We start from the raw sequence: 69,908 nt of genomic DNA, 5'->3' as shown, positions 1-69,908 counted from the left end.
CACTTGGCAATAACGCTAAAAACAGCATAACTAGTACACTGTAAACAGCATAGTTTTCACATACCTGTCTGGGCATATTACTGTGAACTGAATTCTGATCAGTTTGAGCCACGATATATTATTTTCGTTCCCAGACTAAACAGGCTAGTTGTAGTTAGCATACTCATTTGTAACGGGTATGCTTACAACGGTCGTTTACGTCTGGGCTCAGAGGTGAATAAAACCCAAAAGCTGTCACCTACGCGATGTCTAGCTGTCACGAATTTTTTACAAGTCATCTTGAAACAGGAGGTACCTTTTTTTACGTTTTCTCATCACCTTTGAAGGCCAAATTTCGACCTCTGGGCATTACAACGCATCACCACATTTCAGTGACACAACAACAAAAAATCAATCACTTTCTTCCAACTTACCTAAACGTCTGATCGACTTCCTAGCTCCTCCTGGCTCCTGGCTTCCAGATCCAGTTCAATCAGAACTCACGAAAGGATTGTCAGCTTTGTCACTGATTCACTTGCCTTTGCTTCAGTAGTCAGAACCAATTATCAACGCTCCTACCAAGTTTCTGGGACCGATGGCCATGGACCTCACCCCAGTTGTGGCCCAGATGTGACGTCCCCCATCCCAGTCGTCCGGTCCTCCCCTACTCCAGCGGCGGCCAAGGCCGCGCCGGTCCCCGCCACCGCTCAACCGGCGACGAGCGGGGACGAGCTGTCGCGCTCTGTTAAAACGTATATGCATGGACAATTTAATAAATGTTTGTGGAAATGCATGGACATGGTCGAAACCATGGACATTTCATGTCCACGATTTTGTTCCTAATTTTTATTGGCATATCATGGACGGCGAATGACGTCCACCTCAAACGTATTTTCATGGACAGGTTAAAAATGTCCATGCGTTGTGGTATTTCAAAGTGTTTCAGACCGCAGTTCAAGGATCAACTCCCAGAGGGCGCTTGTCCTGAAACTGGAATTTGATTGGTCGAGAATGAGCCGAGGATGTTTCTGATTGGCTGTTGATGGATGTCCACGAAATCTCAGAAAACCATTCATATTGTCCATGTTTTTATGACAACCTTAATTCCTAGCCAGCTGACTGCGATTTAGCGGCTTGCCGCGGCAGCTGAATTGGGCGGCAGTCCTTTGTTATCGCGGCGTCCTTGGCCGTGTTTGTCACTCGGCGTGCACTCGGCCACGTGGTGCGCCGGCTCCGCTTCTGAGAGAAGAGAGAAGACAAAAGAGAAGATGAAGAGGAAGGTACGTGTGGGATATAAACGCATTACAATAAATTTCGTTGGGGATCTACTGTCACAATGGGTTCGTTTGTCTACTAGTTACTGATGTTTTGGTATGATTGCCCTCAAGTGAAGGAAGGATGTGATGTTTTCTATAGGTATAATTTGTCAATTACCTTCATGGTTTAATGCAGGAGATACATTTTTTTTTGCCAATCACATTAGTGTTTTGTAGTTTTGCTTGTACAATGGATGATTTTAAGTTTATAATTTTATTTTGATTACGAGCAGATAATGTTAATAGCTGATAAAAGATAACCTAGCAGTTTTCAATCCAAATAGCTAATTTGATCAACTAAATATCACCTACTTGTCATGGAAGAGCTGTTCGATTAAACTGTTCCTAGCTTTGGTTATGATTGGAGCTGATGAGGCTTGCTTTTTTGCCAAAAGGTTAGCTTGAAAACTATTGACATGGTGGATTGGGAATGTTTTTGAGTTACATTACTTTAAGTTGGCTACATATGTGTTTCAATATTAATCTTTTTCAAGCCATAAATCCTGTTTGAATTTTAATGTCTGTCACAAACTATTTTAACAACTGTTATTTAGGCGAACAAGCTCAATATTTTTGTATGGCTTTGTATTTATGGCTTGAAAAAGATTACTATCGAAACACATGTTTAGCCAACTTAAAGTAATATAACTCAAAAATGTTGACATTGTTTTCCAAGTATAATTCAATTTGTCGATCAATATCAATTTCCAGTGGTATCTCAAGAAACTAGCTACTTTTTAGTTAACTATCAGTTATTTTCTTGATGCCGAACAGAATTTGTGTATTACCATGTGAAATTGCAAGCACAAACTCAAAGCAGAGAGACCAGGAAAGTCAAATGAAAGTCATGAGCTTTCTTATGACATCATCAGGTATTATCTCAAGCACAAATACAACATGCTTTCTTCCTAGCAGGTGTCATATTTTGCAAATCACACGTTTGGTCCAATGACGTAATTTAAGTCATACGTTTTGCAACTTATATGAAACTGAGCACCTTGAGCCTGCTGTGCCTGGCGAGAAAGATGAGACTGGTTTTGCACGTTTTTATTCAGTTTCCAGTCCAATATAGGGATATTACTGTGGTGCATACCAGAGTATGAAACAGATTCATTTTCTGGAGTACAATCCAGTCCGAGTCCGGCCACTTCCAGCCCAGCCCAGTCCAATCCGGCAAGAGGGACCGACAGGCAATCTGATCAGCTCCAATCTGTGCAAAGCGGAATAACAGTATTTTATAAATATACTTTTTAATTTATGATAATATGCAGTAGGAGCAAATGTATTTACCCTCAGGATGGTGCTATATTTCAGCATTCACTGTTTGAGAAATGGATATTTGTTCTCATGCCAGGAGAGCTTAATGAATCTTGTACTATGTTCCTAACCATGATAAGCAATATGGTTCTTACTGGTAAATTGTGGGCATTAAGATCAATCCAATTATCCGCTTAAAACCCATAAGTACACATGCAATGGCGAATGTATACAATTATGGCGCAAAAAATCTACTTTATCATGTATCTACATGTATCTCCAAAAAATCTACTTTATCATGTAGGTACATACCTACCTGTGCAATGCAATATGAAGTCCTAATTTATCCCAATATAATGCCTACTGAGACTTAATACCTACCTCTGCTTTTTGGTATCTGCTGCAGTTTAAATGGAGATGAACTTAGTCAAAGCTAACTGGCCAATGTCAATTAGAATCGGGGGCAGCTCGGACATATGCAGCATAGATGTAGAGCTGCTCTGTCTGCGTCATTCCCAGGTGATGTCAGCCGCCCACTCTGCTGGTATGCAGAGCCTAAGGCTGCTGAAGCATTTGAGCAATCTTGTTCCATATGCCCGCTGCTTAAAATGAGCCGCAACAGCTGATCCGATCCGTCTGAGTGTGCTCAACATTCTTTTTGACCTCTTCTGTCGACCTTTGTTGACCCTGCCCTGCCCTGCCCTGCCCTGGCTCGTGTCAGCTCCTGTCAGCTCCTTGTTGACCTCTGTCGACCTCTGTCGACCCTGCAATGCCCTGCCCTGCCCTGCCCTGGCTCCTGCCCTGCCCTGACTCCTTCCAGCTCCTGTCAGCTCCTGTCAGCTCCTTGTCGACGTCTGTCGACCTCTGTCGACCCTGCCCTGCCTTGCCCTGTCCTGGCTCCTATCAGCTCCTGTCAGCCCTCCTGTCAGCTCCTGTCAGCTCCTTGTCGACCTCTGTCAACCTCTGTCAACCCTGTCCTGCCCTGCCCTGTCCTGGCTCCTGTCAGCTCTCCTGTCAGATCTCCTGTCAGCTCCTGTATAACTCCCGTTCCCTATTCAGGAGCTGGTGCTGCTGATATCTGCCTCTGTCCGCCTCTGTCGACCTCTGTCGACACCTGTGGACACATGCCGACCTCTGTCGCCCCTGCCCTGCCCTGCCCTGGCTCCTCACCTGCCCTGCCCCGCCCTGGCTCCTGTCAGCTCCTGTCAGCTCCTTGTCAATCTCCGTCGACCTCTGTCAACCTCTGTCGACCTCTTCTTACGACCTCTGTCGACCTCTGTCGACCCTGCCCTGCCCTGCCCTGCCCTGCCTTGGCTCCTGCACTGCCCTGGCTCTTGCCCTGTCCTGCCCTGCCCTGGCTCCTGTCAGCTCCTGTCAGCTCCTTGTCAACCTCTGTCGACCTCTGTCGACCTCTGTCGACAGGGGCGATGCCAGGTACCATCAACAGTGGGGAATGGAATGACTGACCGAGGTGACTCGAGGTACCGTAAACAGTGGGGCAGGGGCGACTCTGTCCGACCTGACCGAAGTCTGTCCGACCTGGCAGAGGTATGTGGGACCTAACAAAGGTATGTGTGACCTGACAGAGGTATGTGGGACCTGACAGAGGTATGTAAGACCTGTCAGAGGTCTGTAGGAGCTGACAGAGATATGTGGAACCTGACAGACGTCTGACAACCCTGGCCGATGTCTGTCAGGCACCTGACTGAGGTCTTTCGGATCTGACTGAGGTCAGTCAGACCTGACCAAGGTCTGCCCCACCTGCCAGACGTTTGCGGGACCTGACAGAGGTATGTGGGACCTGACAGAGGCATGTAAGACCTGTCAGAGGTCTGTAGGAGCTGACAGAGATATGTGGAACCTGACAGAAGTCTGACAACCCTGGCCGAGGTCTGTCAGAGACCTGATTGAGGTATTTCAGACCTGTCTGAGGTCTCAGACCTGATTGAGGTCTCTCCGACCTGACCGAGGTCTGTCAGACCTGACAGAGGTATGTGACACCTGAGAGAGGTCTGTAGGAGCTGACAGAGATATGTGGAACCTGACAGACGTCTGCCAACCCTGGCCGAGGTCTGTCAAAGACCTGACTGAAGTCTCTCCGACCTGGCCGAGGTCTCTCCGACCTGACCGAGGACTGTAAGACCTGACCGAGGTCTGTCAGACCTGACAGAGGTATGTGAGACCTGAGAGAGGTCTGTCAGACCTGACAGAGGTATGTGGGACCTGACAAAAGTATGTGGGACCTGACAGAGGTATGTAAGACCTGTCAGAGCCGGTCTGTAGGAGCTGACCGAGATAAATGGAACCTGACATACGTCTGACAACCCTGGCCGATGTCTGTCAAAGACCTGACTGAAGTCTCTCAGACCTGACCGAGGTCTCTACGACCTGACCGAGGACTGTCAGACCGGACCGAGGTCTGTCAGACGTGATAGAGGTATGTGAGACCTGACAGAGGTCTGTAGGAGCTGACAGAGATAGGTGGAACCTGACAGACGTCTGACAGCCCTCCTATGTGGACCCTCCCTGTCTGTAGGAGCTGACAGAGATATATGGAACCTGACAGACGCCTGACAAACCTGGCCGAGGTCTGTCAGAGACCTGACTGAAGTCATATGACATCTGATAGGTCTAACAGACCTCTGTCATGTCCCACATACCTCTGTCAGGTCTCGCAAACGTCTGGCAGGTCGGGCAGACCTTGGTCAGGTCTGACAGGCCTCATTCAGGTCTGAGAGACCTTCAGTCAGTTGTCTGACAGACCTCAGTCAGGGTTGTCAGACGTCTGTGAGACTGGGAGAGACCTCGGTCAGATCTGAAAGACCTCAGTCAGGTCTCTGACAGACCTCGACCGGTGTTGTCAGACGTCTGTCAGGCTCCACATATTTCTGTCAGCTCCTACAGACCTCTGTCAGGTCTCACATACCTGTCAGGTCTCACATACCTGTCAGGTCTCACATACCTGTCAGGTCTGGCAGACCTCGGTCAGGTCAGCGAGACCTCGGTCAGGTCTGAGAGACCTCGGTCAGATCTGAAAGACCTCAGTCAGGTCTCTGACGGACCTCGGCCAGGGTTGTCAGACGTCTGTCAGGGTCCATATATCTCTGTCAGCTCCTACAGACCTCTGTCAGGTCTCACATACCTCGGTCAGGTCTGACAGACCTCTCAAGTCTCACATACCTCTGTCACGTCTGACAGACCTCGGTCTGGTCTGACAGTCCTCGGTCAGGTCGGAGAGACCTCGGTTAGGTCTGAGAGACTTCAGTCAGGTCTTTGATAGACCTCTGCCAGGGTTGTCAGACGTCTGTCAAGTTCCAGATATGTCTGTCAGCTCCTACAGACCTCTGTCAGGTCTCTCATACATCTGTCAGGTCTGGCAGACCTCTGTCAGGTCTGGCACTTGGCAGACCTTTGTCAGGTCGGAGAGACCTCGGTCAGGTCTGAGAGACCTCGGTCAGGTCTGAGAGACCTCGGTCAGGTCTGAGAGACCTCGGTCAGATCTGAAAGACCTCAATCAGGTCTTTGACAGACCTTGGCCAGGGTTGTCAGACGTCTGTCAGGTTCCACATATCTCTGTCAGCTCCTACAGACCTTGGTCAGGTCTCACATACCTCTGTCAGGTCTGACATACCTCGGTCAGGTCGGAGAGACGTCAGTCAGGTCTCTGACAGACTTCGGTCAGGCTCGACAGATCTTTGTCAGGTCCGACAAACTTAAGAAGGCATCCTCGGACCGATCAGCAGGGAGAGCAGGGCTGTACCGGCCGAACTGCTGCCGCATGACGGGCCCGTGAGTCATGACCGCCGGGATGACGGTGCGCCCCGCGTCACCAGTCACTCCACCCCTACCGTCCCCTGTCTGTCTGTATCTGACACCCACGCACCCCCTACATTCCTCTGTCTGCCTGTACCTGACACCCCCTCCCCGTCTGCCCCACAGCGGCGCACCGCCAGTTCGAGGCCAAGCGCAAGTCGCACTACAACGAGTTCTACGCGGTGAAGCTGGCCCGACAGCTGATGGAGAAGGACGAGGCGGAGGAGGGCGCCGGCCCGTCCTCGGCTGCCGGGCCGTCCTCATCGTCTGCCGAGCCGGCCCCGGCCCCTGACTCGGCTCCGTCGACCAGCTCGTAGACGGACGGCCCGCCGAGACCGGCCCGGCGCCGGAGCCCGTCTGTGTATTGGTTTGGCAGGCGCACTGTGTGTCCGGCCCGGTGCAGCCATTTGTGATACGGTTTAGCCAGAACGCTGCTGCTCCTGCTAACGGTGTGACGCGGTGGACGTCACGTCAACACCACCGTCACGTCACTACAACCGTCAGTCACGTCACGTCTTGTCGCCGGATCGACAGCCGCCGTGACGGGACCGGGAGGGCAGCCCAGCTGTGTGCCGCAGAGGCTGACGGAGGACTCCTCTAGGACAAAGGAACAAAGGTGGTGGCTCATCCCACCATGGTGGTGCCCCGGCGGCTGGCGCGCGCGGAAGCCACTCGTGGTCGCCAAGAAGCGTCATGCCGGTTCGACCAGCTCTCGGTGGACACATGCGTTAGCGCCGCGTCAGGCGGGCAGTGCGGCCGGCGGTCGCGCTGGGGGAGGCGGCGTGCCCATCGACCCGGCGACGCAGTGATGGAGGCCGCCGGCGGACTCAGACGGCCACGGGACACGTATGTGATACCTCGCTGACCGAGAGCCGGCCGGCCACCCGCTCCGGCGCGGAGCCGAGGCTTTATTTACCGCTGGGGACGGACAGCGCGTGCCGCTGAGGGCCCGTGCTGATTTCGCCGACGGCGTTGTCCTATGATGCTGCAGTGCAGCGCGTACTCTGTAGAGTGTAGGGACGTAAGAGGCATCAAATTACGGCGCGGAAGTGCGCCAGCTCGGAAAGTCGCCGGCCGTAACCGGCCTTCTGATACAAACTCGGTACCTAACTACTTTCAGGCCGCCGGCTCGAGGGACCGGCCCAGTGCCGTCGCCAGGCTCATCAGTGGAATAGCGCGCTAGGATGGATGTTATGAATGTACAGTCAACGTCTCCGCGCGGGCCTGCGTTAGACCATCGATAATGTCCTGTTCGCTCCTCGTGCATGTCTGTGTTTGTTTGGGTGCGTGTGCAGTGCAGATTGTGTGGGTGGGTGTATCACAGATAGCGTCTGATTGTCGCCGGTGTAGCAAGGATTGTTGCAATAAACGTCGAATGCTGGTGTCACACGCCGCGCGCTCTTTTGTCCCCTTCCATCGACCCTGCGGCGCCACCACCCACTCCGCCGTTGGAGGACATCAGCTCCTGAATAGGGAGGGGGGAGTTACAGACATCAGCAGCACCAGCTTCTCACTCTTTCGTTCTAATACTCGTTCTAATACTCCCAACACCCGTTGTTGTCCAGGAGTTGAGTTGGAATGGGGGAGGGGGTGTTCACTGTTCAGCAGCCCTCCCCCTAGCAGGCGTGGGAATCGTGTGGAGCCCCAGTCACCAGTGTAGAGTGGTGACTGGGAGAGAGACTGAGAGAGCAGTGGGGCAGGGGTAGTCAACAGTTCACATGGGGCAGTCAACTGTTAACTGGGGCAGTTAACATGGGGCAGTCAGACTGAGGTCGGAGAGACCTCGGTCAGGTCGGAGAGACCTCGGTCAGGTCTGAAAGACCTCAGTCAGGTCTTCGGCAGACCTCGGCCAGGGTTGTCAGACGTCTGTCAGGTTCCACATATCTCTGTCAGCTCCTACAGACCTCTGTCAGGTCTCACATACCTCTGTCAGGTCTCACATACCTCTGTCAGGTCTGACATACCTCTGTCAGGTCCGGCAGACCTCGGTCAGGTCGGAGAGACCTCGGTCAGGTCTGAGAGACTTCAGTCAGGTCTTTGACAGACCTCGGCCAGGGTTGTCAGACGTCTGTCAGGTTCCACATATCTCTGTCAGCTCCTACAGACCTCTGTCAGGTCTCACATACCTCTGTCAGGTCCGGCAGACCTCGGTCAGGTCGGAGAGACCTCGGTCAGGTCGGAGAGACCTCGGTCAGATCTGAGAGACTTCAGTCAGGTCTTTGACAGACCTCGGCCAGGGTTGTCAGACGTCTGTTTCTGTCTGAACCAGTTTCCGAGATTGATTTATAATGAGGGGGGACGATCCGACACATATAAAGTGTGAGGACTATGTTGGTAGGCTTATTCTGAGTACGTTCCTACGTTATGATAAATGTTTCTCGTCATTGGCAGTGTGGCAAAAATTGCGTCATTGGCCATGCAAAGGCATATTAATAAGGTTGCCAGAAGCTGTGGCTTGAATGTAAGGTCAGGTAACCATAATTTAGCTTTATTCCCAACGTCCCCGGAGCAACAGCGAGAAACCCTATGACCCTATGGGGAGGGTGGCAACTGGAAGCACCGCCACTCGGCCGTGTAGGGTTAGCATCCCCAATTAATGCAATTATGAAAGCAAACGATAATGACAATTACTGGAAGAAAAGCATGGACCCAGCTTGCGCAGTTGGCATTAAATGTAAATGTATGGACATATGTTAGCTCCGCCTCTAAACTGTTAACTCCGCCCACATGTCCACGTTCTTATGAATTATTGTCGGCATATGTCCATGCAATGATCAAAAACTGTCTCTTTTATGCTGGGAGCTATCTACATGGGTCAGAGATGTGTGAAACGGACTTCGTGGATACGACATTCACCCCAATAATCGGTTCGCCAAGCTTCGTAGTTTGGACGGGAACATAAATTATATGCGTGTCCATTATTTTCGGTTTTCTGTCCATGTCCATGCTAACACGCTGGACCGGTATAGGTGCTGTCGCCGTTTTTCCTCCGTTGTCTATGGCGATTCACAACGCACCGGCTGTCGCACCGGCGGGATTTTTCAGCCCCAGCTGTCTACAAAGAGATGACGCTGTTAAATTTTTGTGCCGTGGTCCATAGTGGCTCTCTATGGGAAGACAGCTCTGATTTTAGCGGAAACGGCCTAGTTATCAATTTTAGATGCATTAACTAAGATGCTCGAATCTGTCTCCTTATTCCTATGGCTGTCACCTACGCACGCAGGCGAGTAGCCGGTTTTTTTTCACCTCTGTCTGGGCTTGTACTTGAGCTCAGCCGCAATGGAAATCAGCCTTGGTACAACACTAAATTCACTAATTGCAGATATCAGAGAAGGGTCAATGGTAACGTATGACCCTTGATTGATCTCTTGTCTAATCCTTGACCTATTCTAAAAGTCTTCCCATTGACCTATTTTAGAATCCTAAAATACGTCTTGGTATTTTCTATAGACCTAGTAGGTATTTAGCATGCATCTATTCTACAGCAGGGTCTACCATTTTTCAGTGATCCCCGTTTGATAGACTCCACTTGATAATCAATAACAGCTCGTATGTGATAATCAATAGCCGATGGCGAGCGGAAATCAATACACTCGCGAGTTTAGGCTGTCGGGAGTGGTAGATGACAGGCAATAGTGAGTGTGGCTGTTTTCAGCAGCTTGTGCGGGTGGTTGATGAAATTTGTCTTATATCAGCTTAACGTTTCTCGCATTCCGGCACAAGGCAGACATTTTATAAAGATCAAATATCTTAGGTATTACAAATTCAGCCATTTATGTCGGGGCTATTATGTCTTCAAGCTGCACCATTTTTTAATATTGTCCACTTCCATTCTACTTATCATTCTCAAGTTTTGAATGCCGATCATATGCTTATGAATTGTGATCGCAATGATCTATTGCTTTTATCATATAGTGCTCGCCCATATTTGCACTGCGACCTTATCACACGGTATGGTCTTATACAATACTGAACGAGGCCGGTGTAAATAAATTTTCAAGACCGAGGTGCTTACTGAATTTTTGAACGAGGCCGAAGGCCGAGTTCAAAAATCAGTAAGGACTGAGGTCTTGAAAATTTATCACCGGCCGAGTTTGGTATGTATTTTACTGTATGTCAACGATAAAATAATTGTCTAGACCGAAGCTCTTAACCCTCGCCGGACCTATTGGTTTTCTACATACGCGCCGGCCGAGGGGGGGGGGGGCGGGTACGACCCCCCTCGCCGTTTCGCCCCTGGTGGAGCTAGCGCGTCGCGGAAAAAACGAGCGTGTGCGCCGTTACGAGACGCAGAGATTGGTACCCGATTTTAAGGTCCTAGGTCAACCGGTGACCTCTGAGGTCAGGTCAAGTGCCCCAGGGTACCGTTCAGTTTTTGGTGAATAACTTCGCAAAAAACGGCCGCAGAGCCGCGATTTTGGCAGCATCGTGCTCGCCACGCTCAGGCGCGTCGAATGATATACTTTTTGTTCGGGTCAGGTCAACTTAGGGTGTTGACCTCAGGTCAAGGTCAGGTCAGCACCCCCAGGTCACGAAGTTGGTCGAAAGAGGTCATGTCGCATATCATTCGATTCGGCAGGTCTTCCTGAGTCCATTGGTGGCTTTCTCGACTCGCTAGCTCAATTTGATCGGGAGTTATTGACGAAAAACTAATATGACCTTGATGACGTCATAAATGACGTCACGCAAGGTCAACATTGCAAAAGTGACGCATCTAACCTTGCAAGGAGTGCATCAAATCACGATTCTGTGTGCTTGAGATAGTTGGAGATCGTTCCCGGCGCCAGAATAGCAGTTTTCATTTTTCCCCATTGACTTAATAATGGTGAGGTCACGAAAATGACCTGACCTCATATGACCTTTAGGAAAAATCCGAGATATACAAGTTGTGAGACTCATAATGGATACTAGATCCTGCAAGTTTCATTTCCCTGTGACATCTCCTCTGGCAGTGAGGGCGTTGCGAAGTTGCGACATCTGAAGACCGTGCAGAGGTTCACTTATGACGTCATAGGTCAGTGACCTGACCTGACCCAAAAATGCGGTTGGTGTCAAAAGATGCGGCTTGGATCAAAGATCAGGTATGCCAAGTTTCAGCTCTCTATCGCCAGCGTGTTCGGAGCTATCGCGAAAAAACCCTATGGGGGGGGCGGCACCCGCCCCCCCCCCTCGGCCGGCGAGGGTTAGGGCCGCCGTCCACTGTGCGGAACGCTTGCGGTCCGTACGGAATTTAACACAGAGCCCTATGGGCGCATCCGGTCCGTACGGAAATCGTGTGCGTTCCGTGCGGACCGCATCCGAACGGCAATCAGCTGTTGATTTTCCGTCAGCTCTCCGCATGCGTTTCGGAAGCGTTTTTTTTTTTTTAGCTTTATCGGTGTATATTTTCCGGATACACGGTGTGCCGAGCGACACGAACACATCCCACGTGACACGATGACACGACACGGCGTGGCGCGTACATCACAACAGCCTGGCCGCCGCTCAGCACTAGCTACCGACCTGGGAATGTATATGGGGTCGCCCGCCGGCCGAATACCACAGACTCCCGGAGTCGTCGGGACGCGGCGACAGCACGCAAATCATGGCAACTGGCAGGTATGGACCCTGAACCAAGACGAGAGCACTGCTATGAGCTCTAAAAACAATGTATAAATGCATTAAATAATCCATAGCAGAGCAAACAAAACAATAACAAAATAACTGCGCCATGATTCCAGTCATATCTTTTTTTAAATTTTTTACACGTGACCGCAACAAAACGAAATACGCGGAACGCAAAAACAAGAGCAGCTCACAATGAAAACGAAATAGCAGTGAATGGAACATAATGACAAAAAAGAGCGTTTGAAAGTAGAGTTAAAGCGGAAGGACCGAAAAGGCGGGTCCCCGGCGGCAGCGGCGGCAGCTGCAGCAGCCGATCACCCGCCAGCGCCAGCGGCAGCGGCAGCGACAGCCGGGCGGGCGCCGCGCTCACCCCTTAACCCGCGCCCTGCTGGGGGGGGGGTGTTTGAACACCCCCCCTTGTGGTTTTTCGCGAATATCTCAAAAACGGCGGCGCGGAGCGCCGCCGTTTTTGGTACACCTTATCATACATCAATTCTACACATGTTGTGAAAATTTCAGACCAAGGTCATTCAAGGTCAGGTCACCAGGTCACTTGAAGTGACCTCACCTCATAAAAAGTTTCAATGTCTGTCATAGCTACACCGAGTGACCGATCGCTTTGAAACTTTCAGCGATTGCTAAGAGCAACAGCATGTACAAAATGTATATCTCAGAATTTTGATATCGATGACCTAAGGTCAGGTCAATTTTGCGACCTCCCCATTATAAGTCAATGGGAGAAAATTGAAATGCGCCTCTTTTGGATGAAAGACAATATAAACACTCCCAAACACCGAATTACAAGTGGATTAGACACACTGAACATGAAAATGGTGTCCGTGACCTTTGTTTATGCCCTGAGGTCATCTTAGGTCACGAATGGTATCTAACAGTTTTTCGCAAATAACTTTTGATAGAGGCATGCTAGAGCGATGAAAACGCCTTAGATGTGTTCAGCTCGACGATACGGATCGACTGATATGCAACATGACCCTTTCCGGTCAGGTCATGACCTTGACCTGAGGTCAAATTTTCAAGTTGACCTTTCAAGGTCAAGTCATAGTTCATTCGATGCGTCTTGATGAGAGGAACACGATGTCGGTAAAGGTAAGCTCGTACAAGGCTTGGGTCAAAAGTTATTCCCGAAAAACTGTTTCCGAAAAAATCGGCTATTTTTGCAGTTTTTGCCCCCTGCAGGCAAAACCGTTGACGTTAGGTCAAATCTGAGAGAATTACTCAGAAAGGGCGTTAATAGGGCTATCGAATGCGCTTTTCCGCGGCGCTGTAGCTCTATTGGTTCCCGAGTTATGCGTTGGCTTCTTGGAAATTTTTGATATTCGACCTGGAAATCGGCGAAATTTGGCCTTCAATGACCTCTGGTGACCTGACCTTTGACCTGACCAAAAAATTGACCGAAGTAATTTCGTCATTATTTTTGACGCTCTTTCGAACGCCGCCTTCCGCGTATCGCTACGTGGCCCAGGAGCCGAGTTACAAGGGGGGGTGTTCAAACACCCCCCCCCCCCAGCAGGGCGTGGAAATCCAGGACCCCCAGCCGGGCGCGGGTTAATATCGGACTAGTTAATGGCCGTCTCCAGACCGGCGCGTGGGCCAGCCGGCGCACGCCTCCGCAGCCAGCCCGCCGCCAGCATCATCTTGGGGAACGCTGAAAGATAGAGGACTGGATTCTGGGGATGATAGGATAGGAAGCTAAGGATCACACGCAGTAACCTCAGAAGCATACCATGTACAGCAATGCGCTGCTTTTGTGAATGTTGTGACGATGTGTGGATTGATACATGAATGAGTTTTGGATTGATGATTTTAAGTTTTTGGATGACTGTAAGTAAGTTCTCTAAGTCGTTCTCTGGTTTAATGTAGTTTCCGGCTGAATGTCGCACACTTGTTTGACTTTGTCCCATTTCTTTTCGAATGTGTGTAAGAGATTTGACTGCTTAGCCTGCTTAGCCATGTATAACTCGGCTTCGGCTTCCCTTTTAAGTTTATTTTTGAGAGATACTATGTTAGGAACTATTTTATTGTATCTAGCTTCATAAATAACTATGTTCGCTAATGCTACTATAACTATTTCTATGTCGTCTAAATGTTCAAAGAAAAACCACGATTTCGGGCTTTCTAGATTGATCGCTAATGATCTCCCAAATGTTTCGGAAGCGGTTGCTACGGAAACGAAATAACAAAGTCCAACATGTTGAACTTTTCTGCGGAGAACGCAGGCGGAACGGACGCGGACAGGTACATTCTTCCGTCTTCGAGTTTTCAATTGCAAATTTAAGAAATAATTTCAACTCTTTCAAGATGAAGTAAGTAAACATAATTTCTTTGACATGGCAGCACTATGTTATGCTAGTAAATTGCTATATTTTCTTTTGTAATAACTGATAATTGCTCTTCACAAAGTGTTAGCAAGTGTCCGTGAGCTTTCCGTCTGCGGTCCGGATGCGGTCAGCGTGCGGCGACATTCCTGACGGACTCCGGACGGAATTCCGTCGCAGTGGACGGCGGCCTTTAGCCATTTTTTTAACCCGCGCCCTGCTGGGGGGGGGGGGTGTTTGAACACCCCCTTGTGGTTTTTCGCGAATATCTAAAAAACGGCGGCGCGGAGCGCCGCCGTTTTTGGTACACCTTATCATACCCCGCGCCCCACTGGGGTCTGCGTATAACACGCCCTACTGGGGGGGGGGCTATTCATAGCCCCCCTCCTAACTCCGAAACTACTGTGCCGATCGTCAAAGTTCAAACGGCGTCTGATAGCCCCGGAAAAACTGTCGAGCGAAACCTAATTTCATTCACCTCGAGGTCACCGATGACGTCACAGGTCAGGTCAAAGTAAAAATTATTAGCATTTTGGTTTGTGCACGTTTTGGGCTCTGGCCGCCGTCCTACAAGTCAGATCAGGCTAATTTTTGGTTCACACACTCGTGAATAGATGCTCTAGATACCCTAAGGGTACCAAACTTTTACTTTGATTTTTAGGTCAAGGTCAGGTCATCACAGGTCACGAAAATATTATATCATGCGTCGGTCACGTGACACATGTTTTATGGTCCATTTAGGCCAAAGATTTCGAATTTGATGTCGTCTGTGTCATTCGAGGTCATTTTGAGTCGAATTTAGCTTAGGTCAGGTCACTTTCAGGTCAAAAAAGGTCAAATTTTGAAGTTATAATTTTTCAACAGAAAGGGTGCCTATTGGATGCAATTTGAGCTCAAGAACACTATGGTGCTATTTATATTGGCGTACGATGTCAAATACGTGGTGAAAAGTTGATTTGAAAAATTAATAATTGTGAATTTTTTTGCAATAATGCGTATAACTTGGCCATTTTTAAAGATATTTAGCTGAAACTTGCTAGAGTTAGTCATAATAACGCGTTCTATCACATATATTCCGTTTTTTTTTTCGAAAAGTCAAAAACTTTTTGAAAAAAATGTAAAAATGTAAATTTTGAATTTTATTATATACAATTTTCACAATTTTCAAAATTTCGAAAATCCGAGATAGCAGTTTGATAGCGCAGTCTATTCTGAGTCCTCTCATGCAAAGAAATCGGATCTAGCTTAAAAACTGAGCCCTTGGGAGCGATTGCCGTGGTTCGATGTTTTGCGTCGAAATCGGCCGAACATGACGTCACTCTGACGTCATTTCCGGCCGACCTATGGTAGCTACGAAGTTCAAATTTTGACACAAGGTGTCAAATTGATGCAGCCGAAGGTACTGAAAGTTTGGCGTCGATACATCAAGCGGTTTGGAAGTTATTGCAGAAAAACGGGAGGGGGGGCTATAAATAGCCCCCCCAGTGGGGCGCGGGATACATCAATTCTACACATGTTGTGAAAATTTCAGACCAAGGTCATTCAAGGTCAGGTCACCAGGTCACTTGAAGTGACCTCACCTCATAAAAAGTTTCAATGTCTGTCATAGCTACACCGAGTGACCGATCGCTTTGAAACTTTCGGCGATTGCTAAGAGCAATAGCATGTACAAAATGTATATCTCAGAATTTTGATATCGATGACCTAAGGTCAGGTCAATTTTGCGACCTCCCCATTATAAGTCAATGGGAGAAAATTGAAATGCGCCTCTTTTGGACGAACGACATTATAAACACTCCCAAACACCGAATTACAAGTGGTTTAGACACACTGAACATGAAAATAGTGTCCGTGACCCTTGTTTATGCCCTGAGGTCATCGTAGGTCACGAATGGTATCTAACAGTTTTTCGCAAATAACTTTTGATAGAGGCATGTTAGAGCGATGAAAACGCCTTAGATGTGTTCAGCTCAACGGTACGGATCCACTGATATGCAACATGACCCTTTCCGGTCAGGTCATGACCTTGACCTGAGGTCAAATTTTCAAGTTGACCTTTCAAGGTCAAGTTATAGTTCATTCGATGCGTCTTGACGAGAGGAACACGATGCCGGTAAAAGTAAGCTCGTACAAGGCTTGGGTCAAAAGTTATTGCAGAAAAAACTGTTTCCGAAAAAATAGGCTATTTTTGCAGTTTTTGCCCCCTGCAGGCAAAACCGTTGACGTTAGGTCAAATCTGAGAGAATTACTCAGAAAGGGCGTTAATAGGGCTATCGAATGCGCTTTTCCGCGGCGCTGTAGCTCTATTGGTTCCCGAGTTATGCGTTGGCTTCTTGGAAATTTTCGACATTCGACCTGGAAATCGGCGAAATTTTGCCTTTAATGACCTCTGGTGACCTGACCTTTGACCTGACCAAAAAATTGACGGAAGTGATTTCGTCATTATTTTTGACGCTCTTTCGAACGCCGCCTTCCGCGTATCGCTACGTGGCCCAGGAGCCGAGTTACAAGGGGGGGTGTTCAAACACCCCCCAGCAGGGCGTGGAAATCCAGGACCCCCAGCCGGGCGCGGGTTAACGAGGCCATCCCAAAATGTTGACTTGGTAATTCGTTTTTGACCGTGGTCACTTTACTTACACCAGCTATTACCACACCCCTCAGGCTAATGTATTTGAATAGGCCAGGCATACAGTAAAATCAATTCGCCACTCAAATCGGCTTTCCTAACAGCTTAGCTAGGTCAATGCCCTTTATTCGCCCAGGTATAATGCCACGCTCTAATGCCCAAAATAATCCTCCTGATCATCCCAATCCATACATGAAGCTTCATGAGCTTCCTCATTGCAGCTAGAAAATTCGACCTGTCTACCACACAAATAGCACTTAGTGATATGAAGGACCTCAAGGCATGATGTGCTGCAGTGAGGAGCGAAGAAGGGATTATGTGTCGTACTAGGAAGGGTTGGGGGAGGTGTGTGGGGGAGAAGTCGTAATTTGCGAGTGGGAGGGTGTTGCAGTAAAACACTTTGGATGTTATGGGAGCTTATGAGAGGATTTCAGTGATTTGAAAAGTTGCGTTACAGGCTACCTTTCAAAAATTAATGCTTTCAAAGCAGGAGCTTTTTGATATGCACTTAGATTGAAAGTTGTAGGACTATTATAATTTTCGAACATATATGTAATGACAACGGTTTTGAAGTGAATATGAGCAACAATTACCATAGGTTTTAGATAATTTTGAAGCGAACTATGAAATGGGTATGTATCCACTATGAGATAACTGTATCTTCTCAGTACGACATTTTCATTTTACAGCTGTTGATACTTGATAGAACCATGGACAATCGATTGTTTTAGCTTCAAAAAATAAATTGAACATGCATCATCCGAAAACAAACCAGAAATAGCCAAGGAAATACCTCGAACTCGAAATCCCCACGATCAATACTGTTCGTACAGCGAAAGCCTCAGCGCGGCTGGCGCTAAGCCTTTTGCACACACATAACTCTTGCTGGAGCCAGCTCACTCACTATTAGTCTCGTACTAACTCCATGTACCCTTTCAAGGCTGTGCTTCGTCATGCGTCACGCTGACCCAAAGCAGCTTTTCAAGGCTGCTCTACTTCAAGTGCCGATAATTAAGCGCTAACTACTCAGCACCGAGCTTTATACGCTAGCCATGAGGCCGGGGCGTTTGCCTTTATGTGGCTGTTATGGTTTCACCTTGAAACTCGAAGAATCCGGCGCTGCAGGCGGTTGATTCATTCGCTACCTAAGTTTGTTTTATACAAAAGTAGTTATTAGATAAATTACTATATAAAATAGCCATAACACGAATACGCCACTGCCGTCTGTCTAGCCTTGACTTTGACTTTGTTTTGATTTAGGGCATTTCGGTTGAATAGACCATTTCATGCCCATACTGTCTAGCCACTCTTGTCACGCTACTGCCTTCTGTAAAGCCATCCTGCTCACATCCCTGCCTCCTGGATAGCCGTCCTGTGCGCGCCCCTGTCCGGTCGAACTCCCAGCTGCGTAGCCCCGAACCCGTCAATATGCCGCCTGTGGCTCCAGCCCCCCGCTGTCCAGCGCCGACTCTGTCGAGGTATTTGGGTCAACTACCCCATTGGGTCGTGTGTGGATACCACTCATCGGGCACATGGTGACCGCTTGAGGCACGGCAAGGTCATCTGGGTGACCTGACCTTGGGGAAGGAATGGTTGGTAGTTTCGTTCATGGTAACGTTGGGTTTCGCATGGTGACGACTGACGGCTAGGGCGATTGCCATGTCTAGATTTCGAGATTACATTTTTTTTGTGGTAGTGTGGCTTGAATATCTAACCAACTGTAACTAGAATGTGTTGTAACTTTGTGAGCGAAAAGTGAAAACCACAACTGAGGTGAAGTCTCAAACTTGTGTTTCACTAAAACTTTAAAGGTGGCCGTCCACTGGTTCGGCGCGTATTCAGCGCGCAATCGTTCAGCGCCTAGCACGCGCTGAGAAGTTCAATTATTTTAACTCGTCAGCGCGTAATTCGGCGACGACCAGCCAACGAATAATCAGCTGACTGTGGTTCATCGCGCATTCGGCGCTGAACCGCAGTCAGCGCGCAGCCCATAGACTCCAATGTTAAATTCAGCGCGTAAATGTGAGCGCCTAAACAGTGGACGGCGACCTTTACAATTCTTGTCGACTTTAGACCGCTCAATGTGATTTGTAAGATATATTCCCTTTTAGAATTCAAGCCAAATAAAGTGATTGCGCTATATAATATCATCTGAGCCAAGTTCCGATAAATATTTAGGTGTATTTAGGTGCCACATAGAAACGGACTTTATGGCTTTCCAGTGTTCTCGCTACTGCAAATGCAAACTAAACGACCACAAATAAGTCCATATAGAGCGCGGGCCACCAAACACTTTTTTTCACCAAACACCCAACACAACATAAAGCCTAAGCTACACTAGCATGAATTCCGACGTTTTTTCGGTTTCTGCGGGATTTCGGCTCGCGTCGTCAAGTTCGCCTCATAGCGAATGCATTGCGCAAGCTACACTGCCAGTCTGGCGTCCCGTGGAACGAAAACCCGCAAAAACCGACGAGTCGGAACCGAAAAAAGTTCAGAGCTGTGAACTTTTTTTCGGTTTCTGCGGGATTTCGTTTTAGTGATGGATGATTAGAAGTGATTGTTGCTAATAATAGTGTGACGATGGAACAGTTTCAAATGTAAATAATGAAAATGGTGTAATTCATGATTAAATAAGACAAAATGTGTTTCAAAACTCATCATTCTACATCAAATATGATAATTGTAATTAAACTGACAAATGATTATGATCGTATTATCGAAAATCTTTTCTTGTTAGTTGCAAAATCTTTAAAAAAGTTATTTAATTATAATTTTGTTAAAACACGATAATATTTAACATGAATAATTAAATAAATCGATCACTTATCCATCACTGTGCTATAAACAACACCGTCCACGCGGCGGCCGCCCGGAACGAAAAAACGCAGAAACCGTAAAAACGCGGAAACCGAAATCACGCAGAAACCGAAAAAACGCTGATAGTGTAGCCTGAGCTTAACACTTTGCGCCCTCCCCATTATAGAATTCAGTGGCCTTCCCACATAAACATTATCACATTCAACAGATCATTGCGTGACATTGCTCTGATCCCACCACTAAGCAAAGAGACACTATTGTCAGCACAAAGGCTTTGTCAGACGGTCCCCGGTCCAGCCAATGAATGTATGCATGGTGGCTGGCGTGACTGTACTGGGGGTGGGGGGTGGGGGGTGAATAGGTCATAAGCAGTGGCACGCTATACTGGACGTGTGGGCAGTGGTAAGTTTGCAATCGGGTACTTACAGTCAGTAATACACCTACACACAGTGGCTTGCAAAGCTAGCTTCTGTGTTTGGCTTACGTTTATGTCCTCAATATGCTACGATTTAGGCCGGTAATGGTAGTCCCATGAAACCTTAATCTTTCAAATTCGCCCCAGTATTCATTTGTATGTGTATTTTATCTCTACCACAACTATTCGGAATTTGATACAGCTTTATTGTTACATCCGTCATGCGTGCAGTTTTTGTTTTATCTTCAAACTCACTGCAGTTTTTGTTTTATCTCATGGTCTGGAGTCTGGACCAGTTGCACGATGACCCAAATTCAATGTAGGGACATTCTATACTAACGCAACTCCACATTGCCCTTCGAATTGCAATGCTTTTTAAACTTGCAGCAGATGACGACACTGAGTGCCCCTCAAACCTAACTCCGGTCTTCCTTCGGTTCCTCCAGAACGGCTACCGCGACACGACCATCGACACGAGGAACATCATGGAGCTGCGGATGAACCTGCTGGTCCGGGACGTCCAGGACACTCCGCCTTTTTTCGCTTCAGCTCCGGCCCTGCTGCGGGTCAGCAACAGCGCCAAACCGGTCAGTAGGGGGTCCTAAAACTAAATATACGGGAGTTATCAAACTAGTCAGCCAGCTCCGGCCCTGCTGCGGGTCGGCAATAGCGCTAAACCGGTCAGTGAGGGGTCCTCAAACTAACTATACAGGGTAGAGTTCTGCACGGCTGCACTTTTCCACAGCCTAGCCGCCCCGCAGCCGTGGCTCCACAGCCACGGCCGCCCACAGCCGTGGCAAACTGTGGGCAGCCAGCCGTCAGCCGGCCGTGGATACTTTCAATGAAATGCAACCAAATAGTATATAATAAGTTGTTTTTAGTTGAAACATATAGCCAAAAGCACATTGCAATGGGCTATAGATTCTCAAGCTCATGAAGCATCATAGATTAAGTGGTTGTGTATCTGGCTTTAGGCCGAAGGCCTGAATCCTGATGCGCATCGCATGCCTACACAAGCCCTTGCAAGGGGTTAAGAAAGATGGGTACCTAGGTAGGTACCTACATCAACAGAAAACATAAACAACGAACCAGAATAGAAGCACTAGCAGTGTAGACATCTAATGCCAAATCCTGAAGCATGGTTGTGGGACAGAACAACAGACCCTGATGCTTTTCATTATCAATGTTAGGTATGGAAAATGAAACTGAAGTTGATGGACTGTCAAACAGTGGTTGTCTAGTCAAAACTCTTGCTTCTTTCTTACCTTGCATATTTTCTGGGGTGTGATATGCCAGGCTTGAAGCAGCCTTCTGAGCAAGTCTCAAACTAATTTGATGTGCAAGGCATCAAAAGTCAAAACACTAGTGAGCATCCAAGAAAGAAAAACATTCATCTATTTTGATTTTTCCAAATAATGATCTTCGCTCAAATCCCCAAGGACGTGTGAGCCACAATTGCCTCTTTCAATCAAAAATTTTACTTGAGTTTGTAATGACGTAAATACCAAAGAAGTGGCAAAAAATTGTTTTGTGTCACTATAAACAGCCATAAAAATTAAAATTAATAAATAAAAATGCTATACAGTTAAAAGCTTCCTCTCAAACAAAGATTGATTATCAAATTCTTATATTTTCAGAAGAAGACGTCATTTTATTAGTAAAGTCAACAGCTCGCGTAAGAAATATTGTGTTCAGGGTTTTCACCGTCATGTGAATTACGTGTTCAGGGTTTTCACCATCATGTGAATTAACCGTAAGTAAGGTTCATGCTCACTTACAATCTAATTCCATTGGCTTCGTTGATCAGCATTTTCTGTTAGCGGTCACTCACACACCAGTTAGAACATAAAGCGCCAGTTTTATATTATGTAATTGGACTTGCCGAAAATCCAGAAATACGTCTAAGAGGTATTTTAGATAATATTTTATGAAGCCTTTACCTGCCTTTACCTAGATGTGACTTCTTTTTTTATTACCTGAAAGAATTATTGAACGCTCGTCCTCAATAGCTGTAAGGTGCTCTCCTAATGACCAGGTGAGATTGATTTGAGAGGGATGTGACAATGCAACATGTTGCATTTTCTGAAACTGTCAAGCTCTTGATGATGAAGGAACAATTGGTACCTTAACCTATAATTAGTATTCTGTACCAGAGGTCAAACTCCCCTGCAGCAAATGGTAAAACCATTACAGGTTTTCAAAGGCTTCACCACTTTCAATGTTGCTGGGCATCCTTTGCATGATTTTTACAGGCTAGACTGCTTATCAGAATGTAAGATTAAGGATTTAAAATTTTATATTTGAGTACTTAAGATTGAGCTTGAAATCTCACAGCCGTGGCCACAGCCGTAGCCGTGTTCTTGGAGATATTTGCAGCCGCCCCGGCCCACAGCCGTGGGGCTGCAGCCAGCCGCGGCTGCAGCCGGCCGGTGCAGACCTCTTATACAGGGTTTATCAAACTAGTCAGTCAGGGGTCCTCAAACTAACTATACGGGGTTATCAAACTAGTCAGTGAGGGGTCCTCAAACTAACTATACGGGGGTTATCAAACTAGTCAGCCAGCCCCGACCCTGCTGAGGGTCGGCAACAGCGCTAAACCGGTTAGTGAGGGGTTCTCAAACTGGATCAGTCAGGGGTCCTCAAACTAAGTATACAGGGGGGCTCAAACTGGTCAGTGACGGGTATTCAAACCAGTCAGTCAGAGGCCTTCAAAGCGGGTCAGTCAGGGTCCTCGAACCGGATCAGTCAGGGGTCCTCAAACTAAATACATAGTTTGGGTTTCCTTATCAAGTCACTCATCAACCAAAATTTCTCAACATGTACGGAACATGTACAATCTCTCAACATATCAAGATTTTTGTTGAACAGTATTGTATTAAGCGCACATATACTTGCATCTTACATTAACATGTAGGTGAATATAACCTGATGTATCTATAGTGCACCTACATTGCCCACATCTAACAAACGCCTCTCGTTTTTCACAGGGGGACGTGATCGGCACTTTCCGCGCCCTGGACGGTGATCGACAAAATCCGCGGGAGATCAGGTACCGACTGGTACCCAACGGTCTCGGATACGACTCCTACTTCAGTATGGATCCCGTGTCAGGTATGTTTGGTTAAACCGAATGGACCCGTATGAGGTATGGTTGGTTATACGGTATACCGCGCGGTATGGGGTATTGTTGATCATGTTGCATGGATCCTGTCCCAGGTATGGCCAATTATATCGCTTGGACTCGGTATGACGTATGTTCCGCCGCTTCATTGGCGTGGACGTTATATGTGGTATGGCTAATACCTAATTGCATTGTGTGTTGTATTGTATTGTATTGAACAATCATGAGCGATCCACATTCTGAAAGTGCGTGGCGATTACTGCTCAGAATCCGTATCCGCGGTTACTAATCTAAACATTCACAGCATTCACACATTCACTCACGTCAAAGCACGGACAGAGACACTTGACGGTAACGCTTTATTTCAGTGAAAGGAAAAAGGATAGCGAAATTAAATTAGCCAGCACTAAAATGTTCCCACACACACAACTTGTTGAAAACTGTGCAATCTCAGCCACAAAAGCAAACTAAAGCAATGCGCCGGAGTTTCAATGCTGTAATGGCTGTAATGCCCTATCGCAGTCAAGATCGCAGGCGCTCCTCGGCCGCCGTCACCAGCCGTGTGGTGTAGACTGTGCCGCAATACATGACTGCGCTGCGGCACAGTCTACCAGTACAGGCCAGCCCGTCCAGCCCGTTCAGCGCGTCTGGCCATTCCAGGCTGCTGTGCTGCGATTGTCGTCTGCTATTGAAATTCGTTAGAACATTATACTATTTTCAGAGAGCCCCTTATAATGGAATGGATGACTGATAAATGGAGCTGAATGTTTTTCCCTTCCTGCATGAGTGTTTATTATCCATGACTCGGATCTCAGCTGTAATCGACACGACAGTGACGAGTGAAAAGACACATTCAATAGCAGCAAAAAATATACTTACATCTTTCCGAATTTTTATCTGTTTCAAAAAGTAAAAACATACCTACACAACCAAAGCCGTCAGTCATCCTACAGTCTTAGCATGAATGTCTCATGTGATGCTAGTCCTAAATTAAAGTCATAAATCCTCCACCAATGTCGACATCGTGTAGACGATATTTCCATTGCTGTTAAACGCTAAAGCGCACACAAAGACCGTCGAATTACAAGTATAGATTACAAGTAGCCCTCGTTTTACCAAGGAACGTAGAATGTTTGACGAGATAGCCCTTACATTGCATGCGTCAGAGCTTACATGTTACCTACATATGTATGTAAGGCACAAGCTGTGAAATTTTCTTTCAGGTGATTGAATATCATTTGAATGATCGAATTATTTTCTCGGATTGTTGCTTCTGAAAGTTGTACAGAAATTCCAGCTCCCTTACGTTGCAATATGTAGAATGTAGATTGTCAACTTTCGACCCAATCCAAGAATGAACAAAAACTGTGAAATGCTTTCATCATACAACTCCTACCTAGATTGTCATTTTCATGCTCACGGTTATTCCGCGCCCGGCTGGGCTATTCATCCATACGCGCCCCGCTGCAGTGCAACGGGGCGCTGGCGGGGCTCGTATGGCTGAATCCATATGACGCTCCCGTCAAATAACCTATCCATAACGCTCTCCTCCTCAGGTAACCTATCGGTGACGTCATCACTGACTGGCCTGCTGACGTCACGCCTGGAGCCAATGACTGTGACGGTCTCCGCCGAAGAAGTGACCACGTCGCTCTCAGAACGTGGTGAATCGGCTCAAAGAGATGTGGTGGTAATCAGGGAGGACGCCGCGCATCAGGCTCCACAGTTTCGGCCGGGATTGTGAGTTGGTGGGGTGGGTGATGGAGTGTTTGTTTGGGATGGAAAGGACCCGGGTTCGATCCCAGGTGCTGACGTCCTGTTTGTTGATGACGGAGTTATCGACAAAAGTTTTCGATATTACCATCGAAGTTTGAATGGGTATTTGACAAGTCAATTAAACGTTCCAATAGCAAGTCACTATTTACTGAGTAAGTTATTCGATCTGTAGAGTGCATTTGACTGCTATTTCATGGACAGTGCTGAAATATTGCCTTTTCATCAGTTTCTTACAATCGTATATTTGTTGTTGTCTATCTATTGGAAATTTGAGACAGAACTGGCCCCATCCAGTCAATTCGTCGTTTTTTATATGAATTTCAATATGATGGCAGGTACGAGACGCAGCTCTTTGAGAATCCTGCTATCGGAACCCTGCTGAACTTCGATCCACCTCTGGAAACAACGGTAAGAAATTAGAGTACACATTATATTTTAATGAACGTCTCGTTTTAGATAGAATAGATGAGTAGATCCGCGACCCGGATACAACGCTTATATGTCATCAATCGTCATGACATCTACCTACAAAACATCTTTATTCTACCCATATCCGCTAGTGCTGTAATGACGCCTCAAGTTTGTCATACTATAGGTAATGGTATTGTATGTACATACACCACCAATGTCCTATGATCAGTGTTCACCTCTACAGATCAATGATCACTCTAACAAATAATCTTCACCATTATATACTGTCATCTAAGCTTTGCAAAGGGCTCACAGCAATGCTCAATGATTCAACACCACACCATTTTTCGAGCGGAAAGATAAAGTAGAACAACATGCAATAATATCCCTCGCCGGCCGAGGGGGGGGGGGGGCAAGTGCCGCCCCCCCATACATAGGGTTTTTTCGCGATAGCTCCGAACACGCTGGCGATAGAGAGCTGAAACTTGGCATACCTGACCTTTGATCCAAGCCGGATCTTTTGACACCAACCGCATTTTCGGGTCAGGTCAGGTCACTGACCTATGACGTCATAAGTGAACCTCTGCACGGTCTTCAGATGTCGCAACTTCGCAACGCCCTCACTGCCAGAGGAGATGTCACAGGGAAATGAAACTTGCAGGATCTAGTATCCATTATGAGTCCCACAACTTGTATATCTCGGATTTTTCCTAAAGGTCATATGAGGTCAGGTCATTTTCGTGACCTCACCATTATAAGTCAATGGGGAAAAATGAAAACTGCTATTCTGGCGCCGGGAACGATCTCCAACTATCTCAAGCACACAGAATCGTGATTTGATGCACTCCTTGCAAGGTAAGATGCGTCACTTTTGCAATGTTGACCTTGCGTGACGTCATTTATGACGTCATCAAGGTCATATTAGTTTTTCGTCAATAACTCTTGATCAAATTGAGCTAGCGAGTCGGGAAAGCCACCAATGGACTCAGGAAGACCTGCCGAATCGAATGATATGCGACATGACCTCTTTCGACCAACTTCGTGACCTGGGGGTGCTGACCTGACCTTGACCTGAGGTCAACACCCCAAGTTGACCTGACCCGGACAAAAAGTATATCATTCGACGCGCCTGAGCGAGACGAACACGATGCCGCCAAAATCGGCGCTCTGCGGCCGTTTTTTGCGAAGTTATTCACCAAAAACTGAACCGTACCTTGGGGCACTTGACCTGACCTCAGAGGTCACCGGTTGACCTAGGACCTTAAAATCGGGTACCAATCTCTGCGTCTCGTAACAACGCACACGCTCGTTTTTTCCGCGACGCGCTAGCTCCACCAGGGGCGAAACGGCGAGGGGGGGGGGATCGTACCCCCCCCCCCCCTCGGCCGGCGCGTATGTAGAAAACCAATAGGTCCGGCGAGGGATATATTTCAAACATGTGTGCAACTACTGGAACAAAACTGAAGGCCTGCAACACTGTTTCAGTTGCACGTTGATCGCAGGATGCTGCTGCGAAGGAATGCAATGGAGAATGTATTTTCAATAGAACTTCAACAGCTAGCATTGTTTAGTAGCGTTGGCAATTATTTATGCACGACCGACTGTGTTTCAGAAAACAACACACAAATTCCTTGCATGAAAAATCCATGCTCTCATGTCAGTGTTAAAAACCTTATGAAACGGCCCAGGGCAGTGTCTTACGACGCATTCAGTCGTCATTTCGCGTATGTTTTATTTTATGCTTGCTGGTATTTACGATATACTGAACGACTTGGTGGACTGAAATAAGCGACGAAAGAGCCGTACACAAATTTCGAGGGATTTACTTCCCAAAGGCTCCAAAACAACCAGATGAGCAAGATGCCACAAACTCCCTAGCTATGAAGCCATGATTCCATGCATCTGAGCCACATATCAGCTTACATCGCTCCCCTTTTCACCAAAATAGAATCGAATACATTCAATGCCATTAGGTGTACATGAGAGTCACACCTAACATCAATCATAACCCTCTATATACCAGTCCAGTCCAGGTATATTGATGTCTGTCTATCCATCAATCAATATACATACATCAGAGTCACAATCGCTCTCGGGCTTAAAACCAATTAACAGCCAGCAGCACCGGAAGTTCGCATTTCCGGTCCGCTGAGTCATTTGCATTGACGCGTGCCGTTTATTTGCCGCCTCCCCAGCCTGAAGAGACCCCTGTTTATCGCTCGATTTCCCCCTTCGCAGAACGCTGAGTCAACAACACAGTTACACGCACACTGGTGCACGCAATGGCGCGCGCACGCACACGCGTTACTAGGGGTATTGGGGAGGATCCTGCGGTAACTGGGCAAGGTGGGAACATATTTTGGGACATGTGTCATAATTGTACGCTCTACCGCAGGGTCTCCGCCACCGAAGGGGGAGGTGCCTCCCCGATAAATGAACTTTCGTGATGCATCCTTATGTAAAAGGGTTGCATTTTTGGGTCAGGTCCCCTAACCGTGGCCTCGATCCTGCTCTACAGTTGCATTTATCATACACCAAGACTCCCTTACATTATACAGTGTTACATTCTGCATGATTTGTATAGGTACATACAATCACTATTTCTACCACAATAAAACAACAGCGTTGGACACATATGTACAGACGAAACCACCAGACACTTTGCGTTCATTGTAGAAGTAACCTTCAGTTCGCCCGAGCAGTCAATCGTTGACGTCAGGGCACTACTAAGTGACGTCACCACACGTATCGAACGATGGCGCAGTTAGTAGTTTAGCGTTCACAGAACACGTACACAGAAGCTAGAACGGCGCGAAAGCCTTCCTGGAAAGTTCTGGTGAGCGTTGCAGGTTGCAAACAACGAGCATGCGATGTCCACATTCTAGACAAACAATTTACAGACACAGTATACAGTCTACATATACATCCACAACTACGTCTGCAGTTTCGTTTAGCTTCATACTCAATGTTACCTACTCATCTTACTGCTATGTGTAACATACTCATAACTCATAACGCTACATAGCCCCATACTTATGGAACAGTCACCTGTAAACCTAATACATTTTAGCATCAAACAAGTAATTATCTCTATGCATTCTGCAGACAACTATCAATACGTCTTCATCAAATAACTCCCTGCCTGTTCGGATATCGTCATGCATTTACAAAGGACAACCTAAACTATAGTTTCGCCTCTCCCCCGTGGCTCTCTTCTCTGACCAGCCTGAGCTGTAGCGCACCACCATCAACTAGCGAGCGTTTGACACCCGTGTCGGGGCGTAACAGGGCGTAACGGAGCGTAAGGGAGCGTAACGGATGTGATGGACGTCACAGACGGCCGTAACGAGCCACTAATTAGGCGCAGTCACATTGGCTGATCATAAATCATCACTGATGGTAGTTATCAGTTCAGGGGAATGATTGTTGAAGGTGGGTTGAATGGAACGCAAGGTAGTTAGAGATGGAACAGAATGACAAACAAAAAGAACGGAACAAGAATCTCTAAGGATTAAACCGAAGGTAAAACAGGCTGAGAGAGAGAGAGAGAGAGAGAGAGAGAGAGAGAGAGAGAGAGAGAGAGAGAGAGAGAGAGAGAGAGAGAGAGAGAGAGAAAGAGAGAGAGAGAGAGAGAGAGAGGGAGAGGGAGAGAGGGAGAGAGACTTCAATGTCATCAAAAGCCGATTTTGCTTTTATGGACTGAAAAAAGATGTGCTCATCGTGCATTGCACAGGTCGAAAGGCAAAGGACATTTAGGTATCGTACAAATGAATCACATGTATCACATTGATGCAGTGAAACGGATAAAGGCACACACATGCGACATAAAAGTAACAAGGAGACATGAAAGATCAATACAAAGTCAGAACTGGCGGCACTGTGAAGGCGGAATGTAAAAAAAAAAATATCAGCAAATGGCGTAAAACGGGTCGAGTCGGAGTGAACCCGTCATTAGCGTAGAACTATGTAATGAAAATAAAGAACTGAACGGTCCAAACCAGCGGATCTTTTAAAACCTGACCAAATGACACTGCAATATAAATTTTCTAACGTTCACGTACACTGAGCTTCCAACCGTTACCCGCGTGTCCTACAGCGTGGCATAGCGACTGTATCGTGGCGTCGACCCAAGGAATGCAGCTTATAATTTATTCACGGAGGCTACTGCATTAGAACGGCATCAATCGATACAAGCAGACGGCCATTTGCCGTCATTCATCGACATACTGGTGCTGGGAATCGAGGTGAACGGTCGTTTTATGCATCCACAAGGTAGAAACACAGTATAAAGCTTTAGATGATCATATTTGTGGGACTATATATGCAATAAGTTGTGAATCAAGCAAATAAACTTATTTTTGTTGGAACGACATACGTATGATTGTGTACCGATGTAACACAATACAGCACTCCGTCTAAACTATTACAAAATCAAAAACATATTGGAGCATAGACCTCTGTACACCAGATGTGTACAGAGGTCTATGATTGGAGTTAAAAAAACACATACAACCTCGTAGCGATATAACACAATGCACTCTGCCTAAAATAGGCATATCATGACATGCAAAATCACGTTACCTGTCTTCGGAGCGACGTAGTATGACACAACGCGATGCAACCAAAGATCACACCGCCAAATCACACCTGATACCATCCATAGGCGGCGGAACGGGGAGGGCACCGGGGCACCGTGCCCCCTTTGATTTTGGCATTTTAACATTAGCCCTATGGTCGTTGCATGGAAAGAATGGGACCAAATGTCGTCAGTGCCCCCCCCCCCCCAATTGAAGGTGTTCCGCCGCTACTGATACCATCACGTGTTTCGTCTCTCCTTTGGCAGGGCCAGCGCGGATCCTTCACCCTCACAATTGTCGGTGACTTGGCGTCCCGCTGTTTTGAGGTAGACCCACCGATACAGACCAGGGAGGGTCAGTTTTACATACGAGTGAAGAATAAAGATCTACTCGACTTCGAGGAGCTTCCCAATCCGGTGCTCGTCTTTAGTGTGAGTATGTAAATCATGGTAGGGATGGGAAAGGTAATGGTTTGGTAGTCGCTATAGGGTAGTATGTTGAATAATAATCTCAATCTCTTGTTTGGGAACAAAGGTTTGAAACAAAACTACTCCACAAAGTTTACTGAAGCCCTTTATGTATAGTTACATATTAGCCGTTTTCACGACGGCCATCTGGTACACATTTGGTGCACATTTGGTGCAGATAGGTAAGGTGCAGATTTGGTCAAATTAGGTTCCGTGTATCTCTTAGAAGCTATCAGCTAGGGTTGCACTAATGACTTATATGCCTCCTTTGTCATATTATCAGAGACTAGATAGTATCACTGAAATAAATTCATAAAATGAGGATATTTGCTGTAAAAGAGATTAGGTGCAGATTTGGTCAAATTAGGTGCATTCGCCTGCTAGCCCGTCGTGAAAACGGCTATTATTGTCATTAAATGTACCGTAAAACATATTCGCCCAAGGCAAATCATTCAAATTGAGCCACTATGCGTGTATGATGAGTTCTCTCTCGCCGCCCGAGGGGGGACCGGGTGCCGCCCCCCCTCCCCCCATGGGGTTTTTTCGCGATAGCTCCAAACACGCTGACACGATAGAGACATGACACTTGGCATACCTGACCTTTGATTCAAGCCAGATCTTTTGACACCAACCGCATTTTCGGGTCAGGTCAGGTCACTGACCTATGGCGTCATAAGTGAACCTCTGCACGGTCTTCAGATGTCGCAACCTCGCAACGCCCTCAATGCCAGAGTAGCTTTCACAGGGAAATGAAATTTGCAGGATCTTATATCCATCACTAGTCTCACAGCTTGTATATCTCGAATTTTTTCTAAAGGCCATGTAAGGTCAGGTCATTTTCGTGACCTTACTATTATAAGTCAATGGGGAAAAATGAAAACTGCTATTCTGGCTCCGGGGACGATCTCCAACTATCTCGAGCACACAGAATCGTGATTTGGTGCACTCATTGCAAGCTCAGATGCGTCACTTTTGCAATGTTGACCTTGCGTGACGTCATTTATGACGTCATTAGGGCCATATTAGTTTTTCGTCAATCACTCCCGATCAAATTGAGCTAGCGAGTCGGGAAAGCCACCAATGGACTCAGGAAGACCTGCCAAATCGAATGATATGCGACATGACCTACTCTGACCGATTTCGTGACCTGGGGGGTGCTGACCTGACCGTGACCTGAGGTCAACACCCGAAGTTGACCTCACCCAAATGAAAAGTATATAATTCGCCGCGCCTGAGCGAGACGAACACGACACTGCCAGAATCACGGCTCTGTGACCGTTTTTTTGCGAAGCTATTCACCAAAAACGTAACCGTACCTTGGGGCACTTGACCTGACCTCAGAGGTCACCGGGTTATCTAGGACCTTAGAATCGGGTACCAATCTCTGCGTCCCGTAACGGCGCACACGCTGTTTTTTTCCGCGACGCGCTAGCTCCACCAGGGGCGAAACGGCGAGGGGGGTCGTACCCGCCACCCCCCCCTCTCGGCCAGCGCGTATGTAAAAAAAAAAACAATAGGTCCGGCGAGGGTTATTTTAGGTACATCTGCAGTAGTTTTCATACCCTTCGTTCCAAGTTTATTATCACTGCATTAGTTTATTGCCCTTTTTTACATTTCTTACCCCTTCTTGCAACATGTTACCCCTCTCCCTCTCGTCGCTCCCGCCCGTGCGGGCTGACGAAGTTGTCCAGTAGGAATGTATATATTATCTGTTTTCACGACGGGCTATCCGGCGAATGCACCCGATTTGACCAAATCTGCACCTAATTTCTTTTACAGCAAATATCTTCATTTTATGAAATTATTTCAGTGTTTTAATCGATGATGCTCTCTGATAATATGACAAAGCAGGCATATACGCAATTAGTGCAACCCTAGCTGATAGACTAAGAAACACACTGAACCTGATTTGACCAAATCTGCACCTAATCTGTACCAGATGTGCACCAAATGTGTACCAGATGGCCGTCGTGAAAACGGCTAATCTCTCTCACCTTTTCGTCTTCCGATCAATATTTAACCTCATACCCCTCTCCGCCCGTCCCAAGGTGCGTGCTGACGTAGCTGTCCAGTAGATAGGTATATAATCTCTCTCACCTTTTCTTCTTCCGCTCAATATCTAACCAGTCTGCCCCTCTCCGCCCGTCCCCAGGTTCGTGCCGATGAGGTGGATCCTGAGCGGAGGTCGGGTCGACTTCTCACCAGCTTAGCCAACATTAGCGTCACTATACTCGACCAGAACGACAACCCGCCCGTGTTTGAGAAGACGCTCTACCCGGCTACGTTCATGGAGAACGTCGTACGAGGCACTACCGTTCTCAGGGTGAGAGAGGGAGGGAGAGAGAGAGAGAGAGAGAGAGAGAGAGAGAGAGAGAGAGAGAGAGAGAGGGAGAGAGAGAGAGGGAGAGAGAGAGAGAGAGAGAGAAAGAGAGAGAGAGAGAGAGAGAGAGAGAGAGAGAGAGAGAGAGGAGAGAGAGAAGTTTTGTTTTTTATTGTCATGGTTGTTGAAAGTTGGTGGAAGTTTACCGACGAAAGAGTGGTTTACATTGTTATCTATCATCAAACATTTATTTTAAATTATATGTGAATATTGAATAACAATGTGAATGCAATTGATATAGCAATCACACCAGTGAATAGCAATCCCTTGTTTATTATTTTGACGCATGTACAACTACGTTATTTCATTTGCTTCTTCATACTGCAATACAAACTAGTGTTACAAGCTAACAATTATTTTGAATAACTATCTTGTTTTCATAATGATCAGCTTCCAGCGATTTACACCTTTCATTTTTCGGGATTTTACTTTTCCATAATGAGTCATGGATAAATATATTTTTCATCGAATGACGGTTGCCACGTTTTAGCGCCCAACTCATTCTATCCTGTAATAAGTCGTTGACCGGACGACCAGCCGATTACTTGGCATGTGCGTGCGCCGTAAATTCTCTGAATATGGTCGGCGTTCTTCCAAAGTCGAGGCCGTTGCCCTGCTCACTAGACCACTCATCAGCCCTCGGCCATTTTCCTTACGCAGAATTATTTCCTTCTCTCTACCATTTGACCTCTTTATGGGATCCTTCTTTTTACGGTGCACTCCATTGTGTAAACAGTTAGAAACGTTTTTATAGCGTCAATGTAAACTGCGCCACTTATGCCTCTTCTGCGACACAAACAGAACACTAATGAGGTCCGATCACGTGACAGTTTTAATGACGTCACAGGCTCTAAGTAGAGTCATTGATCCGGATACCATGTTGATGACCTTTTGGTATGGTTGGATATAAACATGGTGATTAGAAGAGCCAATATAGGTATAATTTTAGGATGATTTATGTTAAAGTCATTAGCATATCTGTAAACAAGGTGTTTCCTTTATAGCGCTCTGCTGAGTCTGCATAAGCACGATGGAACATGTATAGTTTGTTGTGATAGGTGGGGCATTCCACGATAGATCGACCAAAAATAAATAGAATTTACACCCTAATATTTTATTTTTTGCTTAAAATTGGTCTAATGGGTTGTGATGGGCTGGGAACCCAGCTGTGGCAAGGATTTTTTTCTTCGAACAACGGTTTCCGAGATATAGCCTCGGGCAGTTCCTGGAGGTCACACTGCAACCGTATGTTTGGCGTCTTATAACTCAGAAACTATTGGTTTTCTATGGTAAAAACTCTATGGTTCAACTCGCAATCAACCAACAAACGTTTTGGCTATCTCAGATTTTTAATTTTTGAAAATTTTGATCACGTGACATCTTGACCTTTTTTCGAAGAGTGACCTTGATATTATCCCAACTGAAAGTCGCAATATTGTCTGATGAGGATTAAAGCCTTATCAATTGTCATTCATATGCGATAATAAAAAAAGTGGCTTTCGGCCTGCGTTGACCTCAGGTCAGGTCATTTTTATGACCTTCCCATTATTACGAGCGGGAGCGACAGCGATATCTCGGGAACAAAGCAAGATAGCGACAAGTGGTAAACGGCACAAAGTACACATGGATAAGGTCTACAATTTTTACTCAGGTCATTTTCAGGTCAGGTCAAAGATGACGTCACAGGGGTAATAAGAAAGTCTAAATGGCGGCACTACATATATATGAAGTTTTTCTCGAATAACTTTCAAAGTATCCCAGCTAGGAACAAACTAATACCACCATCGTGATCCTCTCGTCGATCCGCATCGAAACATGTGTATGTTGACCTCGAAAGGTCAAGGTCAAAAGTTGACCTTAGGTCACGTGACCTTAAGGTCATCATATATATCATTCGATGGGCCTTGACGAGCTGAACACAATAAGCCTATCCGCGCGGCTGTATCGCAAACCTGTAAGGAGTTATTAGCAAAAAACATTTGGTGACCTTTAATGACGTCACATGACCCAAGAGCAACGTCACAGTTGACCAAGAGCAAAAAAGGTCTCAAGGTAGTCAAAGTTAGTCGTATATGAAGTCACTCATGGTATATTAGGCAATTCCGACGCGTTTTAGTGTAAAAACAAGGGAGCTGATTTTTCCCCAATTGACTTATAATGGGGTGGTCAAGAAATTGACTAGGTCATCGGTATTGAAATTCAAAATGAACTGGCGCTAGGCGAAAGCAAACACAATGGTGCCTGTTACACGTCTCTTTCTTTATTAGATCAAAAGATACAGCCAAAACTATTTTGACTTCCTTTTTACCCCTGTGACGCCATCTTTGACCTGACCTGAAAATGACCTCCGTAAAAATTGTAGACCTTATCCGTGTGAATCCTGTACCGTTTACCGCTTGTCGCTATCTTGCTTTATTCTCGAGATCTCGCGTCGCTCCCGCTCGTAATAATGGACAGGTCATAAAAATGACCTGACCTGAGGTCAACACAGGGCGATAGCCACTTTTTTTATTTGCGCATATGAATGACAATTGATGAGGCTTTAATCGTCATCAGACATAATTGCGACTTTCAGTTGGGATAATATCAAGGTCACTCTTCGAAAAAAGGTCAAGATGTCACGTAATCAAAATTTTCAAAAATCGAAAATCCGAGATAGCCAAAACGTTTGTTGGTTGATTGCGAGTTGAACCATATGAAGTTTTTACCATAGAAAACCAATAGTTTCTGAGTTATAAGCCGCCAAACATAGGGTTGCAGCGTGACCTCCAGGAATTGCCTGAGGCTATATCTCGGAAACCGTTGTTCGAAGAAAAAATCCTTGGCACAGCTGGCTTCCCCCCCCATCACAACCCATTAGACCAATTTTAAGCAAAAAATAAAATATGAGGGTGTACGGCTTTGGTCGATCTATCGTGGAATGCCCCAGGTACGATAATAGCCGTTTTCTTGACGGGCTATCCGGCGAGTGCACCTGATTTGACCAAATCTGCACCTAATCTCTTTTACAGCAAATATCTTTATTTTATGAATTTATTTCAGTGTTTTAATCGATGATACTCTCTGAAAATAAGACAAAGCAGGTATGTAAGCAAATAGTGCAACCCTAGCTTATCCCTCGCCCGTATAGGGGGGGGGTCGAACTGACCCCCCCCCCATGGTTTTTTGCGAATAACTCGCGTAAAAAGCGGCCGATCGCGACGAAACTTTCAGTACCCTCGCGTTCATCAATTTCACACCTACCCTGAAAATTTCATGACCCTGACTCAAATGACCTTTGACCTGTGACCTACTTTTCGAGACCATGTTTGGCTGGAATCGCGATTCGGCGTATGTCGGCTCGCATTAGCCGCGCGTTTGCAGTCTTTTCGTGGTTTCAAGCGTTCAAACATGTGATATGATGTTGCTCCCATGCATTAGGGTGGGTGTCAAGGTCACCTGAAGGTCAGGTCAGGTCATTGACCTTTGATGACCTCGGTTCACTTTTTCGAGTTTTACATGTTTCTAGGCCAGTTTTTGGAGCTGAATTCGAATTTAGCAACCATATGAACATTTACGAAATAGTTTTGGTGCCTTCGTAACATGTTACGAAGCTGTCAGAGGCGGTTGCCACCTACTACGAATACCCTTACTGGTTGACCTGACCTGACCTGACCCGACCTGGCCTAAATACATGAAGACATCATCTGTGATCAAAACTAACATGCTATTCGTGATCAGCACCCCGAAAAACCACATAGCAGCCACACTTTACGACGTTCTAACAGGGCCCGATTTTCCCGCCTTTGGGGTCATTGACCTGATCTGCAAGGTCAACCAATGACCTAGGACCTTAAAATTGGGTATCATCGGCTTCCTCTCGTCACGGGCAACACGCTCGTTTTTTCCGCGAAGCTCTAGCTTGATCAGGGGCGAAACGGCAAGGGGGGGTCCAACGGACCCCCCCCCCCCTTATACGTTCGCGGCTGGAAAAACAGCAATACGGGCGAGGGTTATAGCTTCTAAGAGACACATCGGAACCTAATTTGACCAAATCTGCACCTGATCTGCACCAGATGTGCACCAAATGTGTACCAGATGGCCGTCGTGAAAACGGCTATTGCCTACTCGCTAAGTAAAATGATTTAGTGAGGCCCATATCATACCACACGCACTCACTAAAAATCAGTCGCAGCTGATACATTTATCATTGGTCTTACAAGCCTGTGTCTGCCATCCGCGGCCTTGGCCTCTCTCGTTCATCACTTGCGTGTTGTTCCCTGCGTGTTCATCGTCTTATTGTCGATACCTGATCATTCTCCCTCCCCTTCCTCCCCTCGCTCTACCTTATTCTCCGTTCCTGTCGCCTCTGGAACACACCATTAGCGATTCCCGCAGTGGCGAAACCCCGATCTATTGTGTATCTGCCGAAGGACCCCCTCGGCTGTGTGTTTGTGGGGTTCAACCAATCAGGCGGCGACTATTGATTGCCGAGCGGTGACGTCATTGGCAAGGAACGTAGCGATTGGCGTTTGGCACGCACGTTGTTATAGATAAGACACCGCTGCGAAAACAGGGGAGGATGGCCGGAATTAGTGGCAGTAATGACAGCTATTAGTGGTTCTGGCGATTATTGACTTCATGACTGTCCAATACATCTGCATTCTTGGAAAACTTACAGACAATTATTCATTAAGGTGTTTATAACAAAAGAAGATATGTGCATACTAACTGGAGTTGTTTGAATACGCTGATATGACAACTGCTTAGTTACCCTTTTTTACATTATTGTGGCGTAACTATTCAACAATCTATATGAATATGACAGTTTTATTAACCCGCGCCCTGGTGTGGGTCTGAGCCACCTTCGCCCTGGTGGGGGGGGCCAAAATGACCCCCCCCGTCTAACTCAAAAACGAAGAGGGCTAGGAAGACGCGGAAAAAAGCAAACGAAAGCCCATAACAAGTACGTTCGAAAGTATTTCGGTCATTTTTTCGCTAAGGTCAATATTGAGGTCGCTAGAGGTCATCATAGGTCAAATTTCAGTGTTTTCGGTGTTGCCGGACATATTCCGCTGTAGCTCGGAAACTAGAAGAGCTAGAGAGCCGCGGAAAAAAGCAATCGATAGCTCTTTTCAAGCTCTTTCGCCAAGGTTCGTCAGATTTGACCTCAGCTCAACGGTTTGGCCTACAGAGGTCATGCAAGGTCAACTTGGCAAATTTCGTTGAAAATGTTTTTAACTATAGCATGCATTCACGAGAAAATAGAGAAACGATTCATGCACCATCGTGCTTGGCTCGTCGAGACGCGTCGAATGATATATAGTTTGACCTCGAAAGGTCATTTTGAAAATTTGACCTCAGGTCAAGGTCATGACCTTACCGAAATAGGTCATGCTGCATATCATTCGATCCGCATTGACGAGACAAACACGATAAACGTCGAACGGAGTCTCTATCTCTATTCAATAACAAGTAAGTGCAGAAAAACCGCTGGTGACCTCTGGTGACCAGGGAGATGACCTAGCGTGACCTCAGCGAGGTCACAACCAAATGGTTTCACATGGGCTGTGATTTGCTGACCCAAGACACTTCAATAACGAAATATAGGAACAATCACGCCCGATTTAGCTGAAAAACAACTACTTTTCGATTCTCCCATTGACTTATAATGGGGAGCAGCGATGACCTGACCTGACCTTAGGTCACATTTATAAAAAATCCGAGATAGCCATTTTGTAGAGCTGGGTGACATCTTCAAGTACTGTAAATTTTACATCGATCGGATAAAAGCTGTGCCTTTGAGAGAGCTTTGAACTTTTTTAGAGGTGGTGTCAGTTGTGGTGACCTTGTGACCTGACCTGACCTGACCCGAACCCCCCAAAAAAGGACATGATGTAAAAATGTTGAATAAACAGCTATACAAAGTTTCAGGGCGCTAACTCAAGTGGTTTCTGAGTTATCGCTGAAAAACCACAGGGGGGGGGGGGCCAAAATGGCCCCCCCCCCACCAGGGCGAAGGTTAACTGTTTGTGGAAATCACCAGTTCAAAAATATCGCTGTCAATTCTAGAAATAATATAATACGTATAGATGAGTTACAACAGCCATAATGCATGGAATGTGTCAAGCGATGTTTTATAATAAGTCACTAATAAATACGATTTTGCGGTTTTGTGACGTCAGGTATCAGCCACGGACGCGGACCAATCAGACGCCGGCCGGGTCACCTACACTCGACTGACGGGTGACAACGCGGCAGATCTAAATTTAGATCCCAGCACAGGGGATATTACGATCAAATTCAACAACCACGAGTTCGACTTCGAGAGACAGGAAGGTGAGCAGCTAATGAGGCATAAAATGAGACTTTCTGGGGATGTGCGGTCTTGGTTGGGGGTCCCCTTGCGTCATTTGGTATAAAGGTGAATAAAACGGTTTACGCTTTGCTCAAGTAGACAAAGAAGATAGATGGTAATAACCGGCCCGTCATGATGTCTCAATGTGTAATTATATTTTTCTTGAAATCAAGCATGCTACGAAGATAAAATATACTGTGTAAATTGGGTTGCTATGGTTAGAGAATACTTCCATAATGATGTGACGTAGTAGCACACGGAAAGCAATTGTAACAAATCTGAAGCTTTTCGGCCCAACCTCACTTTCATGTCACCAACTCTAACGTCACAATCATAAACCCGCCTACAACACCCCTAAAATCCTTCCCATCTCTCAGACCACCCTCTTACTACTCTCAAGCCATATCCTGTTACACCATTTTACAGATGACGCTGCGTTATATGCTAAATAGTATATAACCCTTCTCCGACCTCACGTACACCTCCAGGGGTAACTTCAACTCCCCTTCGTACCCCGCTTACAGACCAGCCCCTTACCTACTCCTTCTACAATATAACGCTCTTACAAGCAACCCTGTTGACATTTTTACAAACCACTCCATTACCCCTTTCACAGGTCCCTTTCTTACCCTTTTACAGACTACCCCCTTACCTGCCTCCCCTCTTCTGTTACAGATTACCAGCTTCAAGTGTACGCGGTGGATAGCGGTCGACCCCAGCTGACTGGCAGCGCTTCAATCATACTCAGCGTGCAGGATTTCAACGATCATTTTCCTGTGTTTACCAAGACGCTGTACAACGGAAAGCTGAATCCCGATGGCAACGGCTTCGAGGAACCGCTGATTGTTCATGTGAGGAGAGAGAGAGAGAGAGAGAGAGAGAGAGAGAGAGAGAGAGAGAGAGAGAGAGAGAGAGAGAGAGAGGGAGAGGGAGAGAAAAATGAGGAAGGTAAGAATGGGAGAGGGATGGGAGGAAAATGAGAAAGGTAAGAGGGGAAGGGAAAGGATGAAAGAGGATAAATTAGAATTACACTAGTAGGATACGCGGGGAGAGGAATGTTCGAGAAGAGGAATGAGAGGAAAATTTGGGGTAGAAGCTAGAGATAAGAGGAGTTAGAAGGAATAGGAGGAAGAGAGAGGACAGGGAAGCATGGAAGGAGGTGGAATAGAGGAGGATATCACAGAAACGGAGAGGATTAAGGTGAAAGGCAGGCTAGGAATTAGACAATGTTGAAGAAAAAAAATTGAAGATAGGCCAAAGCCTTTCAGTTGACATGTTAGTGTAAGATGTGCATGCTTATCATTTTACATTTTAGGTGATCAGAAGTGCTTTATGTTGATACTGACTTATGCCATTTTACAAGGAAAAACGTTGAAATTAGATCACGAACTGTCGAGGAACTCGAACGAGCCGCTGCGCAGCGAACGCTATTCCATTTTGTCCTTATTGACTTCCGACGGTTTTAATATTATATTTTAAGCCGTCAAATTTACTTTATCAAATACTATAGATGAACGATAAACTAATTCGGTCATGTCTACATTAACTATTACAGTAAATGTCGTTAGGATGTAGATAATATTTCACGACGGGATAATTCAATGTTTTGAGACTGTCGTCCCATTTCCCTTATGCATTCCGATATATGGGTGCTATTTGTCCATGAATGTCTATTTGAATGAAAATTATTTTGTCCATGAATTTGTCCATCCTGTGACGTCATCGTATGTTCCCAGGCGGAGGACGGAGACTCGGGATCGAACAGCAAACTCACCTACCGGCTTGAGGGAGGGGGAAAATGGTTCGGTCATTTCTCCATCAACCGAGATACAGGTAAACCAGAGAGCATTGATGCATGATCTCGGATACCGTCATACAGGTAAAGCAGAGAGCATTGATACATGATCTCTGATATCGTGATACAGGTAAATCAGAGAGCATTGACTGAATACGAAACACACGCATGGTTACGGAGATATAATGACCATTCAGATCATTCAGATATGAGCATTGATACGTAAACAAACCACAGGTAAATGAAACGTGGCAAGGCAGGTAGATAAGACACGATAGGGGTAGGTATGGAACACCACCAAATAAGGAAATATCAGGAAATGATCAACGTGATAATACTTACAAAAGGGTAAATCACAGGTGCATGGCTAGACCATATAAGAGAAAGTCAAAACATACCAACTGCCCCTTCACTACGTGAATGCTGCGAAAAAAATAGTGAGCAGCAAAGAACGGGCATCACCATGTAATGAGACTCTTATCATTTCGACATTTTTACGCTCGAATTGTTATCTCCTCTGCAATCGTTTTACTGTATGAATGCGTGGATATTTTTGCCTTTTTTATTCCCAATCCCTCCGTACACAACTAAATGCAATTGCAATTGCAAAATGCAATTGACTCCGCTTATAATGCAACCCCTCACTGCCCTCTCTTTTAGGCCGAATCCGCGTCAAGAAGCGAGTCTCCATGGTAAAACGCACGTGCTATCGGCGTAAAATAACCTCATCAACCCCTTCTCTTCCAGGCGACATCCGCGTCAAGAAGCCAGTCTCGATGGAGCCATGCACGACGCACGTGCTATCGGCGTAAAATAATTCCCTTGCCCCCTCACACCTTCAGGCGAGATCCGCGTCAAGAAGCCAGTCTCGATGGAGCTCACAGAAGGAGCTGGGTCGGATCGGGATCCTCGCCGGCTGCCGCACAGCGAACCACTGTCATTTGAAAAGAGCGGCAGTGACCGGGTGGAAGGCAGGATAGAGCTGAAGGTCAAGGTCCATGATGATGGTAGGTGGGACATTGAGATGAATAAACATTGATAAGTGGGATAATATGATGCTGGTAGGTGGACTGTTTATTGAAAAGGCGAAACCTAACGTAAAATGAGCAAACTGAATATTTGTGGGCAATATAATTTACGTTGAAAATTTGATGTAACAATGCCAGTGTTCTGATATTCCTTCTTTTCCATCGTGCACACAGACGAAAACTGTGTAATACTGCCTATGTACCCCACCTACACATTGTCAATTTCCAAATCAGTCCATGTAATCACTATTATAGGTCAAACAGGTGTATCCCGAATTGAATTATGTACTATTGTTGTGTGCTATTTTTTACTACTGCTACTTCATGGCCGTCGATATTTGTCAATTGCCCACTCAGCAATCCCTGTCACCTCCGTCTACAGGTGAGCCGCAGCTGTTCAGTGAAGTACCTGTGCACATCTACAGAAAAGACCGAGTCGAAACCATCATGACGTTTCTGGTGAAGCAGGATGTGGACAGTGTCAATCGAAATCTGGTGAGTGGCGAGCAGAGCACGTCGGGAATGGGGCGGTAATAGCCGTTTTCACGACGGGCTATCTGGCGAATGCACCTAATTTGGATAAATCTGCACCGAATCTGCACCTAATCTGCAACAAAGGTGTACCAGATTGCCGTCGTGAAAACGGCTAGTTTAGCTCAATAGTTTCACTCTGATAATCAATATTGTGTTAATATTTCTTGAAAAACGAAAGCATTTTACACTGTAAGGCATTATTGAGTTCTATTTTATTTTTGAATTGTATTACAGCTGTAGTTTTCCTAGTTACTGTAATTGATGGATTTTATCTGTGTTCGCAAAAGAAAAACTAATTCTTCATCTACATACACTGTATCTACGTCAGCTCCTGTGCTACTCTATTCACGTCCTAGCGGAAAAAAACACTAGTCGTGTGTGGATATCCATTTAAAATCACGTGCTGTTTACGACGTGTTCGTTAGCAGCTGTTTCTGCTAACACAAACATCTGTTCGTTCACAGGCGGATGTGGAGAAACAGCTCTCTGTCTTTACTGGAGGTACCGCTGAAATCACCGATATCCAACCATACAAACAGGACAGCGACCAAAACAGTGGACAACAAAGGTTAGTGAGGAAGATAGAAGTGAAATAGTGCGTGTGTTCGGCATCTGGAAAACGAGGGATAATTTTCCGAGATCCCGGGATCATTCGGTGTTTTTGACTGACACCTTGCACAACGGACGTGGCAAAAGTAAAAAAAAAAAATCATAATGGAAACAAGAGCAATGTTAGAACGTGACTAATTGCATCGATGGTCCCTGCAATACCAAATAATTGCAAAATTACCTGTCATTTTCGAGATGCCGAACAGCACGCGGTGAGATGAAGAGGGAAGAATAGGAAAGTAGAGGAAGAATAGGGAAAAGCTCATTGCTTTGGACCATAGTCAGTAACTTACAAGAAAGTGGGGAGTGCGTAGCGAGATGGGAAGGGGATAATTATACATTCGTATAAGGGAGGGAGGTACAGAGAAACATAACTATCAATAGAACAGCGCACACCAGAGGACAGTGTTAGAACTGGGGAATATACCTAAGGACAAGGGAGAAGCCAGGGAGACGGGGCAGCAATAAGAATAGCGGGCGTGCATTCATGTGAAATAGGAAAAAACAACGATAAATCCAAACAGTGACCATATTGGAAGCTTCTGGAGATCTAAAAAAAACAACTAACGAAATTTGACGGCAAATTTCGTTTAAACGGAGTTCGCTTATCTCCTTCACTGCCAGTTATTTGTACTGTTCACATCGTTGGTTTGACATTTGATATTCCGAGTGTGATACGCCTCAACTTGTGTTTTCTGCGGTTTTACTATAAAAGGACACTATTTTGAAAAAGTATTGATACCGAGTCGTTTACAATAGCCGTGTTTACATAGGGCTAGTTGCCAGATAGTGGAATTCTGATACCGAGACATGAATTCCACTAACGAGACATTCCAGGCACATTCCGCAAGTTATGACGACCTATCCGGCCAGAAGGCCGGATAGGTCGTCAGAACTTGCGGAATGTGCCTGAAATGTCTCGTTAGTGGAATAAATGTCTCGTCATCGGAATTCCACTATCTGGCAACTAGCCTTATATAAACGCGGCTAGTGACAGTATTTTCAATCAAATAAGAGAGATGAAATGTCTCTTTCGCTTTCGCTCACCCTTTCTTCTTTCCCCATTTTCACCCCTCCCCCTCACCCCCTTCTCCCCCCCCCCCCCTTTTTACTCCCACAGGGCAGAACAGACAGTGATCACGGCCCGTGTGACCCGTCCGTACGGTGCCATCTTCAACACCACGGGACTGAACGGAGGAACTACCAGCGATGGAGCGGTACGTAAACGAAAACGTGCTTAACCCGCGCACCGACGGGGGGGCGGATATCCGCCCCCCCCCCTGAGGTTTTTCGCGAATAGCGGGAAAACCGCGGCGCGTAGCGCCGCGAAATTTGGTATGACTATTTCCTTATCAATTTTACACATGGTGTGCAAGTTTGAACCTCCTACCTTTCAAGGTCAGGTCACCAGGTCACTTTGAATGACCCAACCTCAAGTCACTTTTTTGCAACTTTGTCACCGTGCCAGAGCTACAGTAGATGTCGGAGGCCTTTGAAAGTCGCAGGATGTTATTAGGTCATTAGTAGCTACAATTTGTATATCTCGGAATTTTGATATCGGTGACCTAAGGTCAGGTCAATTTCGCGACCTCCCCATTATAAGTCAATGGGGGAAAAATCAACTCCCTGTTTTTACCACTAAAACGGGTCGGAATGGCCCCATATACCATACATGACTTCATATACGATCAACCTTCACTACCTTGAGGTCTATTTTGCTGTTGGGCAGCTGTGAGGTCATGTGACGTCATCAAAGGTCACCAAAGGTTTTTGGCCAATAACTCCGTACAGGAACAAGATACAGACGCGTGGATGGTCTCATTGTGTTCAGCTCGTCAAGACGCATCGAATGATATACATGATGACCTCGAGGACACGTGACCTGAGGTCAACCTTTGACCTTGACCTTTCGAGGTCAACATATATATCATTCGATGCGGATTGACGAGAGGATCACGATGATGCCCTTAGTTTGTTCCTATCTTGACTAATTCGAAAGTTATTCGAGAAAAACTCTCTCCATATTTAGCGCCGCCATTTTGACTTTTTCGACCCCTGTGACGTCATCTTTGACCTGACCTGAAAATGACCTTTGTAAAAATTGTAGATCTTGACCGTGCGTATCCGATGCCGTTTACCGCTTGTCGCTATCTTGCTTCGTTCTCGAGATCTCAGGGGGGGGGGCGGTCATCCGCCCCCCCCCCCCCCGTCGGTACTAAGTTGGCGCAGACCCCCGTCGGTGCGCGGGTTAATTACAAGATGGATATACATATATGACATATCTATAGTATTAGTCCGAATGGATTTTCCATGGGGCTGTAGGTCGATTCATTTGTTCCCAATTACCGTGTCATTAGGTATTTGTGGCTGGACGATAAATGTCACTTTATAAAAGACGTGACTTTTTCTAATTTCTCGTTGTTTTGACCAGTGCAAGATATCATTTTTACTACTTTTATTTTTCTGTAGGCAACATGTTGTCTTGTGAAGCATTTGTTCGTATAAAATTGAAACGTTCGGCTATTCCGGTGGCCTTTCTCTTGCCTTTACATTTTATGCGTATCATTCTCCCTTGCCCCAGTGGCAGAGCCCACCACTTGACAGCAACTTTCGTCATACCTAAGTCATTTTATGAGCATCGCTGCCAATGTAATGCCTCTGTGACATATCTGTAACGACCTCCGTAATTTGTATGCAGCATCACTGCATCATCTCTTGTAACCTGGCTCTAACATCTTTGTAACCTGTTTGTTACTTCCTTGCTACATCTCTTTAGCATCTCTGCAGTGTCAAACATGTACGTCACATCATCTGTAACTTCATCACGTCTCCGTCACCCGTCTATGACATCTCTGCAAGATCTCCGCAACTTTTATCTTAATTATTTGCAACATCTCTCCAACAATCTCTCTAACACATTCCCCTCCCATTCTCCCTCAGGACAACGGTAGCAACTCCGGGCCCGTGGTCCAGGCAACCGTGGACAACGTCTGGTTTTGGCTCCTGATTGTGCTGGCACTGTTCATTCTTCTGGCGATCATAATTGGCTGCTGCTGCTACAACTGTGCCTTCTGCTATACCTGCTGTCCGCTGCTTAGCTGCTACAAGTGAGTGGGGTTATAAGTGCTACAAGTGAGCGGGGTTATAAGTGACACAGGGTTATAAGTGCCACTGGTCAGTGAGGTTTTCAGTGCTACAGACCATGCTAGTTATAAGTGTCATAAGTGAGTGAGGTTATAAGTGCTACGAGTACAAGCAACTTTGCGATATACTCATTACTCATACTTGTGTTGTGCCACGGGCGCTGTAAATATGTTTATAGTGTCATAGAATAGATTATGTGCAGCGTTTCGGCTAAGATGTGCTTTTTTGCAAAATTTCTCAGAAGTAGGAACCTAATATTACATAGGTTCCTACTTCTGATAAATTTTGCATTGTTCTCTTTTCTGTATTTACAGAAAAGGAAAGGTTTGCCGAATAATGTCTGTAGTTGCTTTTTGAGTATACTTTTGTTTTACTCCTGTATAGATAATAATATATACGACCTTCCGCTATTTAACGTTACCAAAAAAATATGATCATTATCTCCATTCTCCACTAGTTACAGCTCTTCCTCCATCTCCACAGAAAGAAGGAAGCCAAGGACTACGACGAAGAGGCCGTGGCCTATGTCGGTATCGAGAATAACCAAAGAGTGAGGAGCCAGGGCGGTCGAAGTGGTCGAGTCCTTCGACAGATGAGGAGGGCGGTGTCTGGAAACGCGCAGCGAGTGAGATCAGGTGAGTAGGGGGAATGGTGCGTTTAGGTGAGTTAGCGGAATGGTGAGTTTAGATGAGTTAGCGGAATGATGAATGGAATGGTGAATTGAATGTGAGTGGTGAGTGGTGAGATCAGGTGAGTACGGGGGAATGGTGAGTTTAGGTGAGTTAGTGGAATAGTGAGTGGTGAGTTTAGGTGAGTTAGTAGAATCATGAAGCGTGAGGTCAGGTGGCTTTGGGGTCCTCAGATAACTCAGCAAGTGTTGGCGTTATTGGGAATGCGTTGCTCTTCATAGTACCGTATAGCCTCACTTGTGAAGCCAGTGAGGCGTTATATGCAAAGCACGACTCCGATATCTTTCCATTTTATGAAGACGTCGCGTTTTCCTGAATATAATAAAACACTTTTTAACTGGAAAAAAGACAGAAACAGATTATGGGAAACCCACACATGTATGGGATTTTTTTTTTGATGATTTCACCACAGGCACCCCCTGGCCCTTACTGACAGTCAACCACCAGCACCTTCACCCAATAACCCCTCCGCTCTGTTTCAGCAGCTAACGCCTGGCCTAACGGACAATACCGAACGCAGCCAAACGGCCGGAGGAACTCTCACTCCTCCACACTCCGCCTGATGGAAGCACCTGCCGACGAGCCGGGCCGAGAGAACGTGCTGCTGGCGCGCCACGAGATGGAGGACGAAATGGCGCGACACGTGGCGCTACAAAATGCACGTGGCGCACGGGATAATCAGATTATTCTCGTACCGAATGAGATTGGGAGCCTTCATAGGACGAATTCTAGAGCATCAAGGGTAAGAAGAATGGGAAAGGGGTAGGAAAGTATGAAGGAGGGAGAAGGGAAAGAGATAGATAGATAGATAGATAGAGAGAGAGAGAGAGAGAGAGAGAGAGAGAGAGAGAGAGAGAGAGAGAGAGAGAGAGAGAGAGAGAGAGAGAGAGAGAGAAAGAGAGAGAGAGAGAGAGAGAGAGAGAAAGAGAGAGAGAGAGAGAGAGAGAGAGAGAGAGAGAGAGAGAGAGAGAGAGAGAGAGAGAGAGAGAGAGAGAGAGAGAGAGAGGAGGGGAAGGAGGATGGGGATAAAAAGAGGTGTAAGGATGATAAAATCGACATTACTTTCCCTGTTGGCCGTTATGTATCCCCATTCCCCTATCCATCTAAAATAGTCCAATCTAAATGTGTTCCCATGCGTAGCTCTAAAATCCACCCACCCCGTATGAGACCCCAAGGCGGTCCCAAGATATACCCGACCCGTACCTACGCATCCCCATGGCGGTCCCAAGATTTACCCAACGGGCAACTCGTACCGACGTAACCCCCAGGGTCGTCCCAAGATATACCCAACCCGGGGAGCATTCATTCTGGCCAGGGTTCATAATGTCCAGGGTACGATATGCCCAGTGTCGAAATGGCCAGTGCCTTGAATGGGCCAGAGTACATAATGTCCAGGGATTGCATGGTCCAAATGCGGCCAACTGGCTGCAGATAGGGTATATTCAAAGAGGCCAGGGTTAATAATGTCCAGGGCACGATGTGTCCAGTGTTCGAAATGGCCAGGGTTCATAATGTCCAGGACACGATGTGTCCAGTGTTCGAAATGGCCAGGGTTCATAATGTCCAGGGCACGATATGTCCAGTGTTCAAAATGGCCAGTGCCTTGAATGGGCCAGAGTGCATAATGTCCAGGGATTACATAGTCACTGATAGTGACGTTATTATGTAAAAAACACGGAACCAGCTCAATGCGAAGCAGTGCAATGCCGAAGGCAATGCCTTAGGAGAGATTACAGGCAATAGTAAATCAAATATGTTTAGGTTAAGTGGTTATGTATCTGGCTTCAGGCCGAACCCAGGGTGGTCCCACTCCCAAGATGTGATCAACTCCTGCGTACCCACCAAGATGGTCCCAATAGCCGTTTTCACGACGGACTATCCGGCGAATGCACCTGATTTGACGAAATCTGCACCTAATTTCTTTTACAGCAAATACCTATCTTTATTTTATGAATTTATTTCAGTGTTTTAATCGATGATGCTCTCTGATAATACGACAAAGCAGGCATATAAGCAATTATAGTGCAACCCTAGCTGATAGCTGTTAACCCGCGCCCTGCTGGGGGTCCTGGATTTCCACGCCCTGCTGGGGGGGGGTGTTTGAACACCCCCCCTTGTAACTCGGCTCCTGGGCCACGTAGCGATACGCAGAAGGCGGCGTTCGAAAGAGCGTAAAAAATAATGACGAAATCACTTCGGTCAATTTTTTGGTCAGGTCAAAGGTCAGGTCACCAGAGGTCATTGAAGGCAAAATTTCGCCGATTTCCAGGTCGAATGTCGAAAATTTCCAAGAAGCCAACGCATAACTCGGGAACCAATAGAGCTACAGCGCCGCGGAAAAGCGCATTCGATAGCCCTATTAACGCCCTTTCTGAGTAATTCTCTCAGATTTGACCTAACGTCAACGGTTTTGCCTGCAGGGGGCAAAAACTGCAAAAATAGCCGATTTTTTTGAAAACAGTTTTTCTGCAATAACTTTTGACCCAAGCCTTGTACGAGCTTACTTTTACCGGCATCGTGTTCCTCTCGTCAAGACGCATCGAATGAACTATAACTTGACCTTGAAAGGTCAACTTGAAAATTTGACCTCAGGTCAAGGTCATGACCTGACCGGAAAGGGTCATGTTGCATATCAGTCGATCCGTATCGTCGAGCTGAACACATCTAAGGCGTTTTCATCGCTCTAGCATGCCTCTATCAAAAGTTATTTGCGAAAAACTGTTAGATACCATTCGTGACCTAAGATGACCTCAGGGCATAAACAAGGGTCACGGACACCATTTTTAAGTTCAGTGTGTCTAAACCACTTGTAATTCGGTGTTTGGGAGTGTTTATAATGTCTTTCATCCAAAAGAGGCGCATTTCAATTTTCTCCCATTGACTTATAATGGGGAGGTCGCAAAATTGACCTGACCTTAGGTCATCGATATCAAAATTCTGAGATATACATTTTGTACATGCTATTGCTCTTAGCAATCGCTGAAAGTTTCAAAGCGATCGGTCACTCGGTGTAGCTATGACAGACATTGAAAGTTTTTATGAGGTGAGGTCACTTCAAGTGACCTGGTGACCTGACCTTGAATGACCTTGGTCTGAAATTTTCACAACATGTGTAGAATTGATGTATGATAAGGTGTACCAAAAACGGCGGCGCTCCGCGCCGCTGTTTTTGAGATATTCGCGAAAAACCACAAGGGGGGTGTTCAAACACCCCCCCCCAGCAGGGCGCGGGTTAAGAGACACACTGAACCTGATTTGAATAAATCTGCACCTGATCTGTACCAGATGTGCATCATATGTGTACCAGATGGCCGTCGTGAAAACGGCTATTATGTACCCAACCCCCACCTATGTACCCCCAGGGCGGTCCCAAGATGTACCGGGTGATGGGTGGTGATCGGCCGATGCTGGTGCGCGCTGCCGAGGGGGACGAGGTCGGGTACCAACTGGAGGATCTGGAAGATGAAGAGCTGCAGCGGTTAGAGATGGAGAGACAGTCGGTCATACTGCCACAGGCGCGACGGTCGCCTTCGGTTGAGGTAAGTGGGGGAATGTCGTGATCAGCAATATCGCCGTCACTATGTTCATCATCATCACCAGCACTGCTGCCTACGGAAACTTCATCATCATCAGGAGAGCATGACTATTTGCTACACGATGTTTAGAAGGAATACCTAAATTAAATGGCATTGTCGTATGGTATATGAGTTGTCGAAAGAGTAACAATATTCGAATGTCTCTGTTGCTACCATACCACCTAGCAGTTCCACCACAGCTACATGTTGATACATATGGGTAACGAACTGGCTTCAACGTACAGCGCTTTATAGCATTTATTGCACAGCATGGCAGTGGCTGACCTTGAACAAAAACAGTGGCAGCATTACCATAGCAACTGTGATTCCCAGGTACTGACCTTGAACGACAACAGCGGGCGAGACGCTGAGTACCGTCACCATGGCAACAGCGAGACGCTCCGACTGCATACCTCCGCCCGCCCCAGGCGTAGAGAAGTCTATATAGATGAGGACGGCAACGAGATCGGTGAGTTGCTTTGTTTGGAGTTTGCTAGAAACAAAGAGATGTGAGAATTTCTACAAAATTGCCGCACTGACAAGCATTCCTTGTTTCTAGAGACCAGAACAACATTATCATTTTGTGATACCTAGGTATAACGGCTGTCGGCTAATATGCTGAAGTGTGTGCCGAAAATGTATATCACATCTTCTCACAGGGCAGAAGTACTTCAGGCGTCCCATGAATGAGGAGACTGAGAGACACATGTCATAACTAGTTTCTAGTGACAGATTATTAGAAGGATGAATAACCTGTTGCTCATTTCTATCAGAAATAGAAAAAATAAACCAATATATATTCGGGCGTGGCCCTTCTTCAGTGGTACAAGATCACAATAAAACAAGAGAGACGTATGTGACACACATGAGGCAAAATACAATATTTTGAATCAAATCACTCACAGATATTTTGCATGCGCTTCCAAGATAGGCGTCGATCTAGATTTAGATAGTAATAAATAGCTAATAAATGGTGGCACAGTACATACATATGGCACATACATACATATATATATATATATATAGGTACAGTTCAATACGATACAGGTAAGCTCGGTTTGCATAACAACATTTATATGCCTAGATAGGTCATTTTAACGAATCATCGTCCTGTACATCGGGGCATGATATTCGCCATAGCCTATACTGTCACCATAGCCTATACCAAGAATAGCACTTTGTACTATAGGCTATTCAGATACTACTACTACTACTACAGATATTCAGTAGCACTTTGTAAGTTTATTTTTTCTATTTCTGATAGAAATGAGCAACAGGTTATTCATCCTTCTAATAATCTTATTAACAATGCTCAGCTCAACGTTCAAATACCTGAATTCTAGTGACAGGTTCAAAATATACCACACCACACCTAGCTTAAAAACTGTCCTCTCCTGTACCGGATCCTCCTCAAAAACTGACATCTACCGTAGCTTTCTCTTGAAACTAACATGAACCGTACCTTCCAGAACGCCCCACCTACCGCGGTCGTCCTCGAGACGACTCTGATATCCAATACGGCTCCGGTCGACTGCGACTGAGTGACCGAACCCCTGGAAAAGACCGACACCACCGGACGCGCAGCGAGGTCCTCGTGCTTCACGAAGAGGATGGAGAAGAGGAGGAAGAGCAAGATGGCCGACGAGGGATGGACGATGGCGGCGGGAAGGCTATGTTGATGCAACGCTTCATTGGGAGAGATGGTGCAGGGTGAGAAGGGGTGGGAGATGTAAGAGATGTGAGCGATGTCAAAGGCGGCGGAACGGCACCGGGGCACCGTGTCCCCCTTGATTTTGGCATTTTAGCATTAGCCATATGGGCGTTGCATGGAAAGAATGGGACCAAAAGTCGGCAGTGCCCCCCTTCCCTAATTGAAGGTGTTCCGCCGTTACTGAGCGATGTGAGCGATGGTGGGCATGTGAGGTATGTGAGCTATGATAACTGATGTCTTGTAAGATACATAGATGGGAGGGATGAAAACTGGGTGGGTCATTAGCTTATCTTCCTGGTACAGTGCGGGTGTCGTTAGGAGTATTATGGGAGTTTCGTGATGTAGGACTTTCATGTTGGTAAGGGTTGAGAATTTCTTTGGAGTTCCATTGAACAAGAACAACACACATGTAGCCCAATGTGAAGAGTTGGGCTGATGGGGTTTGATAATACAGGAACTTTGATTAATCGATGAATGGTGTTTATCGATTCCAGCCGTTTGACAACCCATTACATGTTTCAAAAGAAAAAACTTGAATAACTTTTTTCCGGTTTCGTTTTGTAGCAGGGAAAATCTGACAGGCTTCCTCAATTTATCGTGTCATCGCATCGTCTTACCGAATTCTTATGTTACCTATATCGCTAAACTACATGACATTTCATAACCAAACCCACTTCTTTCACAGCCCGGCCGAGCCCGGCCCTTCCGGCCTCTCCGACTACCCCTACCACAGCCGGCAGCCGGGCGGCATTGCCACCGTGACGTCACAGCGGCGAGTCGGTGACGTCACTGAGGCAGAGGCGCTGGCGATAAGGGCGCCGATACAAGAAGAAACTGCCAGTGTTCTGGACCGTGAGGACCGAGAGGTACGCCAGTGAGGAAAGGGAGACAGGTTAGAAAAGAGGTGGGAGGGGCTTAACCACAAAAAAATATGCTATGGAATATAAATTGACTGGTGATTAAAATTTAATGAGGACTGTAAATACTAATAGCATGGATCACTTGGCGGAAGCGGAAGGAGTTAAAGGCATATGGGATAGACGGTAAATTTGGAAGATTCCCAAACAGAATGGACGTATTTGCTTATTGTAATACGTAAATTCGTAAGTCTAATTGATTTTACGAGTATTATTTTCAGAACTGCATTTGCTATTCATTTGGCGAGTCTTCCCAGAATATTTAGTTAATATCATTGAATGCTGCACATACGGCGGCTAATTTTTCATTGATGCTTTGTCGTTATCAATTTTGGCTATAATACCTGCTAAGAATCGTGCTTCGATGTGCTGTGAATACGCTTTTCGCCTGGGCCTCTCTGTAAATGCTCACTGTTTGATGTACGCTCACTTATGGCACTGCCCGCTGTCACATTTCACTGACTGATCACAGATGTCATGGATGTGAGTGCTGCTTGCTTCCATAATCCACCGATGTTTTTTTTTTTTTTTACTCTCAGGCTGCAGTGTGACTGCCACCACTGCTCACTGACTTCTGACCAGGTCTTACTGACTACTGACTACTAGCTGCTGACGGCTGACTTCTGAACACTGACGACTAGCTATTGCACTGACCACTGACCACTGCTCACTGACTGCTAGCCAGGGTTTGCGACTACTGACTACTAGCTATTGAATAACTGACCACTGACCACTGCTCACTGACTGCTGACCAGGGTTTACTGACCACTAGTAGCTACTGACCAGTGACCACTTGACCTCTCACCAATAGTCACTGATCATCAATCTCTGACCACTGATCCGTCACTACAAACCATTGACCACTAACTAACCACTGACTGCTGCCCACTGGCTGGGAACTACTAGTCAATGACCCCTTGCGATTGATTATTCACCACTGAACAGTTATAAGCGACCAAAAGTCCAAAACCAATGACCAGTGACAACTGATAAACTGACGTCTTGCTACCCATTTACTACCGACAACTGACTGTTAACCACTACTAACAAATCACAGACAACATTGATCGCAATAGCCACTAACTATCACTAATTACTGAGTTGACAGTAACCACTGACTACTTACCACTCATCGACGTACAGCCCAAAAACAGCCCACCTAGCATCCCTCCTAACCACTGCACTCTTTCACACACACCACAGATGTCTCAGCCTCCTGAAGATCAACCGGACACCGTGTACGCCCAGACGAAGGCCTCGCTGCTCCGAAGAAGGAAGAGCTTGCTGGCCTCACATCAACATCAACAACATCAGCAGCAGTTGGGCAGATCAGGCCCTCACTTAGCTAGAAAAAGACGGAAGTCCATCAAGCTGAAACGGATCGGAGAGAGTGAAGAAATGAGAAAGGAAGTAGGAATCACGAAGGATTTCAAGAAAGGAGAGGATGAAGGCAGGGTCGGGAAGGAGGGCAATAAGAATGGCAATGAAGACAAAAATGAGCAAGAAGCGAGTGCGATGAAGGTGTGGAATGCTGGCGGTAGAGCAAAGAGTGTCATACAGTTGATGTATGAGAGACGGTTACAGCACGCCAGAGCTGTTCAGGTACAGTACTCTAAAGAATCAAGTAGATAGAAGTTGGCATGGCAGTTGAACCGTAGACAGGATGCAGTTGGCAGTTGGCATGCACTCTGAACAGTTGGGAACAGTTGCAGTTGGAAGTGTGCCATCCGATCTGGAGACGAAGCATCCAACGTTCTTCGTGGTTTCTTCATGTCTTCCCCACTTCCTCTCCTTGCATGAAAGGACTAATTACTTCTTTTTGAAAACTAATGCACTGGCTTGGTTAGCTCGAGTCGAGATAGATAATGGTATTGCATGCTGTAATTCTCAATGGCAAAGTATGATTAGTGCTGACTGAATGATGTAAACAAGTGCCATTACAAATATTTGTTTTGATCGGCATGTTTATTCTTATTTCATATTAGTAGCCATTCCAATTTATTGTATCAGCAGGAACAAGCCTAATTTCTGCGGAGTTAGTACCTCAGAGAAAAGCCAAAGTATGACGTTCAAACCTCTAATTTCTTTTCGATGAGTTGTAAGTGCGTCAGTCATGCTGCCTAGCCGATGAGAGAAGCAAAATTCATTTTTTAAGCATATACTTAGATATTAAAACCGCGCAGCAATCCTGAGGTACTAGTGCGTATCCTCTCTCTCTCCTCTCTCTCTCTCTCTCTCTCTCTCTCTCTCTCTCTCTCTCTCTCTCTCTCTCTCTCTCTCTCTCTCTCTCTCTCTCTCTCTCTCTCTCTTCGCTTTTCATCTTTGATGATTTTCCTTCCTTCTTCACATCTTATCCTGCCACTCCTATCCACAGTCCAACTTTTCCTTTTTATATTCCACCTTCCCTCCTTCCTGATGTATTGAACTGATGTATTCCCTCCTTCCCTTCCATCTTCGTTATTCTTCTCCTACTTCCAAACACTTATTTCACTTACTCTTCGCCCCTGTCCAACTTCTCTTCTCCCTTTTCCTTCCCCCACGTCTCTAACTCCCCGTCTCCTTCCCAGGATCGCCGCAGACGAGCCGGTGCCACTGAAGGAGCTCCCAACTCTGAGCTCAACCCCGCACGACAATACCGCCGACAGCGAAGCCGCAGTCAGGATCCTGAGTATCACCGCGAGCCCGTGGAACCCCCCCGAGGTCGAAGACGCTCCACGGACGAAGGGGAACCACCTAGAAGGGACCACGCTGGAGGGCCCATTCCTGGGAGACTGGCTGATTCTCGTCCAGGTTCCCAGTTGAGTCTCCAATTTAGTAGTCATATGATAAACAGCAATCGACTGCAGAGGGTCGGATCAGCTGGATCGCAAGGTCGTCCAAGACGTGAACGCACTCGAACAGATAGTCGTGAAAGAGGTGTGGAAGACCGAGCAAGACCAAGACGAAGGGATGATTCAGTTGGATCGTATGGAAGGCAGAGGAACAGGGATGATGAGAGAGGCGAAAACGTGGATGGCATGCGCCAAGGAGAAAGACGAGGAGGGGAGAGAAGAAGTGATAGGTTTGAGGATGATCGCGGGGAGATAAAAGGACGTCAAGAGCGAGATGAAGGCAGATACAGTCGTGAAGAGAACGTTGATGACGGAGGAAGAGACAATGGTCGGAATCGTAGAGATGAAAATGGAAGACAGCGAGAGGACTGGGATGGAAGGAATGATAGAAACGAAAGAGGCGGTTACCACGGCGATGCACGAAGAGACAGGGACGTCGATGCTAGACGACAAGATGGCGACGGTGAAAGACGTGGAAGGCGACGAAATCAGGATGAAGGAGACAACTATCAAGACGAAGAGCAAAATGGCCAGCAACGAGGAAGGAAAAATGGGGATCGAAGAAGAGACGAAGAGGATATGAGGGAAGGTGTATCTGAACGAAGGCGAAATGGCAATAAAAGAAGTGAGGATGATGACTATCAAGGGCGAGATGACTACTATCGTGGGCGTGACGATTACGACGAAAGGGATGACAGAGATATGAAAAGCAACCAAAATCGCAAAAACAGAGACGAAGATCCTAGGCGAGGAAGTGAACAAAAAGAGAATTCGCAAAAACGTCGAGGAAGTGATGACCTACAGAGTGATAGCAGAAAGAGCGGTTCGCATCGACAGAATGGCACGCGGCGAGACAGCGATGATATAACCGATGAAGGAAAAGGAAGACGTGGATCAAACGGGACAAATGGAAGCCGACGGGGTTCCGATGACAAGCGAAGCTCCGATAGCGGCAACACCAAAAATCTGTCGGGCAAATCAGTAGCCAGTCGTGATGATAAACCTTCCAAGGGTCAGTCTGATTCAAACACATCAGCTGAATCAAAACGCTCTTCAAAAGATTCCAAAAAACAATCTGCTGACAAACGTAAGGGCGAAACGTTTGAGATCGATATGAAGGATGCTAGCGAAAAACACAAATCGAAAGACGGCAAGGCACTGAAGAAACAGGGATCTCAGGATTCAAAGGCGAACGGTGATGACAAATCGAAGACTAGGGAGTCCTCTGACGAAAGGGGAAATGGGAGAGACGACGGTGGACAAGACAAGGGAAAAACTAAATCATCAAAGTCCTCAGGATCAAAGAAAAACAGCGATACAAAATCTACTGACAATGCAAACAAAGATAAATCTGCTAAGGAGTCGAAGTCAAACACAAGCGCAGAAAGTGACAAGAAAACAGACAGCAAATCATCTTCATCCAAAACCAAATCCAGTAAAAGCGACAAAGACAGCAAGAACAAATCGGAGCAAGCTGCCAGTAGCGGCAACGAACCAACCACCGCCTCCGGAAAATCAGCCAACTCAGCAACCACAAAGGCAAACATTTCAGCCAACCCAGAACACGTGACTTCCATCTCCTCCGACCACCGTCCTTCAGACATTGCTGAGGCAATCGCAGAGGGAGCCGAAGACCACCACCCTTCAAGTCTCCCACGTCATCAATCTGACATCAGTGACGGCGTCAGCGGAGACAGCGGCTTCGCTGACGTCAACGCGCGTGCTCCTGTGAGTCAGGATATCCCCGAAGAAGATGTCCGGCGATTTGTGCCTGACGATACTGGCTCCAATATCTCCTCGACACTTGTTCCTGGGGTAAGGAAGAAAAAGAACCAGTTCCTGGAGAAGAAGAGTATCTTCACCATTGCCTATGATGATGTTCATACTCATCGTCTGAGGAGCGATACGCCACATGAAGCTGATGTGTAGAGAAGGTCACGCTGTTTGATGTTTTGAGGAGATGCGGATGCATTGATTTCAGGAGACGTTCGCGCGGAGGTTAGGTCAGTTTGCTGGGTGATCAGGCTTAGTAAAAACTGCGGCGAACAGTCATGCAAGGTGTAAAAGAACATATGCAATTATTTTTGTGCATTTATACACTCTGTTTGTGAAGCGAGACCGTGCAAGTATGTGTGCAGCAGAGGATTATGAAAAATTAGGCGTGCACACAACACATGCATTGCATTTTCATTTGCCCTTTATTGGTCTGGATGAATGTGAAAAAATACCATTTCTAGTGCAATGTTGTTGTGTCTATGTCATTTGATCCTTTTTCTGAAGCTTTCGTTACATCGTTTAGAATGCACTATGCAATGATGAAATGTGTAACATGTACAAGCAAGATAATAGGCAACTTCACACTAATTGTTAGCGATGCCTTCAGCGAGATCCAGTTTGGTTTCGACCACATTATGTCAAATGATGACTTAGTCCGTTGTTGAACGGAACTGCACTACCTAAATGTCGCGTGTGATTATGTTATTCGAACATATCTGTCCACATCACTCAGTCCGTTAACCTCAACCAATCCGTCCATTTACCCAATCTGTCCACGTTGATCAATCAACCACAATCCGTCCACTGAGGCGTCGTGATCAATTGCGCTCGGCAATGCTTACTCACTTTTATCGAATACCGGCTAGCGATGCCGGCTAGCAAGCGTGAATTGAATGTGTTTTGGATGCTGATAACTGTATCACCTGTGGCCTTAGCTCTGTAAGTAATACGTGTCATGAACATTGTGTTCTAGCAAGGTGACAAAACGTTGTTTTAGGACTTGATGGTTGCAATGTTTGCTGAAATTTTAGACATGTATTATGCAAACTTAGATGAATGCCTTGCAGAAAGTCCATGCATAACTTGCATCGACAATATCACGATATTGTATCGTAATTTTTGATTTCTTGTTTTGAATGCTTAATTGTTTATCCACGCAAATATTACCAAACATGTCTCTCTCTTACTTTCTCCCTCTCTCTCTCTCTCTCTCTCTCTCTCTCTCTCTCTCCTCTCTCTCTCTCTCTCTCTCTCTCTCTCTCTCTCTCTCTCTCTCTCTCTCTCTCTCTCTCTCTCTCTCCTCCCCCTTTCTCCAATCTCCATTCTATACCTCTATCCATTTCGGAATACCAGACAAAGCGATTAAATAGCGTTGTATATGATTGTGGCGATCTCTGCTGTGAATACTCGAATGCCCAGCCACGTTTGTAATAAATGCACATCCGTTTGTGGTGTTTCAATAGACCGTGTCAAATGAAGGAACTAGGACGCAACACTATTTCTTCAACACCATTCCTTATTGGCACTTGAACTGCAAAAAAAATATGCAAGGCAATAGCAATCCTACTACAGAGTCAGAGTTTGCCCCTCCCCCTTCCTCACCACACGTCGCTTTGGAGGAAGACCACCTTGGCGACAATGTAGATGTTGGAACACACCCACACTCATTCTGAGTGTCATTTAGCTCGCATATTTCCTAAGTGTACTGTTACAAGCGTATCCAAAGCCACAAACTAAGTGTATTGCGAATGGTGATAGGTACTCATTCCAACTCCCGTTTTATTTCAACGCAGATACACAGAATGGGTGTATATTCACACATGTATGTCAGCTCAGAGTGTAATGACACGCCTACCCGAACCTTGACTTTGAGTGCAATAAACCACATACCTAACTTAAGTGCATTATCACACGTGTTACGATCAAGGGGAAAACGAAAGAGCGAAAAAAGAGGGAGCTGCTATTCTTGGAAGGCACACGATATGGAGAAAGAAAAAATACATGGACAGATTACATGGATTACGGGTAGACAGCCGCACCCCGTGCCCAATAGACAATAGACAATAGACATTTATTTCGCACAAGATCCGACATTTCGGCTTTTCACGTGTACACGTCTGTTTTTAAAACACAATAAAAAGGAGTATAAAAGGGGATACAAGCCACTCTCACGCTTTCAAAACAGAACACCATACAACATTCACACACCTAACCGGATTAAGCCCTCATGTTCCGATACAGCGCCGTCCTGAAAGACTCTCGAACACGTCTGTTTTGGCACACGTCGTTATACAGTTTCACTCCGCTGTACGCGAGTTGGCGCCTGCCAGTCTCCGTTCTAATGGCAGGGGGCCGCAGCTGGTTGTTGTGTCGTGTTTGATGTTCATGTCTGTGGTCTGTGGCAGCGATAATCGAGTACAATGTTTCTGGCAACTCCGATGACACGACTCTGCGAACCATCTGTGCCCGGTGGTACTGCGCCAGCTGAGATGACGACAGCCAGTTGAGACTCTTGAGTACTTCAGAAATGTGATCAAACTTTTTCTTTCCACTGATGACTCTGGCACCGAAATTTATGATTTTTTGAATTCTTTGGAGTTCCGTCTTACTGCACGTGCCGTAAATCGACACACAATACCTAATGATGGACATGACCAGCGCAGTGACTATTGACTTCAATGATGCCCTCGGCAGAGAATGTCTCGCATGAGTCAGCGCCACTAGACTGCCGCTGCACTTTGCCACTACGTGGTCGACGTGGTCTACAAAGGTCATGTGCCTGTCCATATAAAGCCCTAAGTTTTTGACCACTCTCGATTCCTGAATCGTTGTTCCACAAAAATTGACTGATATGCTCGGCTGGTTTTTTAACATCGCCTTGGTTCCAAAGACGATCATATGCGTTTTGCTTGCATTCACTTTGAGACGGTTTTCGTTAAACCAATCTGAAAGCTGGCTAAGGGCACGTTCAAGTTTCACAATCATATCAGACAGGTGTCTCTTTTTGCCAGATATGAGTAGCTGCGTATCATCAGCGTATTGAATGATTTCGACTCCGTCAATATACAGACCCATATCGTTAACGTAAATGGCATATAGCAGACAGCTCAGCGACCCACCCTGATACACTCCTGTCATTGGGTAGTGTGTTTGCCCGCAACTAAAATGAAAGATACCTACACACAAAGTAAACCCAGGCGGTGATCTGGCATGAATCTGTTTCAGTTGTTGTTCGGTCTGGTCTGGTCCAGTCTGTCTCTGGTCTGGTCTGATCTGGCTCTGGTCCGGTTCCTGCTAGTTCAGTCTGCGCTGGTCTGGAGATGGTCAGACCTGGTCTAGTTTGGTCTGATAGACGGATGGGTCTGCACACTGTGCGTTACGCACGGTGCACAGGCCACTGGTAAATACCACCTACGCAGACCTATTTAGTCGAGTCACCATTCAGCGGGAATTCGCACACATAACTGACAGTCAGAGGGCAGAGGCTCACCAGTTTCACCTGGCTGCTCGAAACTGTCACACAGAAGCTGTTGTCATTTGGACCGGGCAAGCCCACTAGCTCATTCGGCGCCACAATTAACCCTCGCATGTGTGCGGCGTTTGCCAGCTTCTAATGTGTAGGGGGGGGGGGTCGGTTGGACCCCCCCCCCTTGCCGTTTGGCCCCTGATCGAGCTAGAGCTTCGCGGAAAAAACGAGCGTGTTGCCCGTGACGAGAGGAAGCCGATGATACCCAATTTTAAGGTCCTAGGTCATTGGTTGACCTTCCAGGTCAGGTCAATGACCCAAAGTCGGGAAAATCGGGACCTGTTAGAAAGTCGTAAAGTGTGGCCGCTAAGGGGTTTTTCGGGGTGCTGATCACAAATATCGTGTTAGTTTTGATCACCGATGATGTCTTGAAGCATTTAGACCAGGTCGGGTCAGGTCAGGTCAGGTCAACCAGTAGGCGTCGTGACGGGTATTCGTAGTACGTGTCAACCGCCTCTGACAGCTTCGTAACATGTTACGAAGTCACCAAAACTACTTCGTAAATGTTCAAATGGTTGCTAAATTCGAATTCAGCTCCAAAAACTAGCCTAGAAACATGTAAAACTCGAAAAAGTGACCCGAGGTCACCCGAGGTCACCAAAGGTCAATGACCTGACCTGACCTTCAGGTGACCTTGACACACACGGGAGTAACATCAAATCACATGTTTGAACGTTTGAAACCACGAAAAGCTTGCAAACACACGGCTAGTGCGAGCCGACATACGCGAAATCGCGATTCCGGCCAAACATGGTCTCGGAAAAGAGGTCACAGGTCAAAGGTCATTTGGGTCAGGGTCATGAAATTTTCAGGGTAGGTGTAAAATTGATCAATGCGAGGGTACTGAAAGTTTCGTCGCGATTGGCCGCTTTTTACGCGAGTTATTCGCGAAAAACCATGGGGGGGGGTCCATCCGACCCCCCCCCCCCTACACATGCGAGGGTTAACCCGTCGGGAGTCTGGAACTCAAAACCGGTATCGCCATACCCGGCGAGGACAGGGTTCTGGCTGGCTATATCTACGAGACACTGCAGCTGTTGGATGGTGTTCGGTAGAGGCAGACGTTCACCGGGGCCGGAACAGTATTGGGCGTTTGCAAATGGAGAGTCGTCAGTAAATGTGGTCGAAAAACACGTGCCGTTGCAGAAGTCGAACCCCTCCGGGCAAATACTCTGTGAATTTAATGAAAACGGCATAAAAAGTGGTGTCAATTACCTATATAAAATCGTGGTACCGATACCAAGCCAATTTCCAACAATAGCTATGCATAAATACCGAAATCTAACCGACTTTGTATTATCAGGATAATATGAATTTTCGCCAGACCGACAGCCTCTTTTTAGTGAGGACTCATAATAACAATTCAATAGGTACCTACAAAATGCATTGGCCTTGAAAAACTAATAACCGAGTTGGTAACGATTTAGAATCGGCATACCAAAAAGCTGGTAGGTAGGTACCCAATTTATATGGCAAATATCTTACGTAAGCGTAGAATTAGATAGCTGGTCATTGTACGAAGCATTTACAAATATCAGTTACTGTTAACGTGAATTGTACAACTACCAACCTAATTGCACCTCACCAACTACCAACCGCGTTACGTGTGGTGAGATGCCAACAATTTTTACCAGTACATTAACCTAAGAGTTGATTAACCAGTATATTTACCACGAACTTACCGGCTCCGTCGTGGTGGTGGTGACTTCTTCTGACGAATCACCCGTATCGTCACCAGCTGAATCGCTGTCTTCTGTTGTCACCACTACAACGAAAAAGAAAACGGCAAGGGCGGCAGCAAACGGCCTCATTTTCACGATATGATGCAGTTAGAATGCGACGGACAAGACTCTCAACCTTTCACAGCGTTACCGCTGGCGTCTTGCTGGTTTCCCCAGATTCTCACGAAAATTCCCCTATTTTAAAAATCATTTCCCTAGATGCGGTTATTTTCATGGAATTTGACGTCCTTTCCTCATTTTAACCATTCGTGTTATAGTCGCTGCGTCCGAAAACTGCAATTGACTACATTCTGTAACGTTAACGTAAGAGATTCTAATGAAAATGCTGGCATATAGCAAATTACTGTATGTGGTATAATATAAGTGGTTGCATAGGCGGCGGAACGGGGAGGGCACCGGGGCATCGTGCCCGTCTTTGATTTTGGCATTTTAACATTAGCCCTATGGCCGTTGCATGGAAAGAATGGGACCAAAAGTCGGCAGTGCCCCCCCCTTAATTGGAGGCGTTCCGCCGCTACTGAGTGGGTGGTATATCGCAAATTGTGTGTTGCGGGACGCGGGAAACTACCGTATGGGTAGCGGTAGTGCTGGCGATAAGAGACGAGTCGATGCATTATTTTGCATGCCGTCAGTTTGACCGTAAAGGATTGAAATGCGCTAGAAATTTTAAAAATCACGCCAAAACAAAAACTTTGATGTAAAAAATTAGCCGCACCCGAAATGGTACAAAGCATGGAAGCAGTTTGCTTTGAAATATTAGCAAGAATTATTTATACATGCATACAAATGTAATTCCTTTTATATCTTTAAAACGAGAGTATCAAACCTTTTGTGAAAAATGTTCTTATATTTAGGTATTTGATATGACATGCGGAAGAATAATTCATGACAACAATGATTTCGATTGTTGAAAAATACCAAGATTCTTACAGATACATAAAAATACAACAATTTTCGGGTTTGTGGTATTTCCCTAGATTTCGTGTGAAATCCATATATCCCTAGACCTTCGCTGATTTCCATAGGAAAGGGAAATTTCCCTAGCAGCGGTAACCCTTCTTGTGAAAGTTTCACAAGAATGTTAAAATAAAACGCCTTTTGGGCGAAGAACGAGCGAGCGAGATAGTGAGCCCTGCACGTGCGGAAGGGCGAGAGGGTGCTTCCAACGGGCTTGTGCAAAGCATCCTTCTAACCGGTCGCTAGCGGTGTGCCAAATTTGAACGCAATCGGCCCAGCCGTTCCTGAGATCTGGAAGCGGCATTCTGCACGTGCGCACGTGCAAACGGGGTCCAAAATGACTTTTGCACGGCACCCTACTAACTGGTCCCCAACCGTGTACCAAATTTGAGCGCAATCGGCCCAGCCGTTCTCGAGATCTGGAAACGCCCCCTGCACGTGCGCACGTGCAGTAGCACCCTAACCGCAACACATGGGAATGCATTGCCTGGTGGGTGCCTACCTGTATGCCAAGTTTCAGCGAAATCGCCCCAGTAATTACCGAGCTACTGAAATGGGAACAAATTTGGCACCTCTTATTGTTGTATTTTACACGTGCAGTGGGGGTCACTCACATAGATGAAGAGTATCCGACCTTTGGTAGAAGGGATGCAGCTACCCTATAAAAATGACCGCAAGACAATCGCTCAAGCCGCTGCTGAGATATGGGCCTCTCAAAATCATTACTTTTGCAAAACTGCTTGAACACCCTTGACTTTTCACGTGGCACGTGCCACGGCGATCGCTGAGATGTATCAAAAGTAGTCAATTACGGGGTAGAAGGGATGGGGCTACCCAACAAAAAAGACCGCAGGCCAATCGGTCCAGCGGTTGCTGAGATATAAGCCTCTCAAAAGCGTTACAGGCCGGGCCGGGCCGGGCCGGGCCGGGCCGCTCATACTGAGATTTTTCCGTTATATTGAAAAGACTCACTTCGCTCGCTGCGCTCGCTCGCTCGTAACTATCACACAAGAACGCAACTGAATGTGTTCCAATGGGTGTTTCGGATCTACTGTGATTTGTCTGTCCTCTGTAAGCCTTTTTATACCGGCCAGCCAGCTATGAACGGAAATGACGTCAGACATTCGCGCCAGTCGGGTGCAGCGCTGCCGTTTGCAAAAACTGGCCGCTGGTAGCTGAAGCTAACTCTCCCATTGCAATAGCAGAGCGTGGGTGACCCGTTTGAGAGCAAGGCTTGTTTATCGAAATATTTATAAGGTAAAACCACCAATAAATCAAGATTAATTCAATATATTATATATCAAATCAATCCAGTCTTTTCGCATTATCTATGAAACTAATGCGCCGATCGTCGCAACTCGCAAACCTCTTATCACCGTCTTGTGCGCTAGTTTTACACATTACGTCAAAAGAAAAACTTTCAGGGTTTGATGAGTCGGCTTAAAATGACGTCATTGCTACGTCATTTCGATAGGCGTTATCACTAGTGTATTCGCGGCCATTGGGGCGGCGTAAGAAAAGAGGAAAACAACTGGCCCCAAGAACTTTAAATTATCAGTTAGAATGCATCTTTTCCTTGATATGTAGATAATTTACCATTAATTGTTAGAGAAAATTGCATATAAAATCTTCCATTTATGCTTTTTTCATCGTTTGCATAATATGTTCTTTTACTAAGCTAGAAACACTAATTAGAAATAGTTCCCGCATCTCGTCAAGAACAATAGGAAAGGCTTGAAGTGAATAGAATAATATAAATGGTTTTGTAATCTATGTGAAGACACTTCTAAAATTGCCTGTAGAAGTATTGAAGGCAAAAGTTCAACTTTTTCACAAGACGGATGTCTATAAACCTATTTAACGTGTGACAACTCAGCCGGTATTTCGTCGCCTACAGCCAAGCTTTCCCTAGAGACCGATAGAGGCGCTGCTATCGATGTCCGCCCGTGCCGCCTAACGTTTTGGCATTTTCAAAGTAAAAGGGTGTTGTTGACCTGATGTCATCTATAGCTCATGGCAAGTTTAAACGGAATTGGCCCGAATGGGTCTAAATGTGTAAAGATCAGAGATTTGTGCTCCATGTCAACGTTTTTCTGTTTTACTACCTTGATTTACGTCAGCTTGGTCTTTACAAGCCTTAACCCTATTAGTGGCAGGGGGGGGGTTGTTTTTATCCACCCCTCAGGTTTTTCGGGAATATCTCCGAAACCGCTGAAGCTACGATGCTAAAATTTTCTGACTTTTCCTAAAACTAAATTGGGCACATTCCCTGAAAATTTCAAGTTCATAACTTTCCCAGAGGCGGCTCCAGAGCACTGGGAATTGGGGGGGTCCTATTCGTGAAGCGAGTCATTTGGGCGAAGATCACGATGCTGCACCAGTTTTACGAACAGTGAATGAAAGGTATCATGTGATAACATATACAACGTTATTGTGCATCCTCTTTTGACACGTTTTTGCTATAATAGGCGGATCCAGGCGTCCAAAAAGGGGGATTATGTTTTACCTCCCAACATAGGTGCCCTGACACCGCCTATGCATGACCAATACAATTGTAGTCGTTCTCTCATAAGAAAATTGTAACATAACAAGACCATTACCACCCTTTTTAGAAACAGTACCAACAAAAACCTTAATTACTATACTTTTTGTGTACCCCCAATCTCAATGATCTGTATCCGCCTATGATTTTTGAAAATGCATATTTTTAGGATCCATGTGAATTCCTGGTTCATTCTCTATCGATCGGCAAAAGTTGCGTTAAGATTGGTTCAGAAACCTGGCCGTGATAAACAGTCAAAAATGTATCTGCAATTTGCCCGTTTTTACCCCCCCCCCCCCTCTACCCCCCTATTGACATTTTTTAATTTTTATTTTTTAGAAATGTAGATCACGTTGAGCCAAATCGAATGCCGTTTGAATTTTGAAAATCGGCCCGTTAGATCTCGAGATATCAAGGGGGGGTCGTAAACAGCCCCCCCCCCCTGCCACTAATATGGGGTAGCCAGGAGCCTGCCACTAATAGGGTTAACCGGCGCCCCACTGCAGGTCTGCGTATAACGCGTATAATATAACTGCGTATACGGGGGGTTGGGGTGGGGTGGGGGCTCTTCATAGCCCCCCTCCTAACTCCAAAACTATAGCGCTAATCGTCAAAATTGAAACGACATCTGATAGCCCCATAAAAACTATCGAGCGTAACATAATTTCATTGACCTTGAGGTCACTGATGGTCACAGGTCAGGTCAAAGTATAAAACTATCAATATTTGGCTAGTTCACATTTTGGGCTCTGGCTGGCCCGTGGCCGCCGGCTTACAAGTCAGATCAGGCTCATGTTTAGTTTACACACCCGTTAACAGATGCTTTAGATATCCTGAGGGTACCAAACTTTTACTTTGATTTTCAGGTCAGGGTCAGGTCATCACAGGTCACGGAAATATTATATAGTCCAGTGGGGCGCGGGTTAACCCGCGCACCGACGGGGGTCTGCGCTAACTTCGCACCGACGTGGGGGGGGGGGCGGATGACCGCCCCCCCTGAAATCTCGAGAACAAAGCAAGATAGCGACAAGCGGTAAACGGCATCGGATACGCACGGTCAAGATCTACAATTGTTACGAAGGTCATTTTCAGGTCAGGTCAAAGATGACGTCACAGGGGTCGAAAAAGCCAAAATGGCGGCGCTAGATATGGAGAGAGTTTTTCTCGAATAACTTTCGAATTAGTCAAGATAGGAACAAACTAAACTAAGGGCATCATCGTAATCCTCTTGTCAATCCGCATCGAATGATATATATGTTGACCTCGAAAGGTCAAGGTCAAAGGTTGACCTCAGGTCACGTGACTTCGAGGTCATCATGTATATCATTCGATGCGTCTTGACGAGCTGAATACAATGAGACCATTCACGCATCTGTATCTTGTTCCTGTACGGAGTTATTGGCCAAAAACCTTTGGTGACCTTTGATGACGTCACATGACCTCACAGCTGCCCAACAGCAAAACAGACCACAAGGTAGTGAAGGTTGATCGTATAATGTATATGAAGTCATGTATGGTATATGGGGCCATTCCGACCCGTTTTAGTGGTAAAAACAGGGAGTTGATTTTTCCCCCATTGACTTATAATGGGGAGGTCGCGAAATTGACCTGACCTTAGGTCACCGATATCAAAATTCCGAGATATACAAATTGTAGCTACTAATGACCTAATAATATCCTGCGACTTTCAAAGGCCTCCGACATCTACTGTAGCTCTGGTACGGTGACAAAGTTGCAAAAAAGTGACTTGAGGTTGGGTCATCCAAAGTGACCTGGTGACCTGACCTTGAAAGGTAGGAGGTTCAAACTTGCACACCATGTGTAAATTTGATGAGGGAATAGTCATACCAAATTTCGCGGCTCTACACGCCGCGGTTTTCCCGCTATTCGCGAAAAACCTAAGGGGGGGGCGGATATCCGCCCCCCCCCCGTCCGCGTCGGTGCGCGGGTTAAGAACGGTCGGGTCAACTGAGGTCAACTAAGGTCATCATACGTTTTTGCTAATAACGTGGCATACAATGAGGCTAGAGCTTAAAAAATGGTGTCATTTTGTTCCTTGCGATTAGGCGATTCGAATGTTATGCAATATGATGCAGTTTGATTGATTTTAACTTAATTAATTACTTTACGTTCACCCCGCACCGGGCAGAGGATGTTTCATCACCTATTTGCCCCCCCCCCCCTTCCACCTATGTTTTCCCCTGCGGTTTTTCAAAAATATCTCAAAAACACCTATTCAAAAACACCTATTGGAGCACCTATTCATGCATCTTTTCGGCACATGGGGTAAAAATTTCACACCAAGGATTTACATCATTTCCAGACTCATTTTAGAAACCTCGGTTTCTTTTTGTATGACTTACTTCTCATGATTGTAAAATGGACAGATTTGAAATTGTTTGATCTTCCTGTTACTTCACAGGTCAAATATTAAGGTCATCAATATTATAACTTGTGCATTTCGATGATCTCTTTTGAATACCGTTTGATAGTTTCCAATCCGGTTATTGGCTCCGGAGATACGACGGGTGGGCCTTTGCCCCTCTGCCTCCGTAAGTAATTACGCTATTATAAAAAAAATATCGACCTGAGTTTCTGGAATGTGTATGAGTGATAGTGTAGAAGGTTGGTAGAATTCGATGAGAAAAAATTCGCTGTGTTATACGTTTTCCGCAAAAAGGCAGTTGAGAATACTCGCAATTCTAGAAAACAGCCTTCCTAGTCGGGCAAGCCAGGTCAACCCAATGTCATGGCAATTCATGCACGACTCACCACCCGGATTTACGGACAACCCAGCAAAACTAACCACCCTCAACTCCTCCCCCATTCCCACCATTGTGTGCTGGCCGAGCTGCCTAAAGAATGACAGGAATTCAAGCCGCTCCCATCGTGCTTGTAAACCGCTAACACGCTAACGTGTTTTCAGCTTTTGGCTCCTCTCTAAGCGGTGTTTGGATGCGAATGGTACTTGTTACACCCATTCAGACGATCGATATTACATCGGATTGCAGAGCACAAATGCATGCTAAGCTACAGCGCTGGTACATTAGGTTACATGACGCAGACATAGAATACATGAGGCAGACATAAAATAGGCAGACATGTACATAAATGGCATGGTCTAGCTTACATGCACTATGACGTGGAGCAGGTGACGAAGAATGCAGAATATCACAGGTAAACTGTACAGGCTCATGAATTGTTATTGGGCAAATACATGAGTGAACGATGCAGCTAACGGAACTGAAAAGCGCTGTACGATAGGGATGTGTGACGGGGGGGGGGTAGGAGAGA

The 69,908-nt window shown here is 46.2% G+C and overlaps 2 protein-coding genes and 1 long non-coding RNA gene across 3 annotated transcripts; all 3 read left to right on the top strand.

Moving 5' to 3' along the window:
• The first annotated feature begins 1,177 nt into the window (after nt 1-1,177).
• LOC122376269 lies at nt 1,178-7,752 on the top strand. The gene is made up of 2 exons (XR_006255576.1): nt 1,178-1,259; nt 6,492-7,752. It is a non-coding gene; the product is annotated as an uncharacterized LOC122376269 (long non-coding RNA).
• A 9,805-nt stretch (nt 7,753-17,557) lies between these two features.
• LOC122376271 (cadherin-86C-like) lies at nt 17,558-40,577 on the top strand. Its single transcript, XM_043356071.1, has 10 exons — nt 17,558-17,566; nt 20,616-20,756; nt 23,157-23,280; nt 24,847-25,030; nt 25,402-25,474; nt 30,321-30,485; nt 32,674-32,844; nt 39,066-39,219; nt 39,914-40,089; nt 40,554-40,577. Exons 1-10 carry the CDS (start codon nt 17,558-17,560, stop codon nt 40,575-40,577), a joined length of 1,221 nt encoding a protein of 406 aa, XP_043212006.1.
• A 1,457-nt stretch (nt 40,578-42,034) lies between these two features.
• Nucleotides 42,035-59,296, top strand: LOC122376270. The gene is made up of 12 exons (XM_043356069.1): nt 42,035-42,044; nt 42,444-42,556; nt 43,060-43,163; nt 44,325-44,421; nt 46,145-46,311; nt 46,832-46,983; nt 47,520-47,779; nt 50,400-50,576; nt 50,946-51,081; nt 52,082-52,322; nt 53,009-53,189; nt 55,808-59,296. Exons 1-12 carry the CDS (start codon nt 42,035-42,037, stop codon nt 57,998-58,000), a joined length of 3,831 nt encoding a protein of 1,276 aa, XP_043212004.1. The 3' UTR covers nt 58,001-59,296.
• Nucleotides 59,297-69,908: the final 10,612 nt, after the last annotated feature.

The sequence above is a fragment of the Amphibalanus amphitrite genome, unplaced genomic scaffold, assembly GCF_019059575.1.
Source record: "Amphibalanus amphitrite isolate SeventyFive unplaced genomic scaffold, NRLGWU_Aamphi_draft 002077F_arrow, whole genome shotgun sequence".
In the NCBI taxonomy this organism is placed as follows: Eukaryota; Metazoa; Arthropoda; class Thecostraca; order Balanomorpha; family Balanidae; genus Amphibalanus; species Amphibalanus amphitrite.
The sequence above is the reverse complement of the archived record's forward strand: the minus strand, read 5'-3'. Positions and strand labels throughout refer to the sequence as shown.

Excerpts from the sequence above, each read along its gene's own strand:
- LOC122376271 (XM_043356071.1), top strand. Across the intron at positions 23,281-24,846 it reads CAGTATGGATCCCGTGTCAG|GTAACCTATCGGTGACGTCA; the intron begins GTATGTTTGGTT and ends TCTCCTCCTCAG. Across the intron at positions 40,090-40,553 it reads AGGAACCGCTGATTGTTCAT|GTGATCAGAAGTGCTTTATG; the intron begins GTGAGGAGAGAG and ends TTTACATTTTAG.
- LOC122376270 (XM_043356069.1), top strand. Across the intron at positions 51,082-52,081 it reads TGAGGACGGCAACGAGATCG|AACGCCCCACCTACCGCGGT; the intron begins GTGAGTTGCTTT and ends CGTACCTTCCAG. Across the intron at positions 53,190-55,807 it reads TGGACCGTGAGGACCGAGAG|GATCGCCGCAGACGAGCCGG; the intron begins GTACGCCAGTGA and ends TCTCCTTCCCAG.